The following is a 69,509-nucleotide window of genomic DNA, read 5'->3' on the forward strand; positions in this document are numbered from 1 at the left end:
CTGCGGCCGCCGCTGCTGCCACAGCCGTGCCCGCCATGTCCCAGGCACAACTCGGCACCCGCGCGGCCGGCCAGCACTGGTGACCCGGCCAGGGCACGAGGGAGCGAAGTTGTGGGCTTCCAACATCATTGGCCACCATCGTCTCCTTCCCTTGTAAGGTATCCCCTGCCCCAGCAAAGACTCCCACTGGGAAGCCCAATAAACCCGTGCGAAGATTTCTCCACCATCCTGGTGCGCTGATACCTGAACCAAGGTCTTCCTTAAATGGGGCCCCGAAATCATTGTGGACGGCCACCTTATTTTTACCCTTTGTTTCTGTGTTTTAGAGAATCCTTCAGTCAACACACTGGAGACTGCAAGAACTTGCAAGACTGACGTTTAAAAAGAACCTATTAATTTATTTCAACAGTTTGTTTTTGAAAAAGAGCTTTCATAACATATAACCCTTCCTACCTTCATCGTCTTATAATATATATGAAGCGCCACAAGTGTGCATGAGCCAAAGGAAGTAATAATGAGGAAGGAATAATATGCACAAAATATTTGAGAAAGTAACCTATTTCTGATAATGCTTCCTTCTGTTAAAGTTTAGTCTTTGTATATTAATCTGGACTAGCGAAGCTACAGATGTGCACACCGGCATGAGTTGCCATTAAGACCTCAAGCCCTTTATTCTTAAAAGGGCTTTTATAAAGTCATTCTTGAATGAGAGTCTTAGCCAGTGAAGAAAAACTACTAAAGTTATTATTTTACACTCCTTTTTTTTTCACCTCTAAGATTGAAAATCAGCATTGACAGTTAAAGTGAAAAATTTCCAGTTTGTTACTAGTTGGTCTGAGCCAGAAATGGAATTTTGAAAACAAACAAGAGGATTATCTATTTTAGGTACCAGTTTCACATTTTCTAAAGCATGCACACTTGTTGTTACCCTCATTTTGTAACCGATTTATTTGCCTTATGAGTGTGATTGCAGCTTTGAACATTCTGTACTATAATGATTGCTAAGGAGAATAAGTCCTTCTGTTTTCTCTTTAACATTTAAAATATCTCAATGCACATGATATAATGAAACACTAATAATATCATAACTGCATAGCTAATATTAGCTGCTATTGCATGCTCCTAGATGCTAGAACTCATTGGGCATGTGGTATACTAAAGCAATACCCATTAGACAAGGACATTTTACTTCTTCCAGACACCAGAAGAAATGACCTTCAATTATTTGAAAAGAGACACAGAGACACCTCTGGCTACCTAGAGTTCTTCTTGTCTTGACCTAATTTTTGAGAAAACTCCCAAAGGGACTTTATCTCACAAACAGAACCACAGTCAAGATGGATTAATAATATGGTTTGACTTTGCAAAGCCATCTGTGCTCTTTTAGAGTTTAAACAAGCCACACATTAGAAAGTAACACTGTTTTATGTAGTTCATATGTATTATCATGACATTTAAAATTAATATCATATCTGTAGAAAGAGGTGTAACAAACTCAGTTATATATAATGAACAGTTCGAAAGGGACTGTATTCTCAAATGTATTATTTGAGGTTCGTCATTTTCATCATTGGTTTACTAAATTTATTTAGAAATGTTAGAAATGCAAAATCATGGGAAATTACCTTATAAAATTAAAATGGGAAGAAAGTGATTTTAATAATCTTATATCAGACTGTTAACTACGTCAAATCTGGGACCATACAGCCTCCAGTAACAGCATAATTCAGGAACAAAACCAGTTTGCTTGTTGCACTCTTGTACATTTGAATAATTGTGGGGTCCTAGGAAACTTTGACATGTTCATAGTAGAACAAAATAAAACAATTATGTTCACCACCAATAATAAATCAGCAGTCATTTTATTAATCTGTCCCTTGTGCATGCACCATTTCTTTCTTACTAAAGTTTTATCTGTTCCCATTTTCCTTGATTTAGATATTTCATTAAAGTTCGAACAACTATTCTTTGGAGTTTTTTTTCCTCTTCTGTCTCTTCTTTTCTTGTCCCCCACCCCCAGACCCTATAACAGAGAATAACTTACATTTTATGTTATTCCAAAGCACTAATGATGAAAGTAAATTCTTTTTGTGGGCTGCAATTTTTATTTTTGCCTTCTTAAAATATTTCTACTTAAATAAGTCCCGTATAACAGCTTTAAAAAGAAATAGGCATAATTTCCCTTCTGTAAGTATTGGGGAAAAGGCTGTCATAAAACAGAGCTAAGGATTTTCCATTTGGAGGGCCTGGGGGACACTTTCTTTAATCTCTGTCAAAAAGGTCTTCTTTTAATTAGGACTTTATCCTTGTGATACAAACAATTTTTCCTGCTGTTCCTGTAAATGTTTGCCACACATATAAAGTCTATACCCGGTAACTTGTGTTGCTTCAGGCTAGTGCTGAGAATCTCTTCTTCTGGCTCCATGCCACGTGGGAGAACTACTTTAGATTAATTTACTAGTAATTAACTCCACAGGACTGATTCGCTTTTAATTTCAAAATAGCAATAATGTGTCTAAAAATGCCTTAGTAGAGCACTAGCTGTGAATATTGGAGTTATTGCTTTGACAAATTAAGTTAATGGAGATTGTGTTCTTATTTAAATGAAACCACATATTATCCACTCAGGAATTAAAAAAAAAATCCTACTTGCTGTTGTGAGCTGCCCTACTTAGTCTTTTCTATTTTTTTCCTTTTATGTGCCTGTTAAGACATATACCAACCGACTTCCTTCCTATGCATTTTAATGGATAAATTCTAGGATGCAATTGGTATTATTCCTAGCACATCCCTCTTTCCAAAAAGAAGTATGTGAATAAGCAAAATTCTGTTTTGTACAGAGTGGTCTTTGCTTTGCAAGCTACGAGGTAAGCTCCAGTTTAGACAAGGCTCCCTTGGTGTCAGAATCAGGAGAAAAGGTTTCTTCAGTGGGGAAATAGTTCTTTTCAGGAGGATACCTGGGAGGATGGGATGGAGTCGAGGAAGGTAGAAGGAGCTTACTTTAACCCTCTGACAGAGAAAGATCTTGAAAAGATATGTGCAGCAATAGAACTAAGGATGCAGTGCAAATTCAGTGTTTCATCGGTGGCCTTTATTTCAGTGTTCAGCATTCAGACAATGCTTGCCTGGCTCTGGCAGTCCTACCAGCTGACTTGACAAAAGGCATCAGTGACATGCATTTAAATTTAAGAACACCCAGAAAAAGCATAGTGTCCCTTATTTTTAAAGCCTGTCCTTAGGGTGGATGGGTTATGGGATGAGAGTAGAGCTCCAGATGGAGCTCTTGGTTTGTAGGAAAAAGGAAGGAACTTTTCTTCCCTCCTACTTTCCCTTTTAATTTCACAAGGGCCCTCATGCATATGTGTGTCACTTGGCCCACAGGTCCAAGCTCCACATTCATTTCCCTCTCTGCCAGCCACCTTACCCATCTTTAGGACCTAGTGGTGCATACACAGGGCCATCCTGGAAGTGGCCTTGAGCCAGTAGGGTGAGAGATTCCAGGGTTTCAAGCACCAGCACCTGTTGAGTGAAACACAGGCTCTGGGATGGCACATTTCCTTGGAATTCCTTTCCTTGTGGGAAGGGTGGTTCAAGGAGAATGGAGGCAGGCCTTTTAAATTATGAGACTCAAGTTGGGACCCCAGTTTCTCTAAGGGCAGTACTGTGTGTACATAGGCCTTCTCCAGGGACTTCTTAGACAGGTGCCCCACACAAGTTTTCTGCAGATACTTATCATATCAGACCTAATGCAATAGGTAAGGATGATGGGGATAAGAGAGTAGGAAGAGTACAGATGAGATATTGATTGTTGTTGAAGGACAGTGATGGGTATGTGGGATACAGTGCATGGTTTTCTCTACTTCTGTGTATCGTTGCAAATTTTTATAATGGAAAATTTTAAAATATCAAGCAAAAACCAAAAAAAAAAAAAGAAAGAAAGAAAGAGAAAGAAAGAAATGGAAAAGAGAGGAAAAGAAAGAAAAAAGGAAGAAAAGTAACCAGTGCCAGGGCTGGGGTTGTGGCTCAGTAGTTAGAGTGCTCACCTAGCACAGGCAGGGTGCTGGGTTCGATCCTCAGTACCACATTAAAAAAAATAATAAAGGTATTGTGTCCAACTTACAACTAAAACAAAATATTAAAAAAAAAAAGAAAAGTAACCTGTGCTTTAGGTCATGTAAAGATTAAATGGAGAAGCTGGAATTCAAACCTTTGTCTGACCCCAAAGCATGAGGTTGTAGCTACCCCAATGTGGGATAGAAATCAGAATTTTTAAAGTTAATGTGGAATTCCCTTCATCATGAAGCCATTCCCTAAATTCCCAAATCTACCTCTCCCTTACTTACATGCATGGCTTCAGCCTAGTTGGTGTAGGTGCTGTCTTCTGAATTTGGCTCATTCAAGGGCCTTCTAGGGTTGTACCATCTTCTCACAGTGTACCCCTTCCATTCTCCATTCCATAAAGGCTCCTTAAGTTTCTACCTTCTCATTGGAACTCCCCACCAGCCATAAATAAGTCCTTCCTCCATAGAACCCTTGCACCACTTGGATCTTACCACATATTTCCTTTTGGTGTTATCTGTTTCTTAATGTCTGTGTCTTGTCTTCAAAACTAGATAGGAAAGGCTTTGTTTCTTCTAGGTTTATTTTTCATCCCTTTGAATTATTTTAAGATCAAATACTCTTTCATATTTTTATAATAATCTATCTGAAATACACTGTATATTTAATATGTATTTGTAACTGATGGCAGTATTTTTTTTTCTTTTTTTGCTACCAGGAATTGAACTCAGGGATGCTCAACCACTGAACAACATCCCAAGCCATTTTTATTTTTTTTATTTGGAGACAGGTTCTCACTAAATTGCTTAGGGCCTTGCTAAATTGCTGAGGCTGGCTTTGAACTTGCAATCCTCCTGCTTCGGCCTCCCTAGCCACTGGGATTATAGGCATGTGCCACTTGCACCTGACTGATAGCAGTAATTTTTTAAGAAAAAAGATTTGGTTTTCTTTCCCTTGCACGTTTATTTTTCTCTTAATGAAGTAGACCCAGGAATAAACCTTGGTTTCCAAATTATATCTTGCCAAAGGATATTTTAGGTATCCCATAATAATGTATGGGATGATGAGCCAGGTATATATATTACATGTTGTCATTTGAGGGTAATACTTCTGCCCTTTCCAAGCTCTGTTCATTCTGACTAGAGTGACAATAAAAGCTTCAGTCCTAATTACTATTTTAAATTCAAAGTTGAATTACTCAAGATGTGCAATTATAAAAAAGAATGTGCAATTATTTCTCAGGGCCATACACAGAGAAGTAGTGTATTTTTGATTTGTAAAAGCTTAAACATTGCTAATCAATAGCTATGAAATTTTGCTGGAACCCTGGGATAAATAACTATGGGAATATCTTTACCTCTCCTTGTCAGTTCACTGGAAGATGGACCTGGAAAAAGTGCTAAAGATCATTCAGGCTGACTCTTTGCTATTTTTACTAGATAGAAGATGCTTTAATTTTTAATCTTTCCTGGGATAAATTAGGCCCATTTACCATTTTTCTATTTTCAGGGAGTAGCAAAGTATGTAGCATCCTTTGTGTGGTAATTCTGTAACAGATACTTTGCCTTTAGCCAAATGACAGTTTTGTGAAATCCTCATTACTACAACATTTGCTCTGTGAAAGTTTTGCTTCTTTAAAATAAAATTTAGTTTTTCTATCCAAAGACATGTCTGTTTTCACAGAAAATTTATAGAACACAGAAGCACAGAAGAAATTATATCATCTATAGTTCTAAATTTCCCCCAAATTACCATCCTTAACATTTTTCTGTACTCATCTACCTGTTTTTTTCTCTTTTGCCTGTATGTATACTTGATTGTACATAATTGCAGTCAGAAAGTATATATTGACATATATGTGTGTCTAATAACCTATATGAAAACAAGTGTGTGCTGGTGAGAGATGTTATAAAGAGGAGGCCTGGTGACACATAGTATTTGTCAGGAGTGCTTGTAGCAGAATATGGTCAACTACAAGCAAAAGATTACCCCAGAGTGGCTGGAACAAGGAACACATCTGATCATCTCACAAAACAGAAGTCTGAAGGTAGGTGCTTCTGGAATTTCTCTGTTAGCACAATGATGTCATTAAGGACCCAGGTACTTTGCATTCTTCTGCTCCACAAACCCCAATGCAGTTGCTTCACAGTTCCAAGACAGCTGCTGTGACTCCAAGTGGTGATGATCCCAAAACAGTACCCCAAACAGAAGGATGCAAAAAGTTTCTTATTTTCTTGTCTCTCTTTCCTAAGAAAACTCCCTTTAAGTACTTCCTACTTCCAGAAGCAGTTTGCATGACCATCCTGAAGGATATTGGTCTGGGAAAACTTGGCATTAAGGAAAAATTATCTGAAAAAATACATGCAGTGCTGATCCACACAGATGATATGTGGTTTTTCACTGTGCTGCTCTCTACTGATTTGGTAGATTTTCTCTCATAACACACAGCTAGCTGAACTGCAGGTTAAAATGAATAGGTCCTTGTGTAATTTCCAATATTTAGAAGACATTTGTTATAAGTCTATTGTTCAGAAATGGGATCTTGTCTGGCCCCTACTACTTGGATTTCTCACAGTCTGAACAGGTGAACATATAAAAAACTATAACCTACCAGTCCTCTTTCTGTTCCAATCCCTCCCATGGTTGCTTTCTGCTGGGATGGAGCTCCTGCTGGATCTCCATCAGAGACAAGATGATGCTTCTTACAGCAGCACCCACGCAGTAGGATTGTTTCTAGATTATGGTGCGAACATACTGGGGTCTGGTGATGCCCAAGATCAACACCCTCTTTACGGTCTGAGTTTCAAAACATGTGACAAATAAGAACAGAAAGTGTGCAGATGGTGAATCAAAATATTACCTCTACTATTGATAAAGTTGAGGTTGGAGAATTCAATTTAATATGAGTGCCAGAGTAGGTTCTAACTCCCTCCTCACCAGTCAGATCCTGGTTATAAGCATGTTAACCAGCTGTCACTGATCCATGGAGAGGGGAAGGAAAAAAAAAAACCACATCTTTTTCATCCAAGACCTTCTTAAATTAGCTCCACCTCATTGAGGAATTTGAACAAGTGTCTATTTTCTGACTGCCAGGTAACTCATGCTACCTCCAAGGAGTGCTCTAAACGATAGAGTAAGATTTTAGGAGCATATAGCAAAAATCCCTTCTTCAATAGGTCAGACAAGAGAGAAAATGGCATTTTCCTTTCAAAGAACACAGCCTGTGATTTTTGAACTGGGTCAAGCATGCTTATGGTAGAGTCACTCAGATGAGCCATGGAACTTTGTTTCTATCCAGTTTCATCAATTAGAAGAAATTCCTCCTCATTACTGGCCACAGGTAAATTACCAGTTGTATCAGGGAGCATTAGCCAGGTGTCATTTAATCTAGATCCTAACTGCAGAGTTAAGCAGTAAACAAGTATACTCTCCAAATCTGGGACAGAATAGTTTTTACCATGTTGTGAAGTATGACTGAAGAAGGAGATAATCAGTGTGGAGAGGAGAGGACTACATGGAAAAGTAAGGTTGTTTTCAAATATCTGAAAGGCTGTCAAGCATAATAACAGTGCTAGCTTCCATTTATTGATAATGTACTATGAGTCAGACATGGCACTATGCACTTTATATATTTTGCCTCATTTAATTTTCACAGCCCTATAAGGTAAAGATTATGATTTTAGTTTTATAGTTGAGACTCCTGATTACTTGAGAGGCGGGCTTGCTTAAGGTCACTGGCAAGGGAGGGAGCCACCTGTCAAACTGGAGTCTAGCTGACTCCAAAGCCTACGTATGTAAACACAATGCCAAACTGAACAAGAAGGAGCAAAGGTTTGGTGTGAGGTTCTAGAAGCAGAATTTGGTTCAGTGGGTGGGAGATAGATTTCAGGTTAATATGAGTAAAAACTTTATCTCAATTATACATGCTCAGTTAGTCTGGGCTGTCTCAGGAAATTGTAACTTCCCCAACACCTGAGGAATTCAAATAGGGTACGAAGTATCAACTCTGGAGAGGATGTCTGGGTCATGCAGGAACCTTTACCATATCAACTCGGAGATGCCTTTCAAGTCTAATTTCTATCATTACATAATATCTCTTCTGCTTGTGGGTGACAAAATCTTTCTTGGCCTCGGCCTGTGATGTTTCAGTTAACCAGTCAAGGGGTGAGCTTGGCAAAGCTTTACCCACAGCAACCAACAGAGAAGCAAGCCTAGTTACCTAGGGGTGTCCCTCCCTGCACACAGGGACGTGAATACAACATAATTTAAATGACTTTGCCCTCTTCCTGCTTTTCCCTGTTATCTCCTTTGTTCCTACCTCATCCCAAACACTTTTTATGCAATTTAAGCTGAAAGAAGTACGGTTTACTTAAGTGTTCTCAGGCTAAATACTGAGGCCTAATGTACTACCTAATTTCCTTAAAAACGTTTCAAAAGTACAATCATTTTGGTTCCTTTTTTTTTTGGGAACTGAAAAGATTTCAGAGAAGACTATTCAGATGAGAAGTAAACTATATGGTTGGCTTTCATTTTAATTCTACCTTCAACAAAAATTGTTCCTGGCTGTGTTTTGCTCATCTGATAGTCTGAAGCAGATCTTCGCCAAAGTCTGCTTATTTGAATGCTTAGAATTGACAGCCCAGTGACATTCAGGGTCCTTCCAAGGATTTGACAAAATGAAAGATAGATATACTAAAAGTTACCAATATAAAAGCTCAGCACAAAGTTCTTTTGGATTTGATGAAAATCAATAATAGAGTCTGGTATATATATATAAACAACCTAAAATCTTTAGACTCTGCTTTCCAATTAACTTGAACAAAAGTTTTGAAACTCCTTAACTTATATGTTCTGAATTGTCTTGGCATTTAGATATGGAAATAATGCCACTGATCTGCTTGTTTTGCTAGCTGTTAGTATACTGTATCATTGTTGTAATTATCATCATCATCAAAAATTGCTCATCAGTAGCTTAGTGTAGAACATCAAGTTATATGTAATTTGGCTTTTGTAATTTAACAAACTGTGCCCAAACAGTGATTTTAAAGTAGCCATCATTGATTAGCTCATTAGTCTATGGGTTAGCTCTTTGGATGCAGACTTCTGGTTGGGTTTTCCGCTGGTCTCATCTGAATCCATTCATGAGTCTGTAGTGAGATGGTGGTCCATGGTCCACACAACTGTCTGGCACTTGATTGGTGGCTGGACTATCACTTGAAGGGCTGAGCTCGCCTAGGTTTGTTCACATGATGGTGATCTTGGAGTCAAGTTTCTGCTTCTGCTACGTTTGCTAATGTGCACTGGTCAAAGCAAAACACAGGGCCGACCCAATGTCAAGGGGCAGAGGAATATATTTCATCTTTTGATGAGAATCTTTTCAAAGCCACATTGCAAGAGTGTGGATATGGGGAGAGAAAGGATTTGTGACCATTTTTGCAAGGGACCACAGCTATGAATATACTTATTCATAGCCTTATTCTTAAAGGTCTTGCAATCTCATTATGGAGCTAGAAAAGAGCTATGAAGAAATAAATAGCTGACTTAAATTTACCTGCTAATAAAATACAGAGTAGGGGAAATCAGTGAAGTCAGGATTTCTTCACATAGGATGTGGGATTAAGAAGAATGGGGAAGAGGAAAGGACATTGCAAACACAGAAAAAGTGAGGAGCAAAGACATTGTATTAGTTTTCTGTTGCTACCATAACTGATCGATGTAAACTGAGTGGTTTAAAATAACATGAATTTACTATCTATTTTATCGTTCTGTAGGTCAGAGCTTCATCATGATCTCATCATGCTGAAACAGCATGTTGGGAAGCTTAATCCTTCTTGGAGCTTATAGGAGATAATTTATTCTTATTTTGAGTTGTTGGCCGAATTCAACTCCTTTTAATTGCAGAACCCAAGTCCATTTCCAGCTTCTAGAGTCTGCTGCTTTTCTTGGCTAATGGCCTGTCCCCTCCATCTTCAAAAATGATAGGTCTTGTCACTGTCATGTTACCTCTTTCTGACTTGTCTCCCTCTGCCTTCTTGCATTTTCTAAGAATTAAAGAGATTTGATTGCCTCCCCTCCAGATGATCCAAGATAATCTTACCATTTCAAAGTTTTTAACCCTTATGTTATAGTTTGAATATGACCCCTAAAATTCCCATGTTGGAAAGTTAATCTCCAATGCAATGGTGCTGAGAAGTAGAACTTTTAAGAGGTGATTATATCATGAGGGCTGCACCCTCATGGATGAATTGATGCTATCAATTTCATAAGTGGGTTAGTTAATGTGGGAGTGTGTTCCTGATAAAAGCATGTTGGCTCCTTTTCTTCTTGAATATGCATACTTTCTTGCCCTTCTGCCTTCCACCATGAAATGATGCAGCAATAAGGCCCTTCCTAGAGGTGGGCCTCTAAACCTTGGACTTCCCAGTCTCCAGAACTATAAAAGATTGGTACGTGATACTTTTGGGGAGCCATAATTCTGCCTACCACAGACATAGATCCAGGATTGTGTAAATTGTGCTTGACTGCAAAGAAAAAAGTTAAATAGGGAAAAAGAGATGAAAGGTAAGAGTGCACCAATTCAGCCATGTTCCTTGTACTTATCTTACTTTAATGAATGGCCCTTTTTATTTATTTATTTTTTTAGGACTATGCCTTCTTTGACTAACTATCAAAATCTTAGTCTTCTTTTGTAATTCTGAAACATTTTTTGTATCATTATTAATCAAGATGTATATATCAAGTTTTAATTTTTGGTGTTTGCATTACAGAATTTATATATATATATGTGTATATATATAATTGTATTTAAAATATTTTTTAAGAGATAGATGTTCCTTCTTAAGTTCCAGTCTATTTGTTCCTTGTGGATGCTGATATACAGGTCCTATGTCACCTTTCTAGTCCCCTCCTCTCCCCCTCCATGAAACTGGATTCTCTATGAAACTCATCATCTCTGCTGACAGGTTTCAGCTGACAACATGGTTGACACACTCTTGGTTAACCCAGGAAGCTGGGTTTGTCTTTGATCTCCCATCATCTTCAAGAAGTGATATAAATTGTATTGATTTGAGGGAGTATGCAGTTCATTTTTATATAAATGATTGATCATATTTATAAATTTTAGGAAAAAATCTATAATTATGAAGGGTTAGTTTCTTATTTACTGTACCATTGTAGAACGTCATGTCCCTGACTAATCTTTCAGTCAAATACTTTGTTCTCTTTAGACTGGTTTCTCTTATCCAAGTTTGAGTCTGCAGTGTCATTACAGAAATTTTGGAAGACCATTCTTATCCTGAGGAAAAACAACAAACAGTCCAGTAAGGGCTCTTTGAACCTCCGAGCTGGGGTGGAGATTAAAGGAGAAATGCTCTTTGTCTTAAAGATATCTACTTTCTTCATAAGGAAAAAAAATCAATCTCACTTTACTCTGAAAAATGTTTGAGAACAAGAAAACTCATTTGCAGAGATGAAAATCTGAAAGCATAAAGGAGCAGTAATTTGCTATAGCTAAAAATATACCCTGTCTTGATGCATTTCCATCACGTGGCTGTTAGCAGCGTGTCCAGGCTTCATCTGCAAAGAAAGATACCTCATCCGAGATCACATTCAAGAATCAGATACAGTTGGTTTTAATGTGCTTTCCTCTAAGTTGAGTATATTGTAATGATTCCTCCATTAGACTACCCCACAGAGACAGGAAGAGGCATAATTATTATATTTTTGGTTCTAGTCATTTATAGCAAACTTACCATCTACCTGTGTAAATGATACAGTCTCAGTCCTTGCCTTCAAGGGACTTAGATCTAGTGAGGGAAAGAAAATAAACAGTTGCGCATGTAGTGTTTTTCTTTTTTCATTATAATTGGGATAAGTGACAAAAGGTAAAATTATGAAGTGCTATGAAATTTTACAAAAGGGAAGACTAAATTAGTTTAAGCTTCCAGAAAAGCTTTTCTAAGTGCCAAAAATAAACTCAGATGAATTTAGGAAAAAATTGTATTGTACAATAAAAGGAAATATAGATCGTGACCTGGGAGACCTCAAATAAAAAATGGTAAGAAGCTCAGAGACACATCATCACAGATGGCTTATAAAGTGAGAATAAGGATGTCATTTAACCTTTGCAGTGACTGGTTCTTATAACAGGAGTTTGCAGGTATCCAGGGGATTGGTTAAAAGTGATAATGTATACCATTTTTGGAAGGCTACTTAAGTTCAAAATTATGGGCTACTCTAAAAGTGTATCTGAATCAGTACATTTATGTTTATCTTTGGCTAATTCACAGATTGGGGTGAGGACAATAATTCATAGGTTGAGCTGAAAAATTGAGGAAATTCTCTTTCTAGTAATTCATGTTGGATTAAAATAGATAATTTTTAGCATAGAATTCATCAACTTTGATTACCAGTCCTGGATTAGTTAATGGTCAAATGGTAACTGGATTACAATGGGAATTCAATCTAGGAGTAAATTTTGGGAAACCAGTTTGACACAATGGTGAATATCTCTTTGTTAGGCATTGGTAAAAGGATAGCAGATTCCTGAGAGTTATAGCAAGGAATATGTAGTACTGAAAAAAAAAAATAGAAACAGAATCTTCTCTCAGTCTGCCCTCTGAAGAATGTTGGGCATATTATCTATTTAATAAACTCTTTATAGCATAAGAAGCTTGCAGACACATATCATATTCTTGATCAAGCTCTGAAGAGAATTCTACAATTTCAGTGGCTGAAGCTACTACTTTTAGACAATTTGGATATGCCCTGCCCTGGGATCCAACTGTAGGCTGTATTAAGTTATAGGTCTTCTTTTTTGTTCATGCTCTTGAGTGAAGATGCACAAAGCCAATTGTCAAGGACAAACAGTGTGAAGAGTTTTGAGTAATTGGAAAGTGCTAATGTGGGAGGATTTTGTAAAACCTGCTCAAGTTCAGTAAGGGCCTTTCATGTTTTGTTTCCTAAGAAAGAGGTTCTTCAGTGCTATTTTTGATCAATTCATAGAGTGGAGAGGACAATAAGAAAAAATTGGGAACCCAGGGCCTGCAATATCCTGCGACTTTAGCAATACTTTGAGTTGTCTTTTTAGTTTACCAATTTCTGATAATTTTGGATAGTTTTTATTTTATTTTATTTTTGGAGACAGAAAGATTCCTTTTGCAGCTAAATCATGACCTGGGTAATGTTTCACTTCTCATAAAAAGAGTTAAGGTTTGTCTTGAAAGGCTTTATGACCTTTAAAACCAACTGTGGCAGCAAATGCATTGAACCAGTTTCTGAGTTCTCTTTGAATGAAGAGAAAAGGAGCAAATCATGAACAAACTCAGAATTGAATTTCTAAAAAAATTATCAGATTTTTTAAATCTTGATGTAAAATTTGTAAAGAGTATGAAAGAGTAATAGCAAATCCCTGAGATATTACTGTTGAAGTATGTTGTTGTTTTTTCCAAGTGAAAGTAAACAAATACTGGTTCTCTTTGTCTACAAGAATATCATGAAAGAACAAAAGAAAGAAAAGAAGAAAAAAAGAAATGGGGGTAGAGAAAGAGGGAGGGAGGAAAGAAGGAAGAAAAAGTAAAGCATAATTCCATTATTATGAACCACTTGTATTCAGTGGGTACATCCAAAGGGGAATTTGGGTTAGGCAATACTGAAAATCTTGGAATAACAATTTTATTTGTAGTTCTAATTATACAAGTTCTAAGACCTTGTGTAATTCTCCATCACTATCCATGGGATAGGTAGAATGGGAGACCTATAAGGACCAGTATAAGGAATCATATTCCTCTGTTTCATCTATTATTCAGTGTTAGGAGTGAGCCTGTGTATGAGTTCAGGTTTCAAAGGGTACTGAGACAATTTAAGAAGTGAGTTTAAAGGATTAGTCTGAAAATTTTTATGTTACTTTTTAATTTGTTCTAATTAGTTATACCTGACAGTAGAATGAATTTTGACACATTATACATAAATAGAGTATAACTTCTCATTTGTTTAAGGATTAGTCTGAATTTTAATAGATTCAGCATCTCTTATTTTTCTCACATCTGGTGAAGAGGACCATAGAATGTCAAGCTTAGACAAACAGAATAACCCTTTTATGTAAACAAAGAGGTAAGATTTAAAAGATACTTATTTAAGAACTCTTGAGTGGGCAAGAAACTGCAATTTACTCTGTAGGTTCCAGCACCCAATTACTAACCAGCCTTGGGGCTCATTAGAGAATTTTGTTGGATCCCACTTCTGACACCATACAATGTCAAAAATAAAATCAGATGAAATTAGACAATTTAAATAGTTTATTGTCATAAAGTAAAAGGAAGTATTCAGAAAGTCTCAGAAATATTCAAAAAGTCTCAGACTGAAAGTGGTAAGAAGTTCAAAGGCATATCATTGCAGGATGGCTGATAAAACAAAAAATTAGATGTTTTTTATCCTTTAAAATAATTGGTTATATACTGTTTTCATATGGTAAGGCATTTTTCTTTGAAATCAGATAATTAATTAAATTGATTATCATACAGTTTTAGAAGGTTAAGTTTTGTTTGTGATTATTAGAAATAATTTCAAGACATTTAGCCAAGTTTCACTTAACATTAATGAAAAACAAGCAAGGTTAATTTTTGATTCTATAGCTTAACTTTTTTTGTCGGACCAGGGAAATATTAGGCCTGGTCTTTATTTTATTTTAGTATAATAAAGTGATATTTAAAAGATCTGATCAACTAGTTAGAGTTCATCAGATGATACTATGTTGGGAGCTGGGGGAGGAGAAGTAAATGGATTCCAAGCAACAATATCTGCAATATTTGGTATTTCCACATTTCACTTTACTTCCATCCTTGACCTGAAAACTGTAGACTGAGGAGATTCAAAGTGTCTTACATTATCTCTACTTTTTGAAGAATAGTTTCACTTTAAGTTAAAGAAGTGATGCTTCAAAAGGTCAGTTAACATTTCCCATATCTCTTCTTCTTTTGTTTTAATCTTCAAATCATGTTTTGGTATGATTTCTTACCTAGCCTCATACTCCATTTCCAATCCCCAAACCGACATTGGCTACACATTTATCTGCCTGAATTCCAAACAACTTAGCATGGCTAACAAGGTTCTTCACGATCTAGCCCCTTTTCTAGCAACTTATCACCTTTCAACATGCTTCTTACCCAACATAGCTTAGTTTCATTAAGTTTATGGTATTTCCTAGAATAATCAATGCTCTTCTTAGAGCATTAATTTTTATAAAATTATAGCCTTTACTTAGAAATCAGATAATCCTCTCATACTCCTCTACATTTTCTGGTAGGAATTGCCTCTAACCCTCTAAAACGAGATAGGTATTCCTTCTATGTTTCCATGACTAACCTATGGTTCACATCATGCTACGTGGAATTTTTTTTTTGTTTATTAGTCTGTTTGCTTTTCTAGACCTCAATTTCCTCAAAGACAAGGGCTGAGTCTTGTTCAGTGCCATATTCCCTAGGATGTAATAGGCTCTAAATAAGTGCTAAGTGTTATTAAGGACAGTCAGTCAACACAATAAAGCCATCTCCCTCAGTTCATCTTTGATCTCAAGGTAGTTCTGAAATTAATCTAACAATGGCTCTTCTGAAATCCAAAAGAAATAGAAGAATCATGATGAGGAAGAATAAAAAAAATAAGGAGGGAAGATAAGAACACTCTGGAGCTGACTAAATGTCTTCAGACATCTATTGAAGAAAGATGGTCATAGATCCCAGGTGCACAGAGTTATCAGTGCCCAAGGTCACCTAGAAGGGAAAGAAGCTAGTGCTAGTGACAGGGAATCATTTCTGAGTCTTGTTTTTTCCTCACATTGCATGCTCAATCCTGTAACAAATTCTAGTAATTTGACCTTCAAAACACATCCAGAATCCTCTCGATTTTATCTAGTTTGAGATATTCTCATTATTCTCATAATGCTCTCTGAATTATTGCAAGGGCCTCTTAAATGGGTCCCTTGCTATTGCCATTGACCCCTTTACAATTTATTGTAAATATGGCAGCTAAGATGTTTCTTTTAACCACAAGTTAGATGACACCATGCCTTATCTTAAAATCCTCTAATGGAGTCCCATCTAACTCTCAAAGCCAATGTTGTCTCTAGGCCCTGCACAAAATGGTGTGATGTGGAGTCACCTTTAATCTTGCTGATCTCATCTCGTTATTCTCCTCCTTTGTCTCCCCACTTCAGTCATACTGGCTTCTTCACTGTTCTTTTGACTTTTATGTGTATGTACTTTTATGAGTATCTGTACAACTTTTTTGCCTTTTTGTTACAAATATGGACTCATCTAATTCTTATTTTCCTTTCTTTCTACAAATGTATCTACCATATACTTGGTACTGTACCTTGCTCTTTTACACTTACCTAGCTGAGACATTTTTTCATATTAGTAGACAAAGAATTTCAGTCATTGTAAAGTTGCCTGTTGTTCCACTAAGTAAATAAATACACCATGGTCTATAATATTAGTTCCCTATTGGTGAACACTTGAGTGTTCCAAACATGTTCTAATATAAGCACTGCTGTAATAAATAACTTTGTACAGATATCTTTTCATATGTGTGCAATTATACTTGTAACATACATATGGGAATTGTCTGGTTAAGGGGCAAATGCATTTGTAATTTAGATAAATATTGCCTGATTGTTCTTCTCACTAGCAATGCATGCGGCAATCTGTTTTCCCACCTATATCAACAATAAAGCATACAGTTACTCTTGGATTTTGTCAATCTCAATGATAACATACTGATTGTTAATACAGCTTTATTTGCATTTCTACTTTGATGATAGTGAAGATATTACACTTAGATGTTTAGGGACCATTTGTTTTTCTTCTAAATTCTGTCCTTTACCTATTTAATTTTTGGATTGTTGTTCCAGTTCTCAATTTCTAAGGACTCTTTTTCATATCAAAATGATAAACTCTTATTTGTGATATAAGTTGAAAATATATTTTCCCCAATTTGTCATATGATTTGTCTAAATGATGTTTTGTTTTGGGTTTTGCTATTTATGAATTTTATATAGTACTGTCCTGTCAGTACAGTTGAAAAGATCTTCACTACAAGCCACATAATAATTTAAAACTTTTAGAAGCCATCTTAAAAAAAAAAAACAGCAGAAACTAATCATTTAAAGTTTTTTTTTAGGAAAGAGTTATATGAAAAATAAACTGAATTTTGAATATTCAACAATGTTCAGCCCTCATGCCTAGAGGTCAATTTGGCTGGATATAACAAAGAGGCTTATAATTTCTTTGCTTGAGAAGCTTGTAGATTTTGTTCCTCTGTTTTCTGGTGATGATCTTGTTAAGGTATACATATGGTCCCCAATGGTTCAATGTATGGCATTTTGGCTTGAGGATGATGTGAAAGTCGTACGCATTCAGCGGAAACCATACTTTGAATTTCGAATTTTGATTTTTTCTGGACTAGTGACCAGATCCAATACCCTCTCGTGATGCTGGGCAGCGGCAGTGAATGGGAGCTGTCAGTCAGCCACATGATCACTAGAGTTAACAACTGAAGCTCTGAACTGTACTGAGTTGCTAAGCTGTAATGTCTGGTAAGTGAGGCGCATTAAATGTATTTTGACTTATGATATTTTCAATTTATCACAGTTTATCAGAATGCAATTCCATTGCTACTAGAGGGGCATCTATAATGTCAATTGGATTTTCTAGTTATTATAAATGACTTGACTTTTCTCCTCTCTCTTTTTTTTTTTTGCCTGACATCCCAAAGGATATTTTTCCTTTTCTTCCTTCCTACCTTTCTTTCTTCCATCTTTCCTTCCTTCTTTCCTCCTTCCCTCTTTTCTTCTTATTTTGTTCTCTCTCTTTTATTCTTTCATAGTGGGGACTAAACTCAGAGGCTCTCTACCACTGAGCCATGTCCCAGCTGAGTCTTGCCAAAATACAAAGATCGGCCTCAAACCGATCAGCTTTGACTATTCCTGGACTGTTTTCCCACAATGTGCCCTTTTATTATATGAATTTGAGTTTTCTATTTTAGGCAACGTTTTCTTGAATTATATTTAAAAACATTTGCTTCACTGTTAGAGTTTTCTCTCCTTTGGAAAGAAAAGTTATGAGCAGGTTGAATCTCTTTGCCTGTTTTTTATATATGTATATTTTACCTTATTATTTGTTTTATTCTGTATGCTTTTAAAAAATTTCCACCACCTGTGGCTATTATTGTGGTGTTTATTCTTCTTTGTGCTTCTTTTATTCTACTTTTGATTTCTGAATGTCTTCTTTTTTTCCCCCCTTCTATTTTGCTCTTTCATCTTGACAATTTCTGTTTTATATCCTTCTACTATTTGGTCATGTCTTCCCTAAGTTCTTATATTTTTGCTTTGTGATCTATTCTCAGAGTTGTGATTGTTTTATTAAGATTTAAATTTACATTTTTGTCTGTTTTGTGTTAACATTTTCCAGGCGAATTTAAATTTTCTGTGGGAGAGTTGAACAGCTGTTTTCTACCTGGGTTTCCTGGTGTGTGGTGAGCATATCCTTTTCTTTTTTTCTCTTACTGTAATGAATTCAAATTTCCTTGGAGGTTCAGGAAATTCCTGTGGATGGGACATGTGGAGGTTCCTCTCTAGGATTCACTATTCAAGGAATTCCTTTTTTCTTTCTTCAGCAAACTCTGGAGTGCTCCTGTATGGTGCTTCTATGGTCATACCTCCTCTTCCTCTCTGATCCTAACCTGGTTCAGGAGGACCTTTATACTTGGCCCTGTGCTTCCCTGACTTTTTATAGACTACTCTTACCAAGGTGCAGCCTTTGTCTACACAAGTGATGCTCCCATTTTTAACAGGTGTATTTTGCCAAAGCTTGAAACCAGGGGCGTCCAACCACTAAGCCACATCCCCAGCCCTTTCTAAAATATTTTATTTAGATACAGGGTCTCACTGAGTTGCTTAGCGTGTCCTTTTTGCTGAGGCTGGCTTTGAACTTGTCTATCCTCCTGTCTCAGCCTTCTGAGCTGCTGGGATTACAGGCATATGCCACCAAGCCTGGCTTGCTCACAGGCTTTTTGAGATGTCCCTTCTGTGGGTCTCTGCAGTCACTTTGTATGTCTCATATTTCATCTTCTCCAATTCATACTTAGTCATCTCTCTTTTAAGACCTTCCATTGGGCATATATGCCTCAGAGTTCTTAGTTTTTATATTTATTACTTGGCCCTTCTCATTCTTTGCCCTTCTCCATAATTTCTTATACATTGTTTACAAACAATTTAGAGTCTTCAGCTTTTGTCTGTTTCTTACTTTAAATGAAAGTAGTTTATAGGGTCCCTTTTTCTGTTCTTACCATTGTTTTATGTATTTCCCAGAAGGAAAATATACAAAAGTAAGAAGACCTATCATTGAGCTGCTACTATGTTCCTTAGGGGCATGATTTCTAACCTCAAGGAATTATGCAATTGCATTCCAAGGGGACAAAACCAAACCAAAACAAAACACAAGTGAGATTGCACCAAACAAGATAAGTCATTTGAGGTTTCTCTTTTCTATTGGTGTACATAGCTGTGAAGAATAATCAGAGTTAATTTAGGGGATTTAATTTTGGAAGACATATGGCAACAAAATATCCTTTTGTAAGTAAAATAGTTATGATTTAAAGATATTTGTGAAGATCACAAATTTTTAAATATTTTATAAAATATAAAATTTTTAATTTTTTATATTTTCCAAGTATCTCTGAATACAGAAACCTCACTTTACCTTAGAGGTAAACCTTTCTATTTGCAGTTGAAATTTTGATGACTTTTATTTGAAGCTGCTTAAATTTGTAAAATCACCAAGTGGATTATTTGAATGGAAAGTTTTTAATGAAATAATTATCTACCTAATGAACCCCAATTGTGCTGTACAACAATGTACCCACATTTGTTTAAATGTGAATTTGATGGGGCTAAGGATGAAACTGATAATGGAGGACTTGCCTTGCATGCTCAAGGCCCTGGCTTCAATTTCCAGCACCACTAAAAAGGACAGAACAAAAAGAAAAAGAAAAAGAAAAGATTTTTATGTAATCAAATGCAATATTTTCATCACCCAGAAAATCATGGCTCTCACCTTAATTTGGTGAGCAGTCCTTCTCCTTTTTCTAACCTAAGCATAACCCTGTTCCTCATTGCCATGTACAGTGAATATATTTTTAAATGTAACCAGATGAAACAAAGGTTATTTAAGACTTAAACTGATCTACCTCTGCTTCCTGGCTGCCATGAATTGAACCACTTTCCTCCTCTCTGCTCTTCTACCTTGCTGTTCTGCCCCATTTTGGACCTAAAGTGATAGAGATGGCCAACCATGGACTGAACCTCTGAAACTGTATAAGGAATAAGTAACATATTTTTGAGTACGAGTCATGCCTGGAAAATACATTTATTTAAGGAGAAGAAAGAAAAGATTATGATAGCAAACCTTTCTTTGAAATTTGAGATTGGGATTTTTGAAAATTTATATATTTATTTATAAATATTTTTATTAGTTGTTAATGGACATTGATTTTATTTATTTATATGTGGTTCTGAGAATCAAACCCAGTACCTCACACATGCTAGGCAAGCGCTCTACCACTGAGCCACAACCCCAGCTCTTATTTATTTATTTTTTAACACATGTAACAAAGTGACCACTGAAAAATTTCAAGGCAAGAAAACTAATGTGAAAAACAAATGTAGAATGGCGAAAATCTAAAACAATGGCAAAGATGTAGACAGACAGAAACTCTCATCTATAGTTGGTAGGAGTACAAAATGGTACAGCCACTTGGAAAAGTTTGGTGGTCTCTTATAAAACCAAAGATGTTCTTATCATACAATTCAGCAATCACATTCCTTGCCATGTATTTACCCAAGTGATTTTAGAATCTATGTCCACATAAAAACATATGTGAATGTTTATAACAGACGTGTTTGTAACTGCTAAAAACAAAAAAAACAAAACCCCAAACCTGAAAGCAATCAAGATATCATCATCCTTTAGTAGGTGAATGGATACATAAACCATACATACATAGTTCATCCAGATAATGACATAGTATTCAGCACTAGAAAAAGATGAGCTATTAAGCCATGGAAAGACATGGAAAAACTTTAAAAGCATACCAATAAGAGAAAGAAGCCAATTTGAAAAGTCTAAAACTGTTTGATTTCAACTATATGACATTCTAAAAAAGACAAAACTAGATAAAAATCAGTGTTTGCTAGCAATTGGTGGTTAGGGAGGGAAGGATGAATTGGTAGAACACATGGGCTTTTGAGGGCAGTAAAACTATTCTGTATTAACAGTAAGATCAACACATGTCATTACCCATAGGGTGCACAAAACAAAGAGTGAGCCCTAAGGCCAGCTATGGACTTCTGTTAATAATAATGTATCAATATTGATTCTTCAATTATAGCAAATTTATCATGCTAGTACAAGGTACTAATAATAGGGGAGATTATGCCTGTGGGTTAGGGGGCAAAATCTGTGAAATGTGGTAAATTTTTTTGTAAATCTAAAACTTCTTAAAAATAAGTAATTTAACAACAACAACAACAACAAATTCATGAATTGTCAGATCTGTCCTTGGAGCTTAAAGCATAATAGTTATTAGTAGGAAAATGAATCTCTGTGCTATTTCCTTTACTTATAGAGACTGTTAAGACTCTATAAGTAAAGGAAATGGGCAAGGGAAAGAAAAAATAATATGTCATAGCTTCTACCAACCCTCCGCGATTCCAAGTGAAAGGCTCTCTGCTCATTCAAGCACAGGAACGTCTTTCTGGAAATGCCAAAGAAGTCTTAGGTCCAAGTGAGTAGAGAGAGAAATCTCTGCAAATAAGGTGAGGAGATTCTTGTAGAAATATGGGAGAGAAAAGGTTCTGGGATATAGGAGGAAGGCCAAAGCTTTTGGAGAAAGGTGAGCAGCAAGATGTTTTTAAGCTTGAGATGCTTAATATCGTATGTTCAGTTGCTTTTGTTGTTGTGATGTAGAATCTATCCACATCCTCAAGTCTGCCACTCACACAAAGGTTTACATGAGTTTTCTTTATAAAAGAATTCTACAAATGGGGGTGGGGCTGGGGTGAGTTTCACTTGGAAAAGGGTGAGAGAAAGGCACATGGGCCTCAAGCGAACTTGAAAGTGAGCAGAAGCATGGGCCTGAAGCCAGAAGTGTCCATGAGATCCTGAGATTTTTTGCAGAATTCATAGGTAAAGCATTGAACTTCTCTCCAAGTGAGGGCAGGGCTCAATAAAATTTCTTATTGATCTCACAGCACAGAGTGATTTCAGTTTCTGTCTGGCTTATATGTCTCAAAGTCATTTGGTTTCCAAATTATACTTCTCCCTCTCTTCAGGCAATGTCTTGTACACGGCTGTGGGTCAGTGGAAAGCAGCTCTGGTTCAGCGACAGTGTAGGTTTGATCATTGAGAGAACTGACCCATGATGTTAAACAGTGACACACAGTGGGGAGAAAGCCACTGCTGAATGGATCCTATGCCAGGCAGTACACAGTACACACCATGCACTGGTGGGTTTCTGCCAGATATAAATGCAGAGAGAATCATTTAATCCTCACATACAATATATCTTAAAAAGCTAAGAAAGTGAAGCTCAGAGACATTGCCATGAAATCAGTAAGTTCAAATTCAGATTCAACTGGCACCAAATTCTGCTCTTAACCTTGGATAAAATAGCAATGAGAGGTTTGTTGAGTTTTTTTCACTCTTGCTTCATTTTGTGAGAACATGTTAGTCCATTTCTGTGAACCAATTGTCTTCTCAGAAAATAACTAAGGACTTCACGGAAGTTCTTATAGGCCTAAACTGGGTAACAAAAACAATTCTGAGATTTGAACTGCCTATGAACTTCACATATTTTCAGCAAGCCCTTGTGGATATTTAGTGGAATCTCTTACTGGTTTTGGTCAAGATCAGAATTTCAACTGCATTTCAGATTTTCAAAATGTACTATTATAATATTCTCCTCCCCTTCCCTGCTTCCAACCAGCTCCCTGTTGCCGGCACAGTAACCCTTTTAGGTAGAGGGTAAGGGTTACTTGGCCCAGGGCACATATCTGTTAGAGACCATGGTATCAGCAACTGTAGTAGCAATGTGCCGCTGGCTGGCCATCTCTCCAACACCTCTACCTACCCACACATTTGTTTCAGATGTAGTAGTGTAAGTTCGGGTTCTGGTTAGAAGGAAGTTGTCAATAACAGTGACAGCTTATAATTTCCACATCCCTTTTGTTTTGAAATGTGCTGGAAGATTATTTGAGCCAACAGTAGGACTCCTGCTCTATCCTTTTAAGGTAGAATTATAGTTTACTTCCCTTTTCCTGGTTTCCAGAGTAGCTGTACCCTCCTTAATGATCACATGCAGTTTTCAACTGTGCAGTTTATCACAAGTTCTGACTTGCATAGCATCTTAGTGTTTCTATTAGTTTCTATTTAGTTTTTGATTGTTGCCTGTGGACCTGTGATATTTCATTCATATGAACACAATTTTGGTATGCCATCTAAGTTAAAGTTTATTTTTCTGTTTTTAAAGGGAAGATAGTGGGTTTTGGAATTTTTACCTGCATAATTTATTGTTTGGACATTATCAAATATCTTTTCTGAATAAACAAGCAATTATTTATCTAGACAAAGCATAAAATATTTTTCACAGAACTGTATTTCTTTCATAAATGTGCCTCCCTGCCACTGTTTGGACCTACCGCATCCCACAAGAATGTGAGGATTTCAGTTTGTCATTTCCCTAACATATCTCTTACCCCCCAGAGAATTGTTTCACCACAGTTGTTGGAACTCTTATTGAAATGCAAAAGTAGCTTTATAAACACATTAAATCAAATGCGTCCATAGTTAGTAAAAATAAAAAATAAAGATATGACCACTAGAGTAAATGTTCAGAAGGAAGCAAACGTGACATAAAGATGATATGCACTTAAAAAGGAAATAAAAGGCATGCAGATTGGAAAAGAAGAAATAAAAGTGTCTTTGTCTGCAGACAACATGATTGTTTATGTAGAAAATGCCAAAGAATTGATAACAAAAAAATCTCCTGGGACTAATTAGTGATTATGACAAGGTTGCAGAATACAAGTTTAATCTAAAAAGTCAATTACTTTCCTAAATACCATCAGCGAATAATTGGAATTTGAAATTAAAAACACAATCATTTAAATTAAGATCACACAATGAAACACCCAAATATTTACTAGGGTAAATACTTGGGTAAAAATCTAACAACATATATGCAAGATGTCTGTTAGGAAAGCCATGAAACTCTGATGAAAAAAATTAAACCTCTAATGGAGAGATATTCCATGTTGATGGATAGGAAGACAGTATTCTTAAGATATCAATTCTTCCCAACCTTATCCACAAATTCAACACAATCCCAATCAGAATACCAGTAAGTTGTTTTGTGAATATTAACAAACTTATTCCAAGGTTTATATAGAGAAACAAAGGGCTCAGAATAGCCAATACATTATTAGAGAAAAACAAAGTTGGAGGACTGACTACCCAACCAAGACTTTCCATAAAACTACAATAATCAAGACAGTGTGGTATTAGCAATAGAATAGAGAAGTAGATCAAAATAACAGAATAGAGAGCTCAGGAACAATCCTATGCAAATTTAGTCAATTGATCTTTGATAAAAGAACAAAGGCAGTTCAATGGAGAAAGGATAGTCTTCAACAAATGGTGGTGAAATAACAGAATGTGCACACATAAAAAAACATTGAGTCTAGCAACAGACTTTACACTTTTAACAAAGACTAACCCTAAATATACAACTCAAAACTAAAATCATCTGTAAGATAATGTACAAGAAAATCTAAGAGAATTTTAAAATCTAAGTGAATAAGTGTGGGTAAAGGCAATGATTTTTCATAAATGACATAAAAGGTATGTTCCATGAGAGAAAAATTGGATAAGTGAAGCTGTATTAAATTAAAAATTTATACTCTGTGAAAAGATACTAAGGGAATGAAAAAACAAGCACAAATTGTGAAAAATATTTGCAAAAACACATATTAAAAAGGACTTATATCCTCAATATACAAAGAACATTTAAAATTTAACAATAAGAAAACAAACATTCCAATTAAAAAAAGAATATATGGGTAACAAATCTGAGCAGATGCCTCACTGAAGAGAATACATGGGTGGAAAAAAGAAAGGCAAGAAAAAAAAAAGAAAAAGGAAAAAAGTTCCTTGTCATATGTCATCTGAAAAATGCAAATTAGAGCAACAATTACATAACACTAAACATCTATCAAAATGACCCAAATTCAGAACACTCACAATACCAAATGTTGTGAGGATATGGAGCAATAGGAGCTCTCATGTATTGCTGGTGGAAATGCAAAATAGCACATCCAGTTTGGGAGACACTTTGTTGGATCCTTAGAAGAAGAAGTGTACTTTTGTTGTTGTTGTTGTGTGTGTGTGTGTGTGTGTGTGAGAGAGAGAGAGAGAGAGAGAGAGAGAGAGAGAGAGAGAGAGAATTTTTTTAATATTTATTTTTCAGTTTTCGGTGGACACAACATCTTTATTTTTAAAAAAATTTTATATGGTGCTGAGGATCGAACCCAGTGCCCCACGCATGCCAGGTGAGCACATTACCGCTTGAGCCACATCCCCAGCCCAAGAAGTGTACTTTTGACCATCCAATTCACTAAATAAAATATCTCCTTATTATTTCCCAAAAGAAGTTGAAAACTTAGATCCATACAATTCTGCTTCAGATTGTTTAAAGCAGTTGTATTTATAATTGCCCAAACTTGGAAGTAATCAAGACTTTCTTCAATAGGTAAATGAATAAACTATGGTACATCCATTCAATGGAATGTTATTCAGTGCAAAAAACCGAGTTGTCAACCCATGAAAAAATATGCAGAGATTTTAAGTGCATGTCATTAGATTAAAAAAATCCAATCTGAAAAATGCTCCACACTGCATGAGTCTAAATATGTAACATTCTGGAAAAGGCAAAACTGAACTGTGAAGATAGTGAAAAGATCAATATTTGCCAGGGCGTGCATGGTGGGGGAAAGAGGAGAGGGATACATAAATGGAGCATGTACTATTATTTTTTTTGGCAATTAAACTATTCTGTATGAGACTATAATGGTGAATACATAAGATATGCTTGCAAAAACCCATAGGACTATAAAGTATAAAAGGGAAATAATGACAAATTCAGAGTATCCAAGAGTAACAATATCTGTCATTGACCGACTATATACAATTTGCCAAGCAAAACAAAGTAATGTAAGAAAAGAAAAACAGTGTAAAGTAAAAATTGTTGCCTTGTATACAAGCATAGAGAAGTTAACCAACTTTGAGTTGTAATTTAGAACTAACACTACTGGGTGCCCCAACTCACATTGTTAACCATAATGCAAGGCTCCACATTTTCGTAGGTGCCTACCTTGTATGCATTTTAATGATCCATAAGGCAGCTATGTTTAAAAAATGCATTCTTATAAAAAGTAAGACTATTTATCTGCATATAAAATTCCCCATTGCTTCCTCAAAATATTTATTTCTGCCTAGAGGGTCATTTTAGAACTCGTTTTCTGCTTCTCATTTTCTTTGCAAATCTGCATGTCATTTGGTTAACAAATCAATCTCCTAAAAGATCTAAAATCTCTGAGAATAGAGAAAATTAAAACTCTTGGGTCATATTGAAATATTTCAGTCACACATCTGGAAAAATAACAGCAAAGATCCATAGTAAACTTTTGCACATTTAAATTTTTTTTTTAATTCTCCAAAGGTGCTCACATCAAGATGATTCAAGTTTTGAAACATAATACAGACTCTTAAAGAAAGTCCTGTGTCACCAGAGGATGCTCACTAGGCATAAGAGAATGGAAGTTGAGCAACACGAGAACACTGTGCTGTGGTTTGAACTGGGGAAAGAGCTGCATTACACAATGGTGCAGGGATATCAGCTTATTGTTTGGAATATTCTTTTGGTAAATAAAGACTCTCAATGTACCAGCCCTCAAGGATTTTCATTAGACAGCCCTGCCCCAGGGAGCTACAGATCTACACTTATAATAAAAGGAATGAAAAAATTTTTTTTTCATCAAAAAATATGTAAAAACAATATATATATGTGTGTATACACACACACACATACACACACACACACATATCTTCCCCCCAATATAAACTATGGACTTTAGTTAATATGTAAACAATGATTTACAATATGTCAAAATGCTGACAATAGGGTAACGGTGCATGTGTGCAGAGGGGCAGAGCAAATATATGAGAATCCTATTTCTTGCTCAACTTTTCTGTAAACCTGAAACTTCTCCAAAAGATAAAATCTATTAATTTAAAAAAGTAATACAAACACATCACTGTGTATAGCAGCACAATTAATAATAGCCAAATTATGGAACCAGCCTAGGAGCCCACCCACAGATGAATGGATAAAGAAAACGTGGTACATATACACAATGGAGTTTTACTCAGCCATGAGGAAGAAAAAAATTATGGCATTTGCCAGTAAATGGATGGAACAGGAGAACATCATGCTAAGTGAAATAAGCCATACTCATAAAATCAAGGGTCAGATGTTTTCTCTCATTTGCAGAAGCTGGAGTAATGAAAAAAAATAATGAAAAAATAAATGAGGGTGGGGAGTTGGATCTTAGGAAAAGAGAGGTAAGTCAGTGGAGAAGAAGGAGGATATTAAGGGGGAGAGAGGAGGGATGGGAAAATGGAAGAAATGTGGAACAAATTTGACAAAATTACACTATGTACATGTATAAATACACCACATTGAATTTAACCTGTATGTGCCAGCCTCAGCAACAGTGAGGTGCTAGCAACTCAGTGAGACTTTGTCTCTAAATAAAATACAAAATAAGGCTGGGGATGTGGTGCAGTAGTTGAGTGCCCCTGAGTTTAATCCTAGTACCCCTCAAAAATAAATAAATAAATAGATGATAGATAGATAGATAGATAGACAGATAAACAGATAAAATAAAAGGAAGACCAGTAAAGTGGAGGAAGGGGAATAGAGGGAGGAAAGAGGAAAGGGAAAGAAGAAGCACTAGGAACTGAAATGGAACAAATTAAATTCCATGCATGTATGATTATGTCAATAAACCCACTATTATGTATAACTATAATGCACTAATCAAAGCATTTAAAAAAAAACCAGGATTGTGAAAGGACACCCATTTCCCATAAGTGACATAATTTCATTTTTCTTTATAGCTGAATAAAATTCTGTATATATGACCACATTTTTATCCATTTACCCACTGACCAACACCGAGGCTGGCTCTATAGTTTCTGCAATTGAAACTGATTCACCATGTCCCTGAGGTTTTTATTTAAAGACACTGTTATGGGTTTATTATCCAGTAATTAACTCTCCTGAACTTAATTACTGTATGACTCCTATTGTGCATTTTAAAACTCATTTTCACAGTACAAATGGAAGATTGCTGGCCTGCCCTCACTTTATAGGGTTGGTTTACCTCCCTAACTGCACCAGCTAGGCTGTCTTTCTATTTTAGAATTTCTTGTAGGAGAGTTTCTGTTTTCTAAAACCTGATAATTCAGTCCAGGGATTAACTGAGATTTTTAGGCAGACTTCCCCATGGACTGGGAGCCAAAGTATAAAGTACTTTGTTTGCAAAATCAAAATTTTCAATTTGAAATTCAAATTTACATGTAAAACCATGAAAATATAAGGGGGTAGGGTGACTGAGAGGTAGAAACAAAACAGTAAAGTGAAGCAGGATTCCCCCCAAATAAGTAAATACAAGGACTTGAGAAACATGAGGACAGTGTTAAATAAGGTCCCCAAAAGGAAAAGGGAAGGGAGGAGAACAGAGAGAGGTCTGGTGATGCCAAGAAGGTGGGTCAAGCTCGCAGGGTTACATAGAGCTGAGGACCAGCCACAAGTTCATTTTACAGAGACAAGAGAAGGGATTGGAAACATTCCTACATCAAGCATGTACTCCATTCTGTGTAAAACAACCCAGACATCGTGATCATGCTGTGATGGGACTTGGATGATGGCTGGTACACAAACCGGGAGAAGAATTTACCAAGATAAAAAGAAAAAGAGGGACTGGGGTGGTGGCTCAGTGGTAGAGCGCCTGCCTAGCATGTGTGGGGCCCTGGGTTCAATTCTCAGCACAGCATATAAATAAATAAAATAAAAGGTCATTGAGAACTAAAAAATATTTAAAAAAAGAAGAAGCAGAAAGTTTATTGGAGGATGATATGCTGTAAGGGTGCAGCAGGGTCATAACAAAGACAGCTACCCACAGACTTAGAGTGGGTCTGGGCTCATATGCACTTCTGAGTTCTTTGTTCTCCTTTGGTGGGCTTTATGCTAAGTGAGGAGTAGTTCATGCTAAGTGAGGGATGATATATTCCCGTGCTTTGTCCATAATGCTTATTGCATACGTGCCAAATGCTTGTTCCTGGGTTTTATGTTAAATGCATGAGATGCTAGTAATACGTATGAGATCTTACATAAGGGATTCTCCCTTCTAGGTTACTATAGGTCAAACTTGAGTGTGCACATTCTCCTCAAGATGGTTGGGCAATCTTTTTTTAAAAAACAGGATCTTGCTGTTTATACTTCAGGGAAGTTTGCTCTTCTGAGAACTGCAAGAGGCAGGATGAAAAGGAAGTCCTTAGCCTCATATCAGTTGGGATTGAGACGGGGTGGGACCTGGCACAAGGGTCCCTAATCTATCCTGCCTCACATGTAACATGAGGAAACCAGAATTTCAAGGTTGCTGGATGCTCGACTTGTGTTTCAAAATAATCTCAGACACTTAATCCCTGATATTGAGCACTTCTTCCTATCTTATCCAACATCCTCATCCCCAGTCCATCCCAGGTCTGCGGTGCTACCATATCGAACCTCTGTTTAGATGCCAAAGACCATTAGAAACTGAATAAGGGTTTCCTCTTAAGTAAGTCAGAAACTTGGAGAGAAACTCTGAAGCTCTTGTGTTGGGGAAAGATTGCTTTATTTTTTTGTTCTCTGGACCCTGTCTTCTGAGATGGGGGAGGTGATCCTGAGCCCTATGTTTGTCTGGATGGTGAAACCCCAGGGATTTCTGTCAAACAGACTATTCCTGATTCCAGAGCAAGACCGCTGAGAGCACAAAGTTCAGCCTTTAAAACAACAACTCTCTGGACAAGTATCTCTCAACTGGGCAAATGGCTTGCATATTGGTATGAGACAAATTGTATCCATGGGATTTTGAACTTCAGAAAATACTCAGCAAAAGAAACAATAAGAGAGGTAAATATGGAGCCTACATCCTGGGAACAAATCTTTACTCCTCACACTTCAGATAGAGCCCTAATATCCAGAGTATACAAAGAACTCAAAAAATTAGACAATAAGATAACAAATAACCCAATCAACAAATGGGCCAAGGACCTGAATAGACACTTCTCAGAGGAGGACATAAAATCAATCAACAAGTACATGAAAAAATGCTCACCATCTCTAGCAGTCAGAGAAATGCAAATCAAAACCACCCTAAGATACCATCTCACTCCAGTAAGATTGGCAGCCATTATGAAGTCAAACAACAACAAGTGCTGGCGAGGATGTGGGGAAAAGGGTACACTTGTACATTGCTGGTGGGACTGCAAATTGGTGCAGCCAATTTGGAAAGCAGTATGGAGATTTCTTGGAAAGCTGGAATGGAACCACCATTTGACCCAGCTATTCCGCTTCTCGGTCTATTCCCTAAAGACCTAAAAAGAGCATGCTACAGGGACACTGCTACATCGATGTTCATAGCAGCACAATTCACAATAGCAAGACTGTGGAACCAACCTAGATGCCCTTCAATAGACGAATGGATAAAAAAAATGTGGCATTTATACACAATGGAGTATTACTCTGCATTAAAAAATGACAAAAATCATAGAATTTGCAGGGAAATGGATGGCATTAGAGCAGATTATGCTAAGAGAAGCTAGCCAATCCCTGAAAAACAAATGCCAAATGTCTTCTTTGATATAAGGAGAGTAACTAAGAACAGAGTAGGGACGAAGAGCATGAGAAGAAGATTAACAGTAAACAGGGATGAGAGGTGGGAGGGAAAGGGAGAGAGAAGGGAAATTGCATGGAAATGGAAGGAGACCCTCAGGGTTATACAAAATTACATACAAGAGGAAGTGAGGGGAAAGGGAAAAATAATACAAGGGGGAGAAATGAATGATAGTAGAGGGGGTAGAGAGAGAAGAGGGGAGGGGAAGGGAGGGGAGGGGGGATAGTAGAGGATAGGAAAGGCAGCAGAATACAACAGACACTAGTATGGCAATATGTAAATCAATGGATGTGTAACTGATGTGATTCTGCAATCTGTATACGGGGTAAAAATGGGAGTTCATAACCCACTTGAATCAAAGTGTGAAATATGATATATCAAGAACTATGTAATGTTTTGAACAACCAACAATAAAAATTAAAAAAAAAAAAAAGAAAATACATGGAAGCTGGTGGGTCCAGGGAGCTGTATTTTTGGTTTTTATTTTTTACTTTCTCCCCCTTTTTAGGAGAATTGGTAGTAGCTTATAAATTGGCCAACTTGTCAGCAGATTCCGTTGTTGTCTCTTGCAGATAGTGTCTGGCAAAATCAAGAACTGATCAAAACAAATGATTGCCAGTGACTCTGGACCCAATCTCTTGTTTCTACCCCACATCCTTTTCATTTTGCACAATTAACTTAATCAAAGTATTATTATTGTTATCATTTTTAGGTTTACAATTTTCACTTTAAAATTTTTAAATTAATTTTTAAAATTTATATATGACAGTGGAATGCTGTCATATATAATCCTGGGTAAATTATTTACACTTCTGAGTCAGTAAAATGGAAGGAAAGGAGACTTGATGTAAGAAATAAATAAGATCTGAATATAAAAACCTTAGCAAATAAGAGGCCCTCCATCAATGCCAGTGCCTTCCCCACTCCAGCTCATGGGTCTGTTGACTTCACCGGTCCTTTCTTTGTAGATAGATTTGTAAATAAGAATGTCATGAGGAAAGTTTACCTTCTGATCTGTTATGATAAAAGAGAAAGATTTGTCTTCTTAACAATGTTCAAGGAGGGTTTTTCATGTGAAGGGGCATGCTGGGCAGTGGAAAAATAATTGCATGGTACACTGTGCGTGTAGTGTCCTCAAGGACCTTCCAGCGTGGAAGATAGCACAAGGCAGGACTTGATGGGTGTTCTGCAAGTGTGTCAACAACAAACACTGGGACTGTGGAGAACAAGTAAGGCCATTTGTGGTTGGATTGAGAGTAGGATGGAAGCAACATTTACTGGGTGCCAAGTACCTACAGTGTGATGTGAGCATGAATGAAATGCCAAGGGAGTGGTGATCCTCACAGTGACCCTGAGTGGCAGGTATTTTTGAACTCATTTTGCAGGTTAGGAAACCGAGGTTCATAGAAGTTAAGGAGCTCTGAGATCAAGAATTGGTTTTATCTGACTTCTGTGATCTTTCTGTATTCCACAGTGCTTCAAGGTATTAGGGACAAACGATAATTCCAGATGTCACCATTTTTTAAAATCAGAGATGAAGGAGGTGGAAGAGGCTTCTCTCTCTTGCAAGAAGAGAAAAACACAAAGAAAGTTCTGGAGACAAGACAACGTATTCTGACTTCTGTTTACATGATCTTAGCAAGGCACCAGTACCATGAAGCAGACTATTGAACAATTGGTTATATGGCACCACGTGGATGGTTTAAAAATAATCTAGGGCTGATGTGGAAATGCCACTGGTTAACTTAAAAGAAATCGACAGGATTTCTGCTTGGCACAGCCACCTGAGAGCTAAATCACAGTTCTGGCTTCACCGTTGACTAACTGTGGTTCCAAGACCCCAGGAAGAGTGATTGTCTTTACAATCCTTTAAAAGCCTACAAATGAAAGGTTGTTTTGTTTTTAAAGGAATCTCCTTGAATTTTCTCCTTGTTGTTCTGTTCAGAATTCAGGGACACAGAGTTGCTGGACACTTTGGAGCCTCTCCAGGAATGCTAACCTTCTCTGAAGGAGGTTGTTCTGAAGAGGGGAAATGCTTGCTTTTCAAAAATACCTCCTGAGGGAGGTCATCAGCTGCCTTGTCTTTGCAGAGTCAGGGAAATTTCATCCCCAGATAAGGGTTTTGAGAATAGTTGGCTGTGATTGCCTGAAAGACTCCACAAGGACAAATGTCCAGAACATGGTCACCTCCATTACCCAGGGCCAAGGTCTGTTTGTTTATGCCTCTTGTAGCTTTTCCTGCACCCCTGTCCTATCCTTCCAATCTTATATCCTTTTATGAGTCTGGAAAGAATCACAGCTGGAAGTACACATGGATCAATCTATAGGGAATCAACCAATATGTAGTGTAATTTTTCTTTCAATCAATAATTAATTCTGGGGAGGGGAGGGGGGATAGTAGAGGATAGGAAAGGCAGCAGAATACAACAGACACTAGTATGGCAATATGTAAATCAATGGATGTGTAACTGATATGATTCTGCAATTTGTATGTGGGGTAAAAATGGGAGTTCATAACCCACTTGAATCAAAGTGTGAAATATGATATATCAAGAACTATGTAATGTTTTGAACAACCAACAATAAAAAAAATTAAAAAAATAAACTAAAAAAATAATTAATTCTTTCATTCATTCTTCTGAGTAGAATTTTTTATTGTTAAGACACTTGTTACAGAACATCAATGTTTTTCTAAGTGGAATTCATGGAGAAGATGATGGCTTTTTATTCTGTTCTTCTAAAGGCACATGAAAGCAGGTTTTCTAAAGTTAACAATTTTGACAAATGGTATTTTTACCTCCAATCAGGTGGTTAGAATCCACTGCCATGGAAATATCTGACTTTAAAGGTAAACAGTTTTTACACTTTTACTCTCAAGGCCTTAGAAAAATAAAAAAAAGAACAATTAAGAGGATGTAAACAAATAGATAACTAATGTTTCAGGGCCAGGCAGGCAGCTGGAATCCACTTCCATCCAGCATCCAACTAGAATTGGGGTCCTTTTTCTGGTAAAAGCACCCTTCTACAGTTGTGGCTTGGGCTATGGGTTGGTTTGAAGATGCAATTCATCTGGTTCTCTCTCTCTCTCTCTCTCTCTCTCTCTCTCTCTCCCCCTCCCTCCCTCCTTCCATATCTCTGTCAGTGAAAGGATAGCATCATGTGGTGCTTGTATATCAGTAAGAATTTTGTCCTTAATTTTGAACCTAATACATCCTCAGGGAGAGTGGTGATATAAAGACTGTAAAGAGAATGTGTCAAGAACTTTATCATTAATGACATATCATGTTGAAAGAGAGCATTCGCTTTTATCCTGAAGGGATATAAGGGAGATTTCATACTTATTTATCAAATTAAATGACAGCCAGATTTCCAGGGTAAAAGAGAAGTGACAGTACAGTGAGCAGACCCCAGGCAAATGTGCAATACAGTTCATGTTGCTATTTGATGACCCCGTGCTCCTCGTTTATGCCTTTCTCTCTCCCGCTGGTTGACAGTATCATCAACACCCCAAACTCATCTCTCTCTCCTCTTTTTTTTTTTAAATCAAATCTCCAGAAATGATTTGAAACAATTCCCTCTAGAGAATGAAAGTGACTTAATTTGATATTTAATTGGATTTTGAGCATGATCTGGGAGCTGATTGAGAGGGTCTTTAAGGGACGAAATCTTTCTGGAGACCCTGGAATCCAGTGATGTAGCTGACCTAACTTACCCCTCTTTGACTTCTCCGTCAAATCTGGCATAATAACACTTTTTTTTTTTTAAACGAAGCCCTCTCTTGCCTTGGATTTTGTCACTGTGCTTTCTCGCTTCTTCCAAAGTGTCTCAGATTCCTTTGATAGGACATTCACTTAAAAATCTCTAAATTGCTGGGCGCGGTGACACACACTTGTAATCCCAGCGGCTCGGGAGGCTGAGGCAGGAGGATCACAAATTCAAAGTCAGCCGCAGCAAAAGTGAGGTGCTAAGAAACTGTGAGACCCTGTCTCTAAATAAAATACAATATAGGGCTGAGGATGTGGCTCAGTGGTTGAGTGTCTCTAGGTTCAATTTCTGGTACCAAATAAATAAATAAATAATAAAAATAAAAAGGTCCCCAAACCCTCTAAGTCATTTTTTCCCCCCTCAGGGATTTACTCAGAGAGACCTTTCTTTCTCTAAATGCTTCCTTTAGGTTGCCTTGTTCATTTTCAAGGCCTTAAGAACCATCTTTAGGCAGTTATCTTCTAAATTTTTATATCCATTCCTCTGAGCTCCAGATTCATCCAAATGCTCACTTGATGCCCAACTTAAGATCTGCTTCCTTATCTCCACAAATGGTGCCACCATCTGCCCGGTTCAATACTGAGGCTAGAAATGTGAGAAGCATCTTGCCTTCTTCACTTTCCCTCCCCTCCTGTGTCCTCTGCTTCAAGTCCTATCATTTCTTCCACCAAAATATATCTGAATTCCACCAGCTTCTCTAACTCCATTGCCACCATCGTGATTTATGCCACTACTGACTCTCCACCAGGCCCTCTGACAGCTCCTTGACTAATATCTCTGCCTCCACCTTTGCTCTATTTCGTGCTCCACTGATAAACCCACAGGGTAGTGAATAAAAGTGAATACTCTGGAATGGTATGACCTGGGTTTGAATCCTGGCTCTGCCACTTACTAATCATGAGAATTGAGGCATGTTTATATCTTCTGTTCTGTGATTGCTTTGTCTATAAAATGATGACAATAATAACATCTACCTAACAGAATTATTATGATGATTAGATGTTGTTGTTTTTTATTAAAATGTTTTTTAAATGAGTAGAAGTGTGTCTGGCAGAAAACTCTTTGTTAACATATAAATAAAATCATGCTACTGCATGCTTGAAATCTTTCTACATACTTGTTATAAAATTCAAGATCCAAACCTGACCCTCTAGGCCTCATGAATCCTGCCTACCTTTCCCCACCCCTAGGTCCCTCCTCTGTCTCCCTCACTGTGCTCCAGACTCGAAGGTCTTCTCTGTTTTGGAGGTGTGCCAGGCTTTGTGCTGCCCCAGGGCTTTTCCCCTGCTGTTCCCTCCACCTAGAGTCTCTTCCAATGCCTGACTCCTTTGCCTGTTTTAGACAGCCTAGGTGACCTATCTTCTTAGCAATTCTCTCTGGCCATCTTATTTAAAGAAGGTCATTTTCTTATTCCCTACTGCTATTATATTGTTTGCTTCTTTCATATCACTCATTACAGTATTTAGGAAGTTTATTTGTTGTTTCCTGCCATCTCCACCAAAAGATAATTTATGTGAAGCCAGGGGTATGGCTACTGTGTGCATTGTTGAATCCTTAGTGCCTGACACTGTGCTTGGCACATAATACATGCTTATTAATATTTACTGAATGAATGAAATGGACACCTATTAGGCCACCTTGTCTTTCAAGTCAAGTGTAAGCCAGAATTCAAGCTCTGTATGATGTATCAGATAATATACCAACCCAAACTGCCTGGCCTGTCTTATATATCAATTTGATTAAAACAAACAATTCAGTGAGTGGTGGTCAGCCTAGGGAAGAATTCTAGACACAGAACTTGAAGCCTGGGGCCCTTGTATAGGATCTGATGCTGACCTTCTCTGTGACCTTGAAGAAACTCCTCAGAAACTGCTTTTCCTTAGAAAATGAGTGGTTGGAATAAGCAATCCCTAAGCTTCCTTCAAGCATAGCATTCTGTTTTAGATGCCATCTTTCTGCAGAGATAACATAAAATCAGTCCATCATTATTCTCATGGAGGAGATAAATTACTGAGTTTTAGGAGAATGAAAGGATCATCAGCAGGTGCTGGGACAAATTCTCCTTAGGGTATATTTTAAGTAGGTGGGAATTTGTCCATTCAACATTTATTTCTTGGCTCCTTAATGCTCCTTGGAGTTATGCCTGCTGTCACTTTGCCTAAAAGCAGCTCCTCCATCATCTTTTAGTTTTTTTTAACAGTTTAAGGAATTTTCACTACACACACACACACACACACACACACTTCTTTACCTTTAAGTTTTTGCACTTATTGACTAGAAAAATCACTCTTCCACCATATTTGGAGAAAAGAATATTCCCAGTCTCATCAGATTATGATATTGAGTTATACTTTAGTGAGAAAGGGAAGGTGTGTTTTCTACATCTTCAGCCCCACTTACGTCTAGAGCATGTGAGTGTGCTGAGTGTGCCCAGCATTCTGCCCAGAACTCTTGCAAAAGTCTCTGTTCACTTCCTCCTTCATTCATCTAAAAACATTTATGTTAAAAAACATTTTTGACTTAGCTATCCATTAATATATATAATTAATATTAATACCAAAAGGATATAATTCTTCTGTATTTTATAATATCATTGTACAGTGTTTTAGTTACATCTGGGGAAAGGGGGTTCTCAGGTTTGATAAAAAAGAAAGCTTCCATGTTTCATCTTCTATTGACCAAATTTTACCATTTCTTCAAGGACCAACTCACATACTGCCTCCACCACAAATTTTTCCTTATTTTTTGGTCAGGAGCTATGCTACCTTTCCTTTGAACTCCTGTAGCTCTTCATTCATTCATTTGTTTGGTCATTCTGTGAGTTACCATTAGGTGTTGAAGAAAATTTCTGCTCTCAAGGAGTTGATAATCTAGTGGAGGAGCTGACAAAGCTGTGTACAGATATTATGTTAGGTGAGAAGTCCCATGGAGAAAAAGAAACCATGAAAAGGTCATAGAGCATTCCAGGGTTCGGGTGGTGACTTCAAGGAGAAATAGTCTTTAATCAGAGACTTCTCAATAGTGATGGGACAGGCAGGAGGAGGAAAGGCAAGTGCAAGGTCAGTGTTTTAGTCTGTTGTGTTGCTATAACAAAATACCATATACTGGTATCCCATTACAGGGCTCTGCTCTCATGACCTAATCACTTAGAGACTCTACTTCTTAACACCGTTACATTGGGGGGTTGGGTGAAAACATGAATTTTGGGAGCACAAACATTCAAACCATAGCAGCTGGTGTGTCTGGAAAGCAGTGAGTCACAGAGTCTAAGAGGAGATGAGAGCAGATGTGCACTATGAGGCTGGGATGAGGCTAGAGTGTGGATCTTGGGGCTATTTAAGGATTTTAGCTTCTACTTAGATTAGGATGGGAGGTCATTGGAGGATTCTGAGCAGACAGGGTGTGTCATCTAGTTTATGTTTCAGGAGGATTGCTCTGCTATTGGATTGCAAAGATACTTCAGTGGATTAAGGATGGAAGCTAGAGCATTGTCAAAAGGTCAAGACCCTAGTGGTAATGGTGCAGTTGATAAGATATACCACCATTTTGAAAATGTTTTAAGAGTAGAGCTGGCGACTGCTCAGTTATGGCATATAAGAGAAAGATGAGAAAGAGGGGAGAGGAAGCAGGTTTTGGAAGAAGACTGATAAAGTTTAATTGAACACAAACAACATTTGAGATGTTTATTAAATACTCAGGCATACACGTGGAGTACACAGTTGTATTCATGAGACTGGATTATACTGGAGAAGTCCAAGCTAAAGATGTAAATTGGAAGTCATCTTTACATAGATGGAATTTAAAGACCTGGAAATAGAAAGATTTCCAAGAAACTATGCTTTAATCCTTTAATCCATGCCTCTTTTAACATGTTTCCTATATATTATTATTAGATGTAAGCTTCCTTTCACCCATTACCAGGTTAATGTCCTTCCAGGTAAGTTCTGTGCATGAATTCACACAGGGCCTCATTCAGAGCTTGGTTCCAAATAAGACCATAAAAAACAACTTTAGTTTGAATCAATATAGAACTTAGTGAAAGACTGTGATTAAGAGTTAAAATTGTGAGACGGTTAATGGCAGAGGATTTTAACAAATGAAGCTCTCAATGTTTTCTGGGAGGGCCTCTGCCAGAATGGGGCCAAGAAAAGAAACAAGGAAAGAGAAGAAATAGTATAAGGGAAGGGGACAAGAAAGGATCCCAGAGCCGGGATAATATAAAAACAAGACTTTCTCTGGTCCTATGAGATTATGCAAATGAAAGAAGAGAATCCAAACCGTGGATATGAGGTTGGGCATTGGATAGGGTGAAAAGAATTAGAGGATGATTGAGGAAGGGAAGGGTAGGGTTCAAAACAGATTCTTAAACTTAAGTCTGACTGCAGGGCAAAACTGAAGCCAGTCACCTGGGAAACCCCTTCAGAAAATTTGGGGTGCTCAGAGTAAAACCACTTCCTTCTGGAAGTTAGAGTGGGTCTTGTCCTAATTATTTGTGCTATGCCTAATTTTACTTAACATAATGTCCTCTAGATTTATCCATGTCACAACTGAAGAAATATATTTTGGAAGATTGATAATATGAGATGATGTACATAAAGTGCATATCAGGCTGTATAGCTTGAAATATGTGCTGATGTTATCTAATAATACAATGGCAATAATAATGGTAATGACGGTAATGATATTAATTTGCTCGATATCTCACAAATAGTGGTGCTGAAATTTAAATCCAGGAATTCCTGATATTTTATGAGTTAATTAATTTGCAAAAGTGACTCTTTTTATTCATTTTTAAATTAAACAAGTAGTGTACTTACATAGAGAGTTTGGTAGAGAAAAATAAGTCACTCACAGTTCTACCATTTCAATAAAATAGATATTATTATTACATGTGACTTTAGGTTTGTAAAGTTTGCCTTAAAAACATTACTGATGTTTTAATTTGCCTTCTATTTCCCAAGACTTTTAAATTTTTTTTTCAGAGTAAAGATTAATAAACTGGCTTTTCCTTTTCTTTTCCCATTGCTTAGTACATCTAATAATTCAAAATCAGAATTATTGTGGATTAGTACTGATTCAGGGAAAATAAAAATTTATAAAGAGAAAAATTTGGAAAATGTTGAAAGTTTTGGTTATGGAAATACCTTAAGCTTCATTTAGTTGAAGTAGAATATTAATTCATCAGATACAGGTGAATATAGTATTATGATGAACAGTCCATCCTTTTCCATTTGTTCTTTAATTGGAATTGTATTTTCAGAATGGATGTGGGGTGGTGTCTATCCTTTTCTTCCCTCCTATGCTCACTATCAGTGTGAGGAGTCAGTAGGACCCTTACCCAGCTCCCCCTGCCTGCCCATACCAGTGATCCCTTAGCATTGATTAGAAAATAGCTTTACCCAATTAGACTGACCTATATTCTTAAATGATAGGCAATAGAAATCCAATTAAAAATATAATTAAAATGTGACTCTGTTATCCTCTCTATCTGATGAATTCCTAAGCCCCCTAATAATATTAGAGTTTTTAGCACATCAAAGACATAAAGCATGCTCATGAGACTTTCCAGAAAGAAGCAAGAATGTAATAAGCACTATATAACTACTGCCTTAATTTTGGCTCCCATCCTTCAACATTTCTTGCTGTAGTTCTGTAAGAGTTTCCTATCTAATTATCTTGTCTGCATTTTCTGTATCCCAAATTCACCCTTCATACAGCCATCAGAGCCATCTTCTTTAAATAACGTGCATTCAATCCTATTATGCTCTAGCCCTTTCTCCTAATAGCATTTGGTGGCTCCCCATTACTCTCAGGATGGGTCTGAACCCTTTGCTACGGCATAGGAGCCCCTCATTATCCAGATTCTTCCTATTGCCCCAACCTTATGCCTTTTTGTTTCATATTATACATTCAGCCGCATCTACAACCTGAAGCTCACAAGATGCGCTGTTCATTTTTTTTAATACCTCTTTGTATTCCCCTCTGCTGGTCCTTTCTCCTAGAGGACACTTCTCCTTTTCCAGGATAACTTTTCATGCAGTAGGTTCTGGTTATGCTTCTTGATAAGGGGAGATAACTGATTTGATGTAATTTCTAAAGCTTCCTGGATGCTCTCCTATGTTCTCTAGTTCTTCTTCTTCAGGCCAGATGCAGAGGATCCAATGGGGGACTCCAGGGTCTCAGGATGGTAGGCTCACTAGACTGGGAGTCTAGTCCTGCCTTGGGCCATTTGACTAGGAACACCCAGATTGGACTACAGCAAGAGCAGGAGTAAGCCTTTATTTTAAGTCCCCCAAATCTAGGGATCATTATAATAGCGCACAATGATTAGCATGTGTCTTTTGGTGTCCCCTTTCTTCCACAGTCCACTCTGATGTGTGAATAAGACACCCTTTTTTTCAGGCCTAGATTTAGAACTGGTTTTTAAAATTTAAATTAAAAAGAGCCAGGTGTGGGCTGGGATTGTGGCTCAGTGGTAAAGGGCTTGCCTAGTACATGTGAGGCACTGGGTTTGATCCTCAGCCCCACATAAAAATAAAATAAATAATAAATTAATTTTTTTTTTTTTAAAAAGCAGGGCATGGTGGCACACATCTGTCATCCCAGTGGTTTGGAAGGCTGAGGCAGGAGACTTGCAAGTTCAAAGCCAGCCTCAGCAACTTAGTGAGGCCCTGAGCAATTTAGCAAGAATTTGTCTCAAAATAAACAAAACAAAACAATGGCTGAGGATGTGGCTCAGTGTTTGAGCCACATCCTGGGTTTAACCCACAGTATCAAATTTTAAAAATTAATTAATTAAAAAAGAATATTTGTTCCTTTTTCAAATTCATGTTCTAGTGGGCAAGAAAGAGAATCAATAGCTAATAAAACAATATAATTCATTTCTTGTGATGGTAAGTTCTGTGAAACAAGATAAAACTGGGGTGAGAAGGAGAATGAAGGGTGAGGAGTCTAATTTTATTGTAGTCAGGGAAGGCTGTTCTGAGGATACTGTATGGAGCAGGATCTGAATGAAGTAAGGGACAAGGCACATGTGTTTTGGAACTAGACAGAGGAATAGAAAGAGTTAGGGACCCAATAGACAGTAGCAGGGTTGTTTATATCAAGAATAACCATAGCATGGGGAAGAGCAAGCTGGTCAGTCTAGCAGAAGTTATTATCTGAAAGTGAGGCAAGAGGTAGGGGCAGTTAGTTCAGAGAGGTGGGGAGGAGCCCTAAAGTTCCTGGGATTTCCTTTTATGGAAAGAGGGAGTCATTGGAGGATTGTGAGCTGTTGAGTGACATTTTGAAATGATCCTTCTGGTTCATGTGAAGAGAATCGCTTGGATCTTGGATTTATGTGGGCAAACTCCCACCTGTCTCCAGTGGCTTTGGCCAGCTGAAGGCCAAACCTCTGGTTCCTCCTGAGAATGAAGCCACAGGTACATGCTGCAGCATGTCTTGTGTGACTGCTTTATTTACCTCTTGGTCTCATCTCTGACCTCATCTGATTTCCCTAATTTTTGTTTGTCTACCTTATTGATGGAAACCCTGATTGCTTCTATTTTTTGGTGAAATTTAGTTGGGAATGAGAGTGGGCGTGTTGGTGGGAGGAAAGAGGAGACTGGTTGACTCTGAGCGTGGGAGAGTAAATTCACTAGGGCTTTTGTTTTTGAGGTAAAAAGGCAGGGATTCATCATTGTGTCTAGCTAGGACTCCTAACAGCGGAAGGATGAACAGACAGAGCCCTTCCCCAAGAATGCAGACTTTTGGAGAAACAATGAGTTAAGCATGAAGTAAACAGCTGCATTGTGTCCATTCAACCATTTTTTAATTCAGCAACAATTTGTTAATGCTCATTATAAAACAGAAGTCCAGAACTCAGATTCTGCCCAGAGTCCAACAAGGGGAATCTCATCAAGTCGTATACACAGCACGGTGCAAACACTATGCAGGCAGGTGCATGTGGAGTAATAGCAGATCTAATGAAGAACTGACAGTCTGACCTAATTTAAAGATGAGATTATTACTGGGTTTTCGCATAGTTAGGAAAGGTTGACAAAGGACCTGGAAGATAAAGGGTTAGAAGGGTTTGAAAAGGAGAATAAACAGGGAGAAGATTTTAGCCTGGGAAAAACATATTGAGCAGATGCAGAAATGTTCATGGCATGTGGTGGAGGTGGTTAGGAGAAATACATGATGTGAGTAGTCAGAATCATAAGCATTGTATGTGTTACAAAGCTGCCTTCTCCTCTAGCAGAGCTGTAGGTGGGAGGAGATGGATAGTGGAGGGACCAGATTGCAGAGGATCTTGCCTAACGCCAGGACAAACCTTGGATCTTCAGTTGCCTTTGAACAGATATAAATGGAGACCTCTTCCCCATTGTCTGTTTCTGCCTCATAAAACCTTAACACATTGTTGAAGCCAGCTTCTTCAGTGATAGAGGACATCTGGGGATGGAAAGCTAGGTGGCACTGCATTACTGCCTAGTCACTGCTCTTTTAGGGCCCAGGGAACCTTTGGTTTTAAATAAAATTTGATGACTATAAACCATCAGTGGAGCTTTGCGACAGATGGCCTGGAAGCCTCCTAGAGAAATACTTTTTAATTGCAAATTTTTATGCAAGAAATCATTGCTCTTTAGCTCCAAATTAGGTAGTGGATCTTCTTGAACTCTGCCAATCAAAAACATGATTTTATTTGCAGATGAAGATTACACTGTATTTCGCTATTTGAGAAATTCTTCATTGTGTTCTGTTAAGTAAATCATTGAAGTGATTAAAGCTATTGTCACTATCTCTTTATAAGCTTCTATATGGGGAAAAATGCCCACTTTTGTTCTTCAGTTAAAATTCAAAAGAGAGAGAAATGAAGCTGTCCTTTTCTCCTCCACTTGGTGATAGAATTAGGAATCCAATTGAGGGCTAATGTTAGCTAAATGAGCATTCACCTAGGTAAGCTGCTGCTGTTTTGAGTTCCTCAAAGCTTTTCTTCCTGGGAAAGTAGCATTAAGAACTAGATTAATTAACAACACCCTGTACCTGATGTAGCTAGTCAGCAGGCTTCAAAAAAGTGAAGTGTTTGCCTGAACAGCAGAGTGAGCTGGGCAGGCGTCTAGACGCTCTCCCCTGCCAGAACTTGTTGTCTAAGACATAAGTTTGCTCTGGAAGAAGTTAAGCATGGAGAACATGAAGCAAGGTTCATCTAGCTGTGAATCTTAACAGAGACTTTGTAGTTTACATTGAAACTCTGCCCCCTCTCCATTTTTCCCTTGTTTTTCTACTTCTTATTGTATGAAATTCACAAGATTGAAGAAAACGTTTAACTGCAATCTTATTCAAAGCACCAATTTCAGCATCGTCCCTTGCAGGAAATGAGGGTGTCATGCGGCTACTGGCAGTCAATGAGGTTTTTGTTTTATTGTTTTTTTTTTTTTTTTTTAAAGAAGGGATCAGTAGGAACCAGCTGAGGGTGCGTTCTAAACTCCCCAAGATCCTATTGTGTGGAAAGAACTGGGAATATGACTTGTAATAGACAAGTAGAGTCAAGAACCCCATAGTAATGGATGGAAGTGGAAGCAGAGCATGATTAGAGAAAGAGGTGCAGAAGCAGCTTTAAGGTACAGGTTTGACGGGTTGTTTTCTATGCTTTTTCTTGGCTCCCCATTGATGTGTTTTTACATAGCTGAAATAGTCACCTGTTACTGAGCCTTTATTCTTTTGTAAGGAGATGAAAGAATAATTGCAAACAAGAAATGATTGCAAACTTTTGGGCTTGCACTGGGTCATATTTTTACTATCCTCTTGAGTATTTGCATAGTTTTATATTTGCAGAATGAGTTGAAACATGCATTTGGGCCCCATACTGTGAAAAAAGTGGATGTTTTCTGACTTTAAATAATAATAAAAATGGTCAGTAAGATGCCAGGACACACTAAAACATTAGTTAATGAAATAAACATGATAGGCAAATATTCTCCAAGATAACCACATCTTTAACTATCTGATTTTTTTTTTTGACAGTTCTTGCTGTGTTGCTCAGGCTGGCCTTGAACTCCTGTGCTCAGGTGATTCTCCTGCAACAGTCTTCTGATAAGGGGGACTATAGGAATGTGTCACCATATCTGACTAACACTCTGGTTTTGATGGACGAGAAAGAGAAAAGGGACATATACTTCTGACTGTGACTTTGTGTGCATGTTCTGGTTATTTTAGGTTGAAATCAATCAACTGAAAAGTTTTGAATGTTTCTTTATAGAGTGGGTAGTACAATTTGAAAACAAGTACAAAAGCAAATCAAAAACAAACTCAGGGCCTGGAGTTATGGCTCAGTGGTCGAGTGCTTGCCTAGCATGTGTGAGGCACTTGGTTAGATTCTCAGCACCACATATAAATTAATAAAATAAAGGTCCATTGACAACTAAAAAAATATTTTTAAAAAAACTCAGTTCTTGGTAAATAGTCTTATTTTCTATATTTAGCCAAACTTTTATAGTCGAAATCTCTCTCCTCTTCCGCTCAATCACAATTCTCTATTTTATCTCATTGGAGAAGTCATGAAAGTCACAGATCACTGAACTAGTTTGTAATCCTTATGGCTTTACCCTAGGACCAAATCATCATCATAATAATAGCAAAACTTTGGAGCAATTATTATGTGCTGAGGTTTGTATCAGGTTATTTATAATATTAATTTAATCATAATAATTCTATGAAGTAAGCTCTCAATTTAGTGAAACTCAAAGCAGTTTTCTGATATTGTGTAAGGATTACTGGAATATTCTGAATGTCATAAAGTTGTTCTTAATCTAAAGTAGAATATTCTAAGGATTTCTTCTCCTGTTTATTTTCTCAAAGCAAAAAGCTAATTAGAGACTTGAGAAGAGTACCCTATTCCTTGATTGCTGGAGAAGACATATTATTACAACAAGCCTTTTTTACCCTTCTCAGCAGCTTTACTGAAAAAATACATCACATTCTACTAGTTGGGGAAAGAAGGTTTGTTCTGTTCTTTTAAAAATGCTTAATTGTGCATTTTATGAAAGCAAAGTTAAGGAATTTTCTCAGCAGGTCAAAGGTTGGCAATGCATTGGGTAACTTATTCCAAGTGTCCTGTTGGAAGATAGGACTGTGACTGTGAATCCCTCCTCTAACATTCTCCTGGCAGTCAAGGGATGTCTTTAATGTCATCCATCCCCTTTGTCTTCTCCAGAAACAGGGGCTATGCCAACACCTCAGTTATTAGGGCTGCAACTGTTTCCTCATTCACATTGACCTTGGCTTCCCATTTTGATAACCCACTTCAGTAGGTTCCCTTGGCCTTTGGCAGAGGTGGTGCAAGGTTGTTGTCAGTAAGCTTTGTCAGATGTCTATATCCTTTCTGGGCTTGTTTTTATATATTTTTCCTACATGAAGATCTTGAGTTTGAGACTCACTAAAATTGTTCAGTGTCTCCAAGATGTCCCTGGACAGAGTCAGCCTCATGTCCTGAGAAAGCCTGGAAGCTCAGGGTCCACCTCCAAGCTTCCCTGGTCATTAGGTCTGGGATCATAGAAAATTTACTCATTCTGTTAGAAACTCAACTTCCTCAACTTTAAATCAGGAGAGTTAGATAAAATATTTCAATATTATGATATTAATAATAACAACTGATATTTATTGTGTTGCCAGCAGTTTCATATGGCTTCTCTCACTTAATCCTGCATTATGAGGTGGGAACTATTATTACCCCATTTCATACAGGAGCTGATTGAGTTAGAGAAGAATCAGCTCATTTACTTGTTTAACAGCATGCAAGTGGTGAAGATAGTATTTGAGGCCAGCAAACCTGAATTTATCCTCCAAGTCTCCTCTGCAGGTCAGTAGCATCAAGAACACCTGGACACTTATTTAAAAATGCCGATTCTTGGATGTACTTTAGACTAAAGATCCAACTATTTGGATGTGGGATCTAGTAATATGTGCCTCAGCAAGCTTTCAGGATGATTCTTTTTTTTTAATTGGTTCTTTTTAGTTATATGTGATAATAGACTTATTTTGTTAATTATAAAAGCATGGAATATAATTTGTTCTAGTTTAGTCCCCAGTAATTCCCCTTTCCCTTTCGCTTCCCCTCTTAGGGTGATTCGTATGAGCATTATAGGCTGGAGCTCTGCTCTAGAACCCATGTTTGCAAACTCTACGTGTGATTTTCCATATTCAAGGAATTTTTCAGTGTCTGGAAAGTTGCCCACTAGACTCTAATTGGTTCTGTAGTTGTCTCCTTGAACCCTTGCTACTTTGTGCATGCTTCCACACCTCCTGGAGTACTTGATCCCAAGAATGTCCACGTCTTGAGTAGACAGGGGAATGTGAAGAGGAATGTGAAACAGTAACGGGAATGTGAAGAGTGCATTCCTCCATCGTGACTGCCCGTATCCTTCTCTGGATTTAAATAGCACTGAACTCAATGCATGTTTAAGTTTTGCAGCTGGAAATTCTATTTTACAATTCAAAAAGTGCTCAAATCAGTGCTGAAATTCTTTTCAACATGAGAACCTTTGCCTATTAAATGTACAAGTTTCCCCTCCTTCCTCCCCAAGGGACAGTGATAGACTTTATCTGTTCCGGGAGATTTCAAGGCTTTTATTTATGTGAATTAATCAGCAAGCATTGCCTACTTCTCTTTCTCTTGGAAAAATGTCAAGTTATGTTTATGACCACCAATGATAACAGATGCTGTAAATACAACAATTTGGGTTGTTGCCAGATTGTTCTATAAACCTTCAGGGGCCTTTAAAAATTCTTCTAAGGGGGAAAAAAACACAAATGGGATTTTTGTTTTTTTCCCCCATGTGGCCTCCAATCAACCCTAGAACCCATCATATACCATGTCATCAATATATGTCTTCAATGAATCTAAATTCTTTCCATTTTGTTGCAAATATGATAGAATATAATAGTGTTGTATTTGTAGAGTGTTGAGAGAAGTGTGAAACAAAACAGAAAGAAAATTCCAGCAAGAAAGGGAAAAGTATGTTGATTTCTATCTTTTTCTGAAAAGGTTTCTTTTTTTTAAAAAAAAAGTATTAGAAAATATTCAGAAAGTGTAATAGAGTTCAAGAGGAAAATTAAGACCATTCACATTGCCACTATTCAGCACTAGCCTCTAACATTTTAGTGTATATCTTTCTAGACATTTTCAGTTTGCATATTTAGACAATTAAACTTTAGGTCTTTATTTTACCAAAAGCAAAGCCCTGCTTTAAATACTGTTTTTCAGATGTAACAGTTGTGAGTCTCATGTCTTGTCAGCACGTACAGACGTGAATGGTTTCAAAGGCAATTCCTCTTTTATAGAAGAGTCCACAGCAGTCTCTCCTGAACTTCTGCTGTTCTTGGCTGAATAGATCGGATCTGTTGTGTCTCCTGAGACATCATCCAGTGCTTCCTGCTCAGACATGGGGAAAACATCAAGAAGAACGATGTGCCCCATAGGTGGTAACTTCAGAACTAAATGAAATGGCCAAGCTGAGACTCCTGTGTCACTCGTTCTATTGCCCATGGCTTTTTATATTTTTACTTTAATAAATACTATGTAGTTCCACTTTGCAAAGTTCAAATTTAAGGCACATTTTCTGTGACTAATAGTTCCCTTCCCTTACCAATTCAGATATTCCAAAATAAAGACTGACTGCATTTCTTTTGTTCCTTTTTTCCTCAGGGAAATTCTGTCCCAGAGAAAGCACTTTTAGGGAAATTCCAAGGATCAAATTCAGGCCATTTGAGCCATGTCTTAACTGTCTAGTTATTAGGAACGCTTAGAGATAAAAAGTTTACTGTAAATTTAAGAGGATCTGTATTTTAGGCTATATCTACACATAAACTGGGCTGGGAAGAAAAACAGTAGAATTCAGTGGAACAACCAAGTATGAACTAGTTACTGATTGTGTGCAAGTTGCTGCATTTTTGTCAAGCTGGCTTTGTGTGTGTGTGGGGGGGGGATAAAACTAGACATTTTTTTTTTTTTTTTTGTGGTAGATTTTTCTGTCTTCAAAAACAGAACAGTTTTACAAAGCCAATATATTTTGCCAAGAGATGTTTACTCTAAAGACTTGTCAATTCAAGAACAGAATAAAGAAGTATAAAACACACACATATACATTTATATATAACATATAAATTTTTAAATACATAATATATAATTTTTAATTTTTTTTGTACTGATGATTGAGCCCAGGAGTGCTTTACCTTTACTACTGAGTATACCCCCAGCATGTTCTATTTTTTATTTTGAGACAAGGTCTCACTAAATTGCTTAGGGCTTCACTAAGTTGCTGAGGTTGGCCTTGAACTTGCAATCCTGCCCACTCAGTTGTTGGGAGCACTGGCATGTGACATTGTATTTGGCTTGGTAAAGTATATTAAACAAAGAAAAAATGTTGCATGACCTTTCTGCTTGAATTATGATACTCAGTAATAAGTTATACTAAGTCATGTCATGCTGGAGTGGGACTTGAGGAAGTAAAAGAACAAATTCTTGAAATGCACTTATTTTTCCTCAAATGGTCAATTTCTTCTACCACCTCTCTTGGACAGATATATGTAAAACACAAATAGTCTTGTTTGTCAAAAATTTTCATTTTCTACTAGTCTGAGCCATTAACATTTCAAGTGTTTTGTTTCACCTTTTTTCTAAAGAATAAATGTTCTTTGTTATTGGTAAAGATTAAGTAAAGACTATATACTGTATATTTCAAACATAGCATGTAATTCCAGTTTAAAGGATAGGCCCTAGAAAATATATTTAAAAACTGAACCAAATATCTACCTTTTACACTAATCTATGACTACCTAAAGTTAAAACAATCCACTGAGAATAAGCCAACTGGGTTATTAGAAACCTTGAGAACAAGTAGGTATCCAACAGAACAAAATTAAAAAAAAAAAACTAACTTAATAATTTGTGTAGATGCTACTTTGAGGAGGAGGAGTACCCTTTCCATCCATCAAGTGTGAACTGCAATATTAACTTCCTTCAAAAAGTACAATAGGGGAGAGCCAGGGATAGGTCAGTGGCCTTACAGTAGAGAAGACAAATACAACTTCAGCCAGACAAATACAACTTCACAACTTATTCAGGTGAATAAGGTCAATATCTACAGCAAAAGGACATGTTAATATCATTTATCCTCGAGGTTGTGCAAAGAGAATGGCACTTTATCCAAACCACAAATCCCAGTGTAACAATGAAATAAATACAAGATAAACTCCAATGGAGGGGTCTCCCACAAAATACCTGATCTTTATTTGTGGTGGAGGGAAGAGAAGGTACCCCAGCACCCAGGGAGAAACTGCACTGTGAATTTCACCAAAGGCTGAAACTCAGAGCAGAAAGAAGGGATCCCTGAGAGATGATACTGAGCAGAGTAATCTGGGGCCACTCACAGAGGGTCTTGTTTTCTGTGTAAGGATTATGCCCTTTCCATTGGCAATGAAAAGCACTCAGAGGCTTTCAAGAAAGGACAAGCATGATCTGGTTTTGCAATAAAGAGTGACTCTTACTGAGTAAGGAGACAGCTGTAGGGGGAGGGGCAGAAAAAACATATCTGGTTCTCCTCCAGTTGAATTGAGAAGCCGAGAGACAAAATTAAAGCAATGTAGATGTGGGGAGAAAGGAAGGGTGTTGGGAAAAAGTTAATCCCAATCTTCTATGTTATTTACTCTCTCAGTGGGTAAACCAACAAAGCTTGGAACCACCAAATTCAGCCTGAAGGGAGTGCACCAAAATGGCTCACGTTTCAAATGGGCCCTTTGGGGCTGAGCAGTGGCCTGCCTCTGGCTGGCATGTGTCTAGATGCTGAGTGGCATATTCAAGAGAACAGAACCAGCCACTATCCACATAGAGCATGGAGCTCTCGCTCAACTAGGGCCCCCAGGGGCTATTGTTGGTTGGGGAATAATGTGGCATTCCCATCATACTCTGTGAGTGGCCCCATATTACCCTACCCAGTATCATCTCTCAGGGATTCTCCTAAGAGAAGGGGGAATCTGAGTGCTGGCTGTCTTTAGTTCAGGCAAGGAACAATTTAGTCTTGGCCTCAATTTTTCAAATCTTACCTAGTAAGCCAAAAACCATGGAATTAGCCTCCTCTACCTCCTTAGCATACAGTCTAACTTGCCCCTTTGTATTTCACTTCTCGTAGGGAGACAATTTTCTTTCCATTCATATTCAGTACTTTAAAAATGATGAGGTCTATCTACATTTCTTTCATCTTTTTATATTCTGGTGAAAATTTAAACAGTAGGTGGTTTTGGCTCGCCATTAAGATTGATGTTTGGAGAAGCTGGGTTGTCCCTGAACTGAGCTCTAGTCTCACGTGGATAATAAGACATTTTATAAATATTTCACTGGGGCTAACTTGATTTTGTGACTTAAAGTAAATAACAGAATCACCCCAGCATTCCTAGGCAGATCTCTTCACCTTTGTTCTCTGTCAATTCTGGAAGCCTCTCAGGGAATAAATAGCTCATAATCACGTGGAGCTCCTTGGAGAAGACCTGAATGAACTAGTGGGGCAGAACAGCCCAACTGTGATTATCATTCTCCAGGTCCTGCAGGATATTTCTGCTTCCTCAGTACACAGTAGAGCAGTGTGGGATCCAGAAACAATGATTTATATCAGCTGCAGATTATTTCTAAGAAATAGACTCCTTTCTTCAAGTAACAAGCATTTTCTGATAAATCGCAGAAATAAGGATGAGAGGCAAGGGGGAAGGAACCTTGGTATTGGTACTGCACTTGGTGTTCAAGGCTATGTACTGGGAAGAATACTTTGGAATGGACTGGTTGGCAACCCGTAATTTTGTTGGTTAAGTTTGGCTTGAGGGTTGGCATCCTTATTTCTGAATATTCTCTTTGTAGCTATCTATTCTTTCTTCTTTCCTCCCCAATTTCTGCAAGCTAGAGCTAATCCAAATGGATCTTCACATACATCACAGATGGCTCAGTGTGAATTTAAACTACATTTAGTTTTTGTTTTGTTTGGAGTACTGGGGATTGAACCCAAGGCCTTGCACATGCTAGGCAAATACTCTGGCTACACCCCCAGTCCCACATTTATGTTTTGAAGAGATAGTCAGCTTTATCTTCACTGAAGGGTGAAGTTTTTCTCCTGGTGAAAGCAGCACAGTCATATTGGAATTGTGAAGGCTCAGGAAGCTGTGTGGCCGGGCTTGTCAGGGACACCTCTGTATTCAAATACAGCAGGAGCCACTGCCTGCTCTGTGCCTTCAGAGGTAGAATAGAAGCCACATAGCTTCAGGGATGCTGTTGAAGATTCAAGAGCATCAGCCAACTCTCTTCACTGTCCATGCTCTTGACACTCTGCCCATCAGTGAGGCTGAGGACACAGCAGTTAGGAGATTTTCTTCTGTCAATGGTCTGACTTCCTTTTGAACTCCAATTTTCTTTCCTACTAGTTGGGCAGGTTACTTAACCTTGGAGCATCAGACACTTCATCTGTAAAATGCAGATAATAATAGCTGCCACCTCCTAGGGCCGTTGCTATGAGGGTTGAATGAAATGATGCTGCACAGTGCCTGGGATGGCACCTAGCTCTTTGTCAAGCATCCAAGTAAGGTGTTAGCTGTTACCGTGAAAAGACAAACCAAACCAAGATCATGCTTGCTACTATTTTCCACTGAGTTTGAACAAACATTGGCCCTGCTTCCATAGAGAGGAAGGGGGCGCATAGATGGGGGAGAAAGGTGAGAGTTTCAGCAAGCTCTAAATGGTTGGATCATGCAGCTGACGACACTGATGCAGCTCAGGCAATTGCAGAGAGGTTCTGAGTGACACTTCTCCTACTTCCTACAGGCTTAGTGCTGAAGTAATGACATGGATGACAGGTTTTCATTTCCTCCCCAATTTTCCTGCCTACATAGTTAATCTCGGGGCTCTATCTGTATGCCGCACCTGATGAAGAACTTAAGATTCTAACAAAGATGTTGAAAATGCATTACATTTTTGCATCCAAGGATATCATATTATATCCAGGGACTCTATCCCTGGTGTCAAATATAAAGCAAACAAAATCATACCATATATTAGGGTTTTAAGGAGCTGTGTTCTGGGCCCAGTAATTTGACCTCTCACTATATTTAGACAAATTCAACTAGAAGAAAACAAGTAACTTCGACAGTTATTAAACATTAGAATGAGTTATTTAATAGAGAACAAATTTCATCTATCAGAGGTGATTTAGAAGTGACATCACTTGAGGGAAGGATTAGACAAGGCACTTACTGAGCACTCTCAGCACCTTATTCACACAGGTGTTTGTTCAAATGATGTTTCCCACAGTAGCATCTCAGATTTAACTCTATTTTAATCTTACCTCCTTTCAAAAATGGAATATATCAGTATACCAACAGTGATAGATCTCCCTCCACCCACATCTCCTGTAATACTTAAAATAATTGAAATCATACTAAGCATTTATTGTGTATACCGTGTGTCAAACCTGGTTCCAAACAGTTTCCATGTTTTATATCCTCTGAGGTCTAGGGGTTTTTTTTTTAACTTATTTCTGAACATTGGCACTTGGACATAACATGCATGTAAATATCCACAGAACACAGCAAAACTTACCATTTGCCCCTATAAATTGGGTATTTTCTATCTTAGTGAATGATACCATGGCCATCCATTAAAGAAATACATAGCAATCATCTTTGATTTTGTCATTTCATTGATATCTACATCCAATCTACCAGAAATCCTGCTCTTTCTATTTCCAACATAAATAAAGGATCTGTCCATCTCTCCCCAACTCCACTTTTACTCTCTTGGTCACTGACACTACCTGCCCGCTGACATTATGGAGATAGTATCCTCCTACCTACAACTTTCTCAATTCCTTCTTAAATCTATCACACATGGAAAGGTCAAGATGACTTTTCCCTTCCAACATTTTACTATGAAAATATTCAAACCTAAAGCAAAGCAGAAATACTTTTACAGTGAGTATTCACATCCCTACTAATTTCTGCCAATAACATTTTATTTATATTTACTTACATTTCCATTCATCTTCCTATCCCTCTATTTGTCCAATAATCTGCTTTAATTTTGGTACATTTCAAAGAAATCTCAGGTATCAGTACGTTTCCTTCTGAGCACTCTGACATGCATATCATTAACTAGAGTTCAATATTTTTGTAGGTTTTTTTTTCTTTTAATGCAAAATTTAGACTCTAAATTTTACATTTGCTGAGTTTTGGCAACTGTGAGACCCTAACCTTTATCAAGGAAAAATTAACATAAATCCAGAAAGTTTCCTTATATCCTTCTCAGACAATCACAGACTCCCTTCCCATCTTAGAAGAAACCAATGTTCTAAATTTTTACCACTATAGATTAGTTTCTCTTGTTATAAAATATCACATAAATTGAGTCATATAAAATATTTGTCTTCATCAACAAACTTATTTTTTTATTGTTGATCAATAGTCCATTATTCAGTTTTTAAAAATTATTCTTTTATCGCTGGATATACGGGCTGTTGGAAAACTGGAAATTCTGGGTTATAATGAATAAATTGACCATGAACATTCTTGCATGAATTCTTTTTTATGATTGCATGTTTTCATTTGTTTTGGAGTAGAATTGCTGGGTAGGTGCATACTTATCTATTATTAAAAGAGGCTGGGGCTGGGGATGTGGCTCAAGCGGTAGCGCGCTCGCCTGGCATGCGTGCGGCCCGGGTTCGATCCTCAGCACCACATACAAACAAAGATGTTGTGTCTGCCGAGAACTAAAAAAGAAATAAATATTAAAAAAAAAAGAGGCTGACCTTTTAAAACATACGTCAAACAATGTCACTCCCCTATTAACTATTCTCCAGTGACTTTCTGTTATAATGAAGAAGAAGTCTATCATAATACCAGCCTAGAAGAATCAGGTCTGTCTCTCATCTCAATCTGATGCTATGCTCCTGAGCACATCTTCCAGCTCATTCCCCTGCCAGCTTGCCCCACTCATTTATTCCTTAGTGAGCCAAATGTGCCTCCAGCTTGCTCACACCCTTGCTACTACCCCAGCTGTGAGCATTCTTCTTCTAATCCATTGTGTGGCTGACTCACCTTTCAGGGTCAGCTTAAGTGTTATCACAGCAGAGAAAATCAAGGTTGAGAGAAGCTAAGTTACTTAAAACAATGTCACATAATTGATGGAGCCAATATGTAAATCATGCAAACAAGCACTCTGAAGACAAAGCCTGTCCCTAATCATCTTGAAACACAAACCCCCCATTCAGTGCTGCTGAATGTGTAATGGCTTTTTACCTTTTTCTCTCTTGGCTACCATTCACAGCTCTATTTTTATATGTTGTTTTTCCCTTTCCCTGAAACTATTCCTACCACAGTCATCCATAGACATCTAATTATTAAATCTTATGAAAATACTTTTCAGGCTCCACGTAACTTTGTGTCTCTTTGCAAGCATTTGACTCTGTTAACTCTTTGCCTTTCTTGAAATGTTGCACTTGGCTTATTTAGACATATATTTTCATGGGTGTCTACCTCTGTGGCCCAATATTCTTGGTTTCCTTTAGGAATTCATCATTCTTTTGCTTATCCTTCTGATGTTCTGCATTTTCCCTGGAACATTCCATATATGCTCATGCCTTCAATCAATTGTTTCTTCAGTTAGATTGTCAATTTGAATATATTTTGAACTTCTCTACTTGCATATTCCCAGGGTACTGTTATTCTCCAAAGATGGGCCCAGATGAGCTTTATCTCTTAGTCTTTATCTCTGTGGAGTACCTTGTCCTTGAATCTGGACTGACCCTATGACTCTCTTTTAACCAATAAAATGCTGCAAAAGTGACCTGATGTGAGTCCCTACAGTGAGGTCATTAGTAGCCTTTTAGCTTCTGCCTAGGCATCTTGAAATGTTTGTTTTGGGGATACTGTTTCTTGTTAACCCACATGTCCTGTTGTGAGAGGCTCAAGCCACATGGAAAGCCACATGGACATGGACAAGCCTAGCTGAGCTCCTACCACATAGCCAGCACCTCCATCTGAATGAGGGAGCCATCCCGGATAACCAGCCCAACTGATTCAGATGATTATATCTTGGCCAACATCTGACAGAAACTACACAGGAGACCCCAAGAAAGAATTGTCCAGCTGGCTCACATCAATCTGCCAAGCCACAAGAAATAATCTTAACTCTTTTTTTTTTAAGTTTCTAAATTTTGGACTGGTTTGGACACAGCAATGGATAACTGAAATAAGCACAACAACTATCATATTCTCAAACAGTCTTTTTTCTAAACGGAGTGCTCCTCGTATGTTTTCTGTTCTTGCTGGCGACACAGATGCACTTCCAGTCCTAAGCATAGAAATCCTCCTTCTTGTTTTCCTTTTGAATCAGCTTCTTCATCCACTCAGCTGCCCTCCTCATTTTGTAAACTGTAACATCTAGAGAATTCCTGTAGTCTCCCTTCTTCTCAGCCTTGTTCTTATTCCTTTGGTTGGACCCTGCTATCCTATGAATGTCCCACCCAAAAAGGCGTGCGTTGGAAACTCAATTGCCATGGTAATGGTATCGAGAGGCGGGACCTTTCAGAAGTGCTTAGGCCAGGAAGGCTCTGCTCTCATAAAAGGCTTAATGCCATTACCACGAGAGTAGGTTAGTTAGCCTAGGAGTGGGTCCCTTATGAAAGGAAGAGTTCAGTCCCCTCTTTTTCTCTCTGGCTTGCCATCTCTTTGTCCTTCTGCCATGAGAGGAAGCAATAAGAAGGTCCTTGAAAGATGCTAACCCCTCAGTCTTGGACTTCCCAGCCTCTAGAATTAAAAAAATTTCCTTTCTTTATTAATTACCGGGTCTGTGGTAATCTATCATAGCAGCACAGGATGGACTAAGACAGATCCTTCATCATTTCTTATCTGTACAGTTACATTACTGTCTTAACTGGCCTCCTGCCCACTGGCCCCTCCAAATCCATTCTCTACTCTTCTGTCAGTCATCTTCCTAAAACATGGAGCTGATGTGGGTATAAAGGCTCTCATAGCTCCCAATTGCTGTAGGATTAAGTACAAACTTCAGCAGGGTACATAGATCCTTTATGATCTGGCCCACCACCTCTTCGTCTTCATTTAGACTGAAGTCATGGTCCCCTCTAAAATTGAGAGCAACTTGCTCGTGCTGACAGTGGAGGCTGAGGGCTTCCCTTCATCCAAGCCCCCTGGCCTGACGGGTGCCAGGGAAGCTGAGAGTGGAGATGGACCCTGCCCTGACACATTCAGCACCAGCTAGCTAAATCTGCATATGTATATTTCCTGCCTTTTGTTTTTCTTGGCCACCTCTTATAAACTTGCCTTGCCCAGAGAGCTTGGGGAGATGTAATCTTTGAAACAAGAAGTTTCTTCATACTACCTTCTTTCAAAGCCGACTTTGAATAAAATCTATTTTCCTACCAATATGACGGAATGGTACAGCCTGTCCTCTTCCCTGGGGGGTAACAGGGTCCTCAGGGAAAACCCTGCCCACCTCCCTGGTGTGCTAATCACACCTACTCCCCTTTTCCCAGAGGGCTGTTTTCTCTTTCATCTCTGAAACTTGGGTCTATCTGAACCTTCAGTCTAGCTGTTTCCGGATCTTATTGTGGCTCTGTCATTTTTCTAGCTGTATGTCTTTGACTAGCTTAATTACTCTCTCCTGTTTCAGTTGCCACAATGGAATAGTAGTGACTACCTCATGTGGTTCCTGTGAGGATTAAAAAGATCCACACAGGTAGAGAGCGTAGAGCGGAGCTTAGCAAGTGGTAAGCACATTAGTGCCTAACTCCAAAGGGAGTTTGCTCTTGGCAAAATGTCAAGAAAGAAGAATCTGCTTTCCCTGGCCTTGTGTCTCCTACTATCCGCTCCTCTCCTTGCCCCCTGATTTGCCCAGAAATCTTTCTATGTCCTGCAAGACTCAGCTCCAGTATCTTACTTTGAGGGAAGTTATGGGCGACTGCTCTAAGTTCTTGGTGTGTCCCTTTCTCTCCCTGACCCCAGGTTCTGCCATTTCCTATTGTACTTACCACTCCATTCTTCAAATATTTAATTATTAGGCAGAAAAACCAGAACTGAATCCCAGGGGACTGGTATATGACGGGTGCTCAATACGTGCTTACAGAGCAAATGACCAAATGAAAGCAAACAGGATAGGAAATATTTTCTGTCAACTTGGGGAGGTGAGAGTTAGGGAACAAGAAAATGAAGAGGGTCTAGGTTTTAAGGAGAACATTTTTTGTGTGTGTGTCAGTGAAACTCAGTGGTAGACCATCAATGCTCATTGTTTTTTTTCTTTCCGAAATCATTGTGAGATGTGGAGAGATAATAAAAATTGCACCTTGAGCCTATTAATGCATTTGGCCTGCGTCATTTGCCTGCCCACTGCCCATCACTGTGGGAGGCTAACACTTGTGAAGGGATGACAGTGCCCATGGCATTTCTCTGGGCAAACCTGATGATTCATATCATTCCAAAAGTATGAGCAGCCAAGGTGCTTTCTTCACTTGGGAAATAGTGATGACCTGGCTGCTGTTCATGCCAGAGCGGCTTGAGGAAAGTGCCTTGGATGTAACTGGCTTGCTCATGACTCAGGAACTCAAAAGGCAGAGATCCTTACCAAAATCCATGGGGCTGGTAGAAAGCACTTGACTCCCTGAGATTTGAGACTATCTTTTCCTGAGCAGAGAGAGACTTTATTTCAAGTATGTTTGCAAGTGCATATGATATGAATGGCCATGATCTTCCAGGTTTCAGAGGAAGCATACATTTTTTTTTTTTTTTAGGAAATAATGTCCCTGGTCCCTGTGGTCAGAATTTGTGTGAACTCTCTCTTCCTTGTGACCATCTGCACTGGAGGAACAATTTAAGGGCAGAAGTGAAGTCCTTCTACTTCTAAAAGGGAACTACAGCTCCCTTATTTAGGGCTACTACTCATGTGGTGACTGTTAGAGCAAATTTTTGGTCAAATAGTTGTGCTCAGGGTAACGTTGGAACGGAAGCTTACATTGCAGACTCCAGAAAAGTAAGACTGGGGCCCTTTCAGACTGCAGCTCTTACCGTCCCCAAAAGCAATGGTAGGGGTTCCTTCCACACCTCAGAGGAGGAATTGGCCCTTTTGTGAGATGACTACAAATATTCATAGGATACAAGAATTTCCATAGGCTTGGAAAGAGTTCTGCATACAAAAACAAAACTATGATATATTTTGTGATAAGTGCTTTTTGCTTAAGTATGTGGGACTGTATTCACTTAGTTTCTCAACAAATATTTACTAAGCAACTACTGTGTGCTGGGTTTACCATAGGGGCAGGGACTACTTATTTGTCCTCATGTTGACTGAACCTGGTACAGTTCTTAGCTCATAGTACAGGCCACAGATTGCAGCAAAGCTATTTCACTTGACTTGGCCAGAGTTCAGGGTGCAACTGATGGATGGGACTTTGGAATAGATATTTCTCTCTCTGGTGCTAGCTTACCTTTCAAGGCACTTGAGACTTCTGATTTTATTCTTAACTAACTGAATGAACTAACTCAAGTCAGAGGGACAATGATTATTTGTATTGCTAAAATGTTATTTAATGAGGATCTTTGTGACTAAGCTCTTACAAGTTGAAAGAAAGTAATTGGCTGAAAAACCTTGTTGAATAAACATTGTTGGTTTTTGAAAATTCTGGGAGTTCCAACTTGGCTGCTGACCTTTCCTTGCCATTTATCTATTTGTTTAACACTAGCGTTTCTTAAGCTCCCAATGTATACAGAATGCTGCACCAGGAGCCTAGAAATACGTTGAGCTCTGCTCCCTGTCTGAAGTCAGTCACATTTTAAGTAGGAATTCAATAAATGGTACATTCAAACAGTTTATCCATCATAAACAGAGAAAAACAACCTGTCTGGGAAATAGCTGTCAGCAACTTCGCGCACAGTCTTGCTTGGCCATGACACCGTCTTCTGTTACAGAGAAGAAAAACAGAATGTGGAAAGATTGTCAAAACACCGTGGAATCAGTGGCATATTTTCTTTCTTCTCTCTTTCTCTTTCTTCCATCTTTGGACTTTTCTGCGTGTTGGTTCCTCCTCTTCTCACCACTTTCTCCTCTGCCATCTATGGAACTAAAGCTCATATGAAATCCTGGGAGTCCTTCAAGACCACAACGCTTCCCTGCCCCACATGACGACGTTGGTTGCCCTCCTTCTTGGCCCCAGTCACACCCTGTAATTCCTTCACTATGATAGCATTTGTTAGAAGCTACTGTGATTGCCTCTTGTCTTCCCTCACCTCTCCTTCTCACTAGATTGCACGTTCTGTGATTGTAGGTAGGGACCACAGTTGTCATGTTCACCAGCAAATTGCCTGGCCCAGAGTCTCCCTTGAATAAATACTGAATTGCATAGGTGAATCATTGAATGAGTGTGGTGGGACCAACATTAGAGTAAAAATTTCAGATGTTGTTTAATTACGATGCGCTACGACTGCTTAAGTATTTTATGGGTTTCTGTTTCCACGAGCTTCTAGATAGCACAAAGTTGTTGCAGGTAAATGTTGTTTATTAAATATCTCTGGTGCTTGTAAGATTTAGTGCTCACTGTAGAATGAAGGGTACGATGTCACCTATAGGAAAGATAGAGCTTGATCCCTGTGCAAAATGGTTAGCTTCTTATCTGGAAATCTCTACCTTAAATTGTGCTGCATCCATATCATTTATTTATTATTTTCAAACTCTGTACCACTCACTATTCTGGACAAATGGTTCAGGCACTAAGAGATAGGATACAAGTAACCCACAATAAACTGAAAAAAAAAATCCTAGAGACATATGATCCTCAAATTATTTTTCTATCAAAAATCAGACCAAACCCATGAGAAGAGCAAGGAATATATTATAGAAATATAGTAATAGAAATGAAGGCTAAATAACCAGCAGCATTTAATCCAAAGTAAATGAACTTATTTCAAAGAACAACGTAGCTAAAAATTACAATTAAGTCTTCGTTTTGAAGTGTCCTTCTCAAAGATCATCAAAATAATTTTGATTTAGCTTCCTAAATCCAGTTTTGCTCTGTTAGTTATTAGGGATTTTTTTTTTTTTTTTGGATAAAAAATCCAGGCAGATCCTTGGATTCTGCCCTGCTGTTTCCTACCTAATGTCATGGTCATTTAAAAAAGAGTTCTCCATATTGAAGACCGACAGCTTAGAAATGTGGTGCCTCCTGCTTGACATAACATAAACTTCCAAGATCTTTAGGATTAGGATGAATCATGATAAGTGAAATGACCCTAGATAGGGAACACAAAGGGCTGTCGCGTGTTTGCTGTCACCTTTGTAGAGAGCTCTTCATTTTGTTTACATGTTCTTGAGAGGGTGCATCCCCTTCTGCGCTGAACTGAATGAGCCACCTGACCGCCAGCCTTCCCACTGCCTATCACACAACGGTTGTTTTATGAAAGGTCTTATGTGTCTGGATTACCTTTTAATCACAGGCCACACTGTCACATGTGTGCAGAAAACAAGTTCAAATAGAACTTTCTGTATTTCTTGTTTTTTAATTTTCATTTATTTTTTTCTCTTCTTTTTAAATTTCTAAATATTTTCAAATTTTTAATACATTTCATATTTATTTATTTGTTTTGATACTGAGAATTGAACTTGGGAGTGCTTTACCAATAAATTATATTCCCAGTTCTTTTTTGTTTTGAAATACAGTCTCACTAAGTTGCTGAGGCTGACCTTGAACTTGCAATCCCCCTGCCTCAACCTCCCAAACTGATGGAATTACAGGAGTGCACCATTATGCCTGGCCCTTCTTGTTTATTTATTTATTTAATAAACAAAATGACTCTGCTTTTTAGCTTAACACATTTGGATCTACTGTTCACATTGACCATGAACGGCAATCGTACGACTTCAGTCTAATTTTGTTAATTATGGATCAGAAATGTTTAAGTTAAAAAAATTTCCATGATCTCAAATTAGGTGTATGGAGAAAGTGGATAAGTTGGGCCATTGTCACTCCAGTCAATAGCCTGATCCCTCAGGGATTTGGAAGGAAACTGGGAACAACTGAGGTGAGATCCATCTGCCACCACTGCAGGGAAAGGAGTGTATAGTGTAGCTGTTAAGCTCCAAATTAAGAGAGACTGAGAATCAGATTTCACCTCTGCTGCTTACTAGCTACACGACCTTGGGCAAGTCACAAGGAAATTCTAAGATGCCATCTCCTTGAATAAATTATAAGAATTATAACATTATAAATTATTATAATGTTATATTATAAAGCACCAAGACTGAAAACAGACATCTGGACTCCTAAATACTAGTTCATCACTTATAATTATAAGAATTATAATATTAATTGAGATAATAAGATCTCAATTAAGTCATTAAAGAATTAAATGAGATAAATGCATAGAACACAGCACTCCATAATATTATCTGTATAAATGATGAACATTTTTATTTAAACATGCTCTGCAATCTAGAAAGAAGTAGTTTTTTTTTTTTTGGCTAAAAACAACTCCTGAGTGATCACAGAGAAATGGATACAACAAGAAAAATGCTGAGGGATAGGGTCATATTTCTAATCTTAAAGAGAAAATACATTTTTTTTCATCATTTGGTAAATTTTCATCACTTGTAAATCAGGCGTCTTTCAGGGGCGCTACAAAAAGACACATCCTTAAAGAGTTTAAACATCTTTTCTTAAAGTGAACAATTTTCCCTTGGAAAAACTGTACTCAGACCAAGTTGAGAGGTCTTCTAAGAAATAAACTTTTGATCCTTGCTTTGATGCCACATTCAAGACCCAGTAAATATCCTGCAAGAGCCAATGTGCTAATAGAGGCCATTTCTTTAAAATATTATTTTCATCCATTAAAATAAAAAAAATATTGTTATTAAATATCACCAAGGTTCTACTTTTTGACTGAAACTGCTTAGATATAGAGAATCAAATATGAATATGACACAGTCCTGTCCTGCCCCCAGGGTTTTTAAATAGGAAAGTAGACTATGCCCATAAAAAAAAAAAATCCTACTCTGAATGAGGGTTAAAGATCTTAGACTTGATAATTGACAGCAGAAGAAAGACTCATTTTCAACTGGAAAGATAAAACCTTGGATCCAGCTTTGATTCCACCACTTAACCCACTTGGTAGCCTGGGAATGTCCACTTTGAGCTTTCAATTTTTCAGAAGTAAAATTAAGATGATAACATCTGACCTACTATTCCCATCAGGTTGATATGAGGTCCAAACCAGCCAAGATTTATAAAACACATAATAGACTATCATGCCACTGTATTGATCCTTGATGTGATCAGTTTCTTTCCTCTGCTTCCTCACAGAGTGAAACTAACATAAACTTTCTTTTTATTTGTCTTAGCTTATGATTTATCTAAGAGTTCTATCATTGTGTGTGTGTGTGTGTGTGTTGTGTGTGCATGTGTGCACATTATCAAGTCTTATCAAGCCAAAGCACCAAGACTAAAAACAGACATCTGGATTCCTAAATACTAGTTCATCACTTAATTTTGAAGACAACATGGATAGAAACGGGAAAGATGTTCTCTTAGGTTGGACTGATTTCAGAGAGAAATTCCTGTTGCCCTCAATTTACAGTGAAGAAAACTGAGTATTCATTAATGAAACACTTTTTCAGTAAATTTTATGAGGATCCCACCCAGCACCCAGGGCCCTGATAACTAAGTGAAGGGATGAAATCAAGAAAGGGAGAAAACTGAGTCCTACTGTTGACCTTTGCTGGTAACTTCTTGGCATCCATAAATCATTCACCTTCCTGTCCTTTAGCTTCCTACGCTGAAAATGGAAAGTTGGATCTTGGAAAGCACATGACCAGTATTATGTTTGAAAATATTGAAATCCAGAGAGAAAGTGTAAAAAAGAAGGGTGTGAATCCCCTTTCCAGTCACCTGTGAGAGATGGTGACTGTTACCTTGGGCCTTGGGAGAGGGGCATGGAAAGAGCAGCTTGTTGGTAGAAGCCGATCTGAGCATTGGGTGGATGAGGAATTTAAATGGGTTATCTTGCCTAGTTAGTTCTCTTCCTTTAACTAATGGGGAAAGGAACTGGGGCAAAATGAGACTGATAGCTTCCAGACTAAGAGCTCTTAGAGTAATATTGGAGGATGAGTCAGGAAATGGTCTATGTCAGTAGTTAGGGGATTATAAAAAATAATGTCATGGGCCAAAAAATAATTTTTTGTGGGATGATGAGAGATCTCAAGTTTTGTCAATATGCCTAGAAGTGGGCAATGGTTCTACACTGGATGACTTGGCACTTTTCTTCATTCTGATTGTCCATAATGTGGTCTATAAGTGTGGAACACTATTAAACATAGATGAATACAATATTTAACTAGACGATAAAGAAAGTTAATAAAGTGGTGATAGGAACTGAAATGAGCTCAGGGGGAGTCCTGAAAGGAAGACAGCTAGTATGTGTTGAATTCACAGGAGTGCCTGCTGGGCCCTGGGCACTTTCACATCCATAAATAACTTACTATAGCCTTGCAGCATAGCTTTGCATTTTCTGAAAATGGAGGCACAGAGAAAGTATGCGAGTTGTCTAAATTCAGGGAGTCCTTATGATGACTATATCATTGAGCTGAGGTTTGAATGGTGGAAAGTTATTCTGCTCTCAGAAACTGTCACAGATTTAGCAGGATAGGCATGCTGGCTTTATCCTTAAAGAAGGGTCTCTATTTGGAAAGAGGAGAGCCCACTTAAGTATACCTGACTGTTAGCATTATCAGAAGGGGTTATTAAATTATGAGGCACTTGGACTCAGGAAGGGAATATGAGGTTTCTACTGTCACCTATGGTAATTCTTGGGACTGGCGTTTCACTACTTATTTATCCTGCAAGTAGGGCATAAGGGACCTCAATCCCACTATAATTTGGAAAAATGTCCAAGTGAGAGCAGTCTACCCACACCATAGATTCCACACTTTTCAGACTCTACATAGTTTCATAGAATTTCAAGGTTGAAGAAATCTTAGAGATAGATATGTTGTCCATTGCTCAGTCTAGATTTGGGGAAAGCTAGGGCAAGAGTTCACTTCTGGCCCTCCTATTCTCCTGTGCTAAATGTTTTCCTGTCTGAAGGCTTGGGTCCATGATTAAGCTATTTAAGTCCTGAACTTGTAATTTATAAACCCAGGAAAAGGGCATTTATCATTTGAATCATCTTAGAAGCATGTGTCAGAGTTAGGGAGGGAAAAATTTCTTCTGAAAATTCTTATCTAGTTTACTTAAGGTGGGAGAGACTTGTGTATGCTCTGCTGATTCCTACTGAATTCCCCAGCCTTAGTGAACTCGGAAGTACAGGTTCTAAATGTTCTGCTTGATGGTTCCCATCAAGGATAAAACTGAAAATAGGAAGCCTTTAGTTGCTGACTGTGAGAGAAACTTGTTTAAGTAGTCTGCCAAAAGCAGTGGATCATATGAAAGCCACATGACTAACCAGAAATAATTGGAGCTTAAAAGATGCCAGTGTGGATGAGTAAGATTTCTTTCACCATGGGATCTAGTTAAAGCAAATTTACCCACTCACAAGTTCTCTAGTCCCATTATCTTTCCCCCTAGAACATTTCACTTGCTCTGATGTGACAAATTAAATGATTTCATTAACACAGAAATTAACACAGAAAGCCTTTGTTGACCACAACTGGGTGCTCATTTATTTCTGTTTTATTATTAATTCATTTGTTTCTCTTTTCAATACATCCTTAAAAACTATTGTGTGCTAGATGTGGTGCAAGAAGTATTTCTTTTTTGAAACTTTTTTGGATTCCTCCAAAATAATGTGATTTCTCTCTTTCCTGAAGCCTAGTAACATTTTGTTTACAATTCTCTGAGATTTATGACATGTTGCTTTGTATTAAAGCAACTTAAGAACATATTTTATGATATTAATGCAAAACTAAGACAATTGCTTTACAAAGTTTTGTATGTTCCATAGTACTTACAGCAATCCTGGAAGATAGGATGTTCTCAGTATTGTGGAATGAATGACCGAATGAATATTTGTTGAATTGGAGTTGATTCAGTTTAGGCTAAGTTATGCTGCGATAACAAACAACCCCAGATTTCAGTAATTTACGACATAATGATTTATTTCTCATGTGTGTCTATGTCCATGTTGAGTGAGATAAAACTCTGCATTTCCTCTTCCTTATTATGGAATCCGGGCAGTAGTAATAGTCATTTGTGGCAGATATTGTGGCAGGGGGACAAAAGAGATGACAGGAACATATGATGGATAAGAAGTAGCATATATCACTTCTGCTCATTATTGGCCAAAGCCAGTCATGTAGTCAAATCTGCTATGAGTGGCAGACAAATATAACTCTTCTATGAGGAAGTCAGTAAATAGTTGAGAATAATAATATAGTCTGCAGGATAAGTTATTTCAATGTTAAGATATTTAAAATATAGCTGAGGCAGTAAGCTAAACATAAATATCTAAAATTTTTAGTGTGAGATGTAAGCAACATGTTAGAGGTAATAATAATAATAAGGGATTTCTTGTGACTAGGGTTAGTCATAGAAGGCTGAAAAATAGAGGATATGTCCTTCAGGTTGGGCATTAAAAATGAGACTTTGTGAGAAGGAACTGAAGAAAAGGTGGATAGAGAAGTATTAAGTGTACTCAGGAAAAGGCAAAAAGTCCATTTTTAGTGGAGGATAAAATTGCATGTATAGAAATAATAGTACCCTCAATTCCAAAGTAAAAATTTAGGGTCTGCTTAGCAGGCCAGCCAGTGGTGTGTTGGAAGATAATTAAATAATGATTTGGAGAGAAGCTCAAGATATTTATGGGGCTACTTAAAGAGTTGAGGCAGGAGATGCTGAAGACAGAACCAGGGCAGGATAAATGTGAACCAGGCAGAACTTGTATGGGAAAGCTACAAAAGAAATCAAGAGCTGTGGAAAACAAGTTGGTGTAGGAAGCAGAAGAGAGAGAGAGAAAGAAATAAAAAATGATTAGATATGATTGACCATCAATGGAACTGGAAAAATAAGCAAGAGAACTGACTTATGGAATAGGAAAATCATGTTTTATCTTAGCTATGTGGACTTTGAGAAATTTCAGAAAGAAAGATTTAGCAGAGATATGGATCTATGGGAACTGATTTAGGACTGTGGTTGTGATTGAATAAGTAGACCTGTGGGACCCTGTGAAGAGGTGACATGAAGCCATGGGTACAGGTGGGAACCCCAAAGGGGTATAGCAACTGAAAGGCAGAGTGCTGGCATCCACCCAGATGGAGGCTGGGGGAAGAAGAAGATAAGTCAGGAAACAGATGGAAGAACAGGGATGGAGGAGAGAACAGTATAGTGTAGAGTAGACCAAGCTGAAACAGCTGAACTGGTAAGGAAAAAAGAGAAGTCAACTGTGTCAATAACCTTAGGCAAGTACCAGGAGAATAAGAAGGCAGAAAGCAGCATTGAACTTAGAGTAGGAGATCTTGTTGATGAGCAAGAAAACCACCTCAGTGAGGAATGAAGATGTTCTTTGGAGATACTTGATAATAAAAATTACAGAGATTGAAGGGCAGATGCATAGTTGGAAGGGGTGAAAGCAAAAGTACAGTGAGGACAGTAACCTCTGAAAAGAAGATGGGCATGTTTCATGTGGGAGAGCAGGAGGAGAACATGCAGTAAGAGAAATTTCCCATGAGGAGGAGTGATTTTAAGAGTAGCTCTTACCAGAGTGGAGAATATGAGCAGTTTTGACATTAAAACAATAATAATTTATTATTGAAAAACCAGGTTAGCTTTTTGAAAACAAAAAAATATGTGTATACAATCAGCCAAGGAAGCAGAAGGGACTTTTCCTGCAACTATATGATATTCATTTTTATATATTCAGTGTCTAGCACTGGGCGCCCAAATATTCACATGCAGTAAATAGTTATTGGAGAATGTGTTATTGAGATTTTGTGCTGATAATTTTAGGCAAATATTTTTGAGATCTGGATTTTTTTGAATTTGGGTAAATGTCCTTTAAGTGGGAAAAGGGAACTTCAGACCTTTTTTATGGTATGTTTAAAAATGTTAATTCCCATCAGTTTAAGGTGCCTAGTGTCTCTGCAGAATGGCTAGGATATTGACAAACCCCAGAGCTTTGTGGGGTGGGGTAAGACCCAAGAAGAGCATGAGTATGTTATGCTAGGTTCCTGTCTGTGAGATGAACAGCATGTCTGTGGGTAAACTAAGCAAAAAGAAGAGTTGAATAATATTTATTCCCTATTCCTTATTCATTATTCCCATTCATTCAGCATTCTATAATATTTACTGAGCATATGTCAGGTACAATTTTAAGTATAGGACACAGAGCTGCTTCACTTATGAAAATAACATTGCTGTGAACAAATAAAAATGTCATATAGTGATGAGTGCTCTAAAGAAAAAAAAATAAAACAGGTGAAAAAGACGAGGAATAAATGGGATGTGGAGGTTAGGACTGCTGTTTTATATAGAATACTCTTGAAAAGTCTCTGATAGAAAATAGTAAACAGAGGTCCGAAAAATCTGGAGCAAGCAAGTCCCAGAAAGAATCACTATGCCAAGACTATTCTTGAGGCAAGAATGAACTTGGCATGTTTTAAGAAGCACAAGAAGGTCATTGCGTTGGATTAAAGGAGTAAGTGGAGAGTAGAGGACATGAGGTTGGAAAGGGGGGCCAGATCATATGGGATCTCCAGGGCTTTTATTCTCACTGTGATGGAAAATCCTCGGGTGGATTTTGAGCAAGAGAAATGTGTTGGAAATTATGTTTTTAGAGGCTCACTCTGACTACTACGTGGAAATTGTCCATAAGAGGGCAAGACCTGAAATAGAGGGACCAGTTGTTGTAATAATCCAGGCAAGAGAAATAGAGGTTTGAATGAGGATGAAGTAGTGGCAACGAGGAGAAATGAAGAGTCTAGATATCTTTTGAATAATAGATTTATTGAGATAGAATTCACATAGTATAATATTTTGATTGATTTTTCCCATTTAAATTGTATAATTTGAGAGCTTCCAATCACTCCTGCAAGGTAGGTGGGCCTGCGACCCACCGGAAGAAGAGGAGCAGCGGCCTGCTGAGAGGCAGAGCCGCCCCCCACCCCCCGTGCCTGCCAGGTAGGCGGAACTGTGACCACCAACAGAAAAGGCCCAGTGACCTGCGGAGGGGCAGAGCTTCCAATCACTCCTGCAAGATAGGGGGGCCTGCGACCCACCGGCAGAAGAGGAGCAGCGGCCTGCTGAGAGGCAGAGCCGCCCCCTCCCCCTGCGCTGGCAAGGTAGAGGGAACTGTGACCACCCACAGAGCAGGCCCAGCGGCCTGCTGAGGGGCAGAGCCGCCCCCCACCCCCCGCGCCTGCCAGGTAGGCGGAACTGTGACCAACAACAGAAAAGGCCCAGTGACCTGCGGAGGGGCAGAGCTTCCAATCACTCCTGCAAGATAGGCGGGCCTGCGACCCACCGGCAGAAGAGGAGCAGCGGCCTGCTGAGAGGCAGAGCCGCCCCCTCCCCCCGTGCCTGCAAGG

The 69,509-nt window shown here is 38.0% G+C and overlaps 1 long non-coding RNA gene across 1 annotated transcript; it reads left to right on the plus strand.

The window, feature by feature from the left end:
* Positions 1-44,373: 44,373 nt before the first annotated feature.
* On the plus strand, positions 44,374-48,608 carry LOC125620223. Its single transcript, XR_007351831.1, has 5 exons — positions 44,374-44,529; positions 44,933-44,976; positions 45,767-45,907; positions 46,699-46,766; positions 48,248-48,608. It is a non-coding gene; the product is annotated as an uncharacterized LOC125620223 (long non-coding RNA).
* Positions 48,609-69,509: the final 20,901 nt, after the last annotated feature.

The sequence above is a fragment of the Marmota marmota genome, unplaced genomic scaffold (assembly GCF_001458135.2).
Source record: "Marmota marmota marmota unplaced genomic scaffold, marMar, whole genome shotgun sequence".
Classification (NCBI taxonomy): domain Eukaryota; kingdom Metazoa; phylum Chordata; class Mammalia; order Rodentia; family Sciuridae; genus Marmota; species Marmota marmota.